Consider the following 72,089-nt stretch of genomic DNA (forward strand, 5'->3'; position numbering starts at 1 on the left):
ACATTAAAATATCAGACAGCTATATAATAACACTTGCAAAGAATAATTTATATATTAACATAATAATTTGATGAAAATAAAATGATTTTTAATGATTAGTTAATAAACAATGCTAAGAAATCATTAACTTATGATTATTATGTCCAGACAAAAATTAATAATGAGGTATTCTAGAGCAACTATTTATTATAGGTGAGAGGGATCTGTAAATTGTAATCTTGAGCCTAGAACAAAAGTAAAGCTTGAATACAAGGGAAAAGGTCACATAAAGAAGAGAAGGCAAAAAAACCCAAAAACAAAAACAAAAACCCAAACCCACACACAAAACACCCACAATGGGGTCAGGTAGGTGGTGCAGTGGATAAAGCACCAGCCCTCCTGGATTCAGGAGGACCTGAGTTCAAATTTGACCTCAAACACTTTACACTTACTAGCTGTGGGACCTTGGCCAAGCAATTTAACTCTCATTGCCCCTCAAACAAACAAATAAACAAATGGACAAATGAACAAACAAAACAAAACCATAATTTTGTCTGAGGCTGGATTTGGACTCAAGTCCTCCTGGGTCCTGGGCTGGTGCTTTGTCCACTGCGCCACCTAACTACCCCATGTTGATATCTTTAAAAAAAATAAAATTAAGTGGGGAGAGGAATGCCCTGGGAGAAAAGGAAAAGGAGATGTGGAATGGGGTAAAGGATCTCACGTCAAAGAAGCATGAAAAAGGAGGAAAGGAAGAAGATGGGGGGAGGTGTACGGGAGTGAGTGAGCCTTGATCTCATCAGAATTGGCTCAAAGATGGAATAACATACACCCTCAATTGGGTATAGTAATATATCTTGCTGTCCAGGAAAGTGGGAGGGGAAGGGGATAAGGGGGGAGGGGTGAAGGAAGGGAGGGCAGATTGGAGGAGGGGACAGTCAGAAGCAAAACATTTTTCAGGAGGTGAAAGATAGATAATAGATAGTAAATATCAAGGGATGGAATAGGATGGAGGGTAATACAGTTAGCAATAGTAACTGCAAAAAAAATTGAAGCAAGTTTGTCTAATAAGCCTCAGTTCTCAAACACATAGAGAAACCAGTCAAATTTGTTAAAATAAGAGCCATTCCCCAATTGATAGATGATCAAAAGATGGAGTTTTCATATGGAATAATCAAAGCCACCTATAGTGATATGAAAAAAAAATGCTCTAACTCACTATTGATTGGAGAGATTCAGGTCAAAAAAATCTGGGTACTACCTCATACCTATTGGATTGGATAATAGGACAACAGAGGAAAATGACAAATATTCTGGGGGATATGTGAAAAATAAGACATTAAGACACTCTTAGTAAAGTTGTAAACTGATTCAAACATTCTGTAGAGCAATTTGACACTATGGCCAAAGGGCTATATAAGACCATGCATACTTTCGGACTTATCAATACCACTACTAGGTTGGTATCCTAAAAGAGATTTTAAAAAAAGGTTTAATTAGAAATTGGGGTGATGCCCATCAATTGGGGAATGGCCGAACAAATTGTGGGATGAGATGAGCAGGATGCTATCAGAAGGACTTATGAAAAATGCAATCCATCTACAGAGAAAGAACTGATGGTATCTGAATACAGATTGAAGTATGGTTTAAAAAAACAAAACACAATACCATGAATTGGAAAGGGGACATAAAAGTATTCATATTAATTTTTTAATATTCTTTCTAATACTACTTTTGTTCTTCATTTCTTCATTGGCACTAGTCTATTTATTTCTGATATTTTTCCATTTATTTAGATCTAACTGTATTTGTGTGAAAAGTATTTTGTAATTGTGTTGATATAGTTTCTGGGTTTGTTTTAGTAGACTCCCAATTATTTTATATTGTCTAAAGTTATTTCAAATGAAATTTCTCTCTCTTGCTGCTGGGCTTTATTGGTAATATATAGAAATGCTTATGATTTATGTGGGTGGGTTTTATATCCTGCTAAGGTTTTATATCTTGCTAACATTGCTAATTTTTTTCACATAGTATTTTAGTTTATTTTCTAGGAATCTCTAAGTATATAATCATATATCTGCAAAGAGTGATAGTTTTGTTTCTTTGTTGCCTGTTCTAATTCCATCAATTTCTTTTCTTCTCTTATTGCTAAAGCTAAAATTTCCAGTGCAATATTGAAGAACAGTATTGATAATAGGGGGCATCCTTATTTCACCCCAATCTTATTGGAAAGGCTTTTAGCTTATCCCATTTACAGATGATGGTTTTAGACAGATACTACTTATTATATTAAGGAAAGCTGCATTTATTCTTATGCTGTCTAAAGTTTTTAATAAGAATGGGTGCTATATTTTGACAAAAGTGGTTTTTTTGGCATCTATTGAGATAATCATATGATTTCTGTTGGGTTTTTTTATTGCTATGGTCAATTATACTGATATAATTGTAAATCCATCTGGCCTTGGGGATTTTTTCTTAAGGAGTACATTGGTGGCTCATTCAATTTCTTTTTTCTAATGGAATTATTTAAGTATCTGATTTCCTGTTCTGTTAGGCTAGGCAATTTATATATATTTTTTGGTAAATAATCATCCATTTCACTTAGATTGTCAGATATATTGGTATACAATTATTCCTAATTATTGCTTTAATTTCATGCTTATTGGTGGGTGAGGTACAAAGGGGGAAAGAGAGGAGCTGTGTGGTTGAGCTTCAGACCGAACTGGAGAGAGACTGCACAGCTGACTGTCATTGAAATTTTGGACTCCAGGTGGTGGTGAGTTTGTGTTATAGAGGCCAGGCCAGCTCATTGAGCTAGCTGAGCTGGAAGCAAGTTTGAGGTTTGAGTCACCCTTTGCTAGAGCCAGGGAGTTTATTCATTTTCTCTTCCCCTATTCCCCTTTTTGTAGACCCTGGCTTTATTAACTTCACCTTTTTTGTAAATTTTTTTCCTATTTATGAAACCTGGTTTGTTTGTGGAAAAGAGGCTGTTAATCTCCTTTCTTATTAGTCTGGGAGGAATAACTAAAATAGGCAGTTTGGAAGGGAGGAAACTTTGGACCTCCTGAACACCAATATTATGGCAAGCTGCCCAATTAACTCTTCCCGTATTAAATATGGCTCTTACAAGGGAGAGATTGAGATCCCTCACTAGTATAGCTTTACTGTTTTTTTCCTCCTATGACTCATCTAATTTCTCCTTTAGAAATTTGGATGCTATCTTATTTGGCGAGCATATGTTTAGTATTGACATTACTTCCATGATACCTTTTAGCAAGATTTAGTTTCCTTCCTTGTCTCTTTTAATTATATCTATTTTGGCTTTTGCTTTGTTTGAGATCATGATTATTACCCCTGACTTCATTTTTCTTACTTCAGCTGAAGCTTAATATATTCTGTTCTAGCCTTTTATCTTCACTCTATATGTTTCTCTGCTTCAAATGTATTTCATGTAAATAACATATTGTAGGATTCTGGTTGTTAATGCACTCTGCTATCCACTCTCATTTTATGAGAGTCCATCTCATTCACATTCACAGTTATGATTACTAACTGTGCATTTCCCTCCATCTTATTTTTCCCCTGTTTATACTTCTCTCTCGCTCTCTCCTTTCACTCTTTTCCTCCTCACCAATATTTTCCTTCTGACTATCACCTCCCTTAACCTGTCCTATCTGCCACCCCTTTTAACTTTCCCCTTCCCCTTCAACTTTCCTATAGGGTAAGATGGATTTTTATACTCAACTGAGTGTGTATGCTATTCCCCCATTCAGGCAAATCCAATGAGAGTAAGCTTCAAACAATGCTCACCTTTCTTCCTTCTTTCTCTCTACTATATTAGGTATTTTTTACCTCTTCATGTGATAAAATTTACCCCCATTATGCCTCTCACCTCCCTCTTCTCCCAATATAATCCTCTTTCACACCTCTTAATTGTTTTAAATATCTCATCAAAAGATGATACTTCTAACTCAGAAGAACTTTCTCAGTGTTAGGGCAGCTGAAAGGAATACACTTAGACAGAAGACATAGGTTTGAATTGAATATGAAGGGATGTATTCTGTAAATCATTTATTTTTTGTTTATCCTTGTTTTTGATGGGGCAGGCAGGGTGGGGTGGCTTATGTCTGAGGCTGGATTTGGGCTCCAGGACTCCTGAGTCCAGGGCAGGTGCTTTGTCCACTGTGCTACCTTTAAAATGAAGTTAAGGGGTAAGAGGAATGCACTGGAAGAAAGGGAAAGGGAGAGGTAGATTAGGGAAAAGTAGCTCACATAAAAGAAACAAGAAAAAGCTTATGGAGGAGAGGGGAGTGGGGGAGTAAGTGAACCTTACTATCATCAGAATTGTCTCAAAGAGGGAATAACTTATATAGTTAAATGGCTATAGTAATATATTTTGTCCTGAGGGAAAGTGGAAGGGGAAGGAGATAAGGGGGTGGGGAGAAGATGGAAAGGAAGGAAGGGCAGATTGGGGGAAGGAGCTGTAAAAAGCAAAACAACTTTGAGGAAAGTGAAGAGGTTCTGCATAACTGCACATGTATGACTTACATTAAATTGCTTGATTTCATAGGGATGGGTGAGGAGGGAGGGAAGAAGAAAATTTATAACACAGAATTAGCTCAAAGAACTTAATCTCATCAGAGTAGGCTCAAGGAGGGAATAACATACACACCAAATTGGGAGGAGTAATCTATCTAACCCTATAGGAAAGTAGGAGGGGAAGAGGATAAGGAGGGAAGTATGAAAGAAGGGAGGGTAGAGCAGGGGAGGGGGAAGTCAGAAGCAAAACACTTTTGAGGAGGAATAAGGTAAAAGAAGATAGAAAATACAGTGAATATCATGGGAAAGGAACAGGATGGAGGGAAACCATTATGATGATTAATTATAATGGCAAATGTAAGGTACCTATTTTGCTGGGCTATTATGAAGAAAATTCTTTGTCAAATTTAAGGCAGTACATAAAAGTTATGTTGAACAGAATACTATAAGAAAAAACTTGGAAAGATCCACATGAACTTAAGCAGAGTGAAATGTACTGTATACAAAATAACAGCAATAGTGTAAAATGGTCTGCTGGGAAGGATGTGGTTATTTTCAGCAATACAATGATCCAGTATAACTCTGAAGGACTTACGAAAATTGCAATCCATCTACAGAGAAAGAACTGATAGTATCTGAAAACAGATTGAAGCATATTTTTGACAGTTCCTTAATCTGAAGTTTTGTTTTTATCTGTTTTCTCTCACAACAGAGCTAATGTGGAGATGTTTTCCATGACTACTTATGTATAACTATTATTGAATTGCTTGGGTTCTTGGGGGTGGGGAGTGGGAAGGGAGGGAGGAAGAGAAGTTGAAACACAAAGTTTTTTTAAGATTGATGTCAAAATCTGTTTTTGCATATAATTTGGAAAATAAAATTCTAAACAGAAAAAAGAAAAATATCATCCCATCAAAGAAAAAAAAAACACTGATACCTCTATGTATACTCCTCTTAATTGTCCCTTAATTGTCTTAATAGAGATACAGTTCTTAAGAGTTAAAAGTCTTATCCTTCCATGTAAGAATGTAAACCTTATTGAATAATGTTTTTTTCTTTCTCAATTACCTTTTTATTCTTCTTTTAAGTCTAGTATTTGAAAATCAAATTTTCTATTAATTCTGATCTTTCCATGAAGAATGTTTGAAAGTCCCCTATTTCATTTAATGCCCATTTTAACCCTGAAATATTCTTAGTTTTACTGGGTAGTTGATTCTTGGTTGTAATCCAAATGTCTTTGCCTTCTGAATATCATATTCCAAGTCCTCTTATCCTTTATGTAGATGCTGCGAAATCCTGTGTAATTCTGAATGTGACTCCTCCATATTTTAATTGTTTCTGGTTTTTTGCAGTATTTTCTCCTTGACCTGAGAATTCTGGAATTTGGTTATAACATACCTGGGAGTTTTCATGTTGCTATCTCTTTCAGAAAGTGATTGGTGGTTATAGGATATCAGGGTAGTTTTACTTTATAATTTCTTTAAAGATGCTATACAAGCTCTTATTTTTGATCACAGATTTCATGGAGTACAATAATCTTTACATTATCTCTCCTGTGTCTATTTTCTAGGTCAGTTATTTTGCCAATGAGATATTTTAAATTTTCTTCTATTTTTAATTATTTTAAGTTTGATTCTTGATGTCACATAGAGTCATTAGCTTCCACTTGCTTAATTCTAATTTTTAAGGAATTATTTTCTTTGGTTACCTTTATGTCTCCTTTTCCATTTGGTCAGTTCTGCTTTTTTAATGTCTCTATCTGTACCCTGAGTTTATCAATTCTCCTTAAGGAGTAGAGCATCATATTTCTTCGTGAGTCCTCTGGAATTATCATTTTTTAAATCATAAAAGTATTTTATTATTTTCTAGTTACATGTAGAGATAGTTTTCAACATTTGTTTATATAAGATTTCTAGTTTCACATTTTTCCCCTCCCTCCCCTCCCTCACCCCTCCCCAAGACAGCAAGCAATCTGATATAGGTTATAAATGTATAATCACATTTAACATATTTATACATTAATCATGGTGTTAAAAAAAGAATCAGAGCAAAAGGGAAAAACCTCAAAAAAGATACATAGTATGGTTCAATCTGCATCTAGATGCCATAATTCTTTTTTACTGGATTTGGAGAGCATTTTCCATCATGAGTCATTAGGAACTATCTTGGACCATTGTATTGCTAAGAAGACTTACAGTTGATTAACCCATAATGCTGTTGATACTGTGTACAATGTTCTCCTGGTTCTTATCCTCTCACTCAGCATCAGTTCATATAAGTCCTTCCAGGTTTCTCTGAAATCTGCCTGTTCATAATTTCTTACAACACAATAGTATTCCATTACATCCATATAGTACAACTTGTTCAGCCATTCCCCTGTTGATGGGCATTCCTTTGATTTCCAGTTGTTTGCCACCACAAAGAGAGCTACTATAAATAATTTTGTACATGCGGGTCCTTTTCCCTCTTCTGTGGTCTCTTTGGGATACAGACCTAGTAGTCGTAGTACTGGGTCAAAGGGCATGCACAGCTTAATAGATCTTTGGGTATAATTCCAAAATGCTCTCCAGAATGGTTGGATCAGTTCACAGTTCCACCAACAATGCATTAGTTTTCCAATTTTTCCACAGCTTCTCCAACATTTATTATTTTCTTTTTTGTCATATTAGCCAATCTGATAGCTGTGAGGTGGTACCTCAGAGTTGTTTTAATTTGCATTTCTCTGATCAATAGGGATTTAGAGCATTTTTTCACATGACAATAGATAAGTTTGATTTCTTCATCAGAAAACTACCTGTTCAGAACCTTTGACCATTTTTCAATTGGAGAATGACTTGAATTCTTATAAATTTGATTTAGTTCCTGATATATATTAGAAGTGTGGCCTTTATCAGAAATACTGGCTATTAAAATTTGTTTCCCAGCTTACTGTCTGCCTTCTAATTTTGGATGAATTGCTTCTGTTTGTGCAAACACCTTTTAATTTAATGTAATCAAAATCATCCATTTTGCATTTCATAATATTCTCTATCTCTTGTTTGGTAATAAACTGTTCTCCTTTCCAAAGGCCTGATAGGTAGACTATTCCTTCCTCTCCTAATTTACCTATGGTATCACCTCTTATGTCGAAATCATGTACCCATTTTGACCTTATTTTAGTATAAGGTGTAAGATGTTGGTCTATGCCTAATTTCTGCCATACTATCTTCCAGTTTTTCCAGCAGTTTTTGTCAAATACAGAGTTCCTATCCCAGAAGCTGGAGTCTTTGGCTTTATCAAACAGTACATTACTAAAGATATTTATTACTGTGTGCCTAACCTATTCCATTGATCCACCACTCTATTTCTTAGCTACTATAAAAGTTTTGATGACTGCTGCTTTGTAGTAAAGCTGCAGATTTGGTACAGCTAACCCACCTTCCTGTGCATTCTTCTTCAACAGCTCCCGTGATATTCTTGACATTTTGTTCTTCCAGAAGAATTGTGTTATTTTTTTCTAGCTCTGTAAAATATTTTTAGGTAGTCTGATTGGTATGGCACTGAATAAGTAAATTAATTTAGGTAGAATTGTCATTTTTATTACATTAGCTCAGCCTATCCATGAGCAATTGATATTTTTCCAATTATTTAGACCTGATTTGATTTGTGTGAAAAGTATTTTTTAATTGTGTTCATAGAGTCCCTGGGTTTGTCGTGGCAAGTAGACTCCCAAGTATTTTATATTGTCTACCATTACTTTAAATGGAATTTCTCTTTCTATCTCTTGCTGTTGGACTTTGTTGCTCATGTATAGAAATACTGGATTTATGTGGATGTATTTTATATACTGCCACTTTGCTAAAGTTGTTAATTGTTTCAAGTAGTTTTTGAGTTGATTTTCTAGGATTCTCGAAGTATACTATCATATCATCTGCAAAGAGTGATAATTTTGTTTCCTTCTTGCCTATTCTAATTTCTTTAATTCCTTTTTCTTCTCTTATTGCTAAATCTAACATTTCTAGTACTATATTAAACAATAGAGGTGATAATGGACATCCGTGTTTCACCCCTGATCTTATTGGGAATGCCTCTAACTTATCCCTATTACATATAATGTTTGCTGATGGTTTTAGGTAGATACTGCTTATTATTTTAAAGAAAGCTCCACCTATTCCTAAGCTCTCTAGTGTTTTTATTAGGAATGGGTGCTGTATTTTGTCAAAAGATTTCTCTGCATCTATTGAGATAATCATATGATTTTGGTTAGTTTTCTTATCGATGTGGTTGATTATGTTGATAGTTTTCCTAATGTTGATGCAGCCCTACATTCCTTGTATAAATCCCACCTGGTCATAGTGTATTATCCTGGTGATCACTTGCTGTAATCTCCTTGCTAATATCTTATTTAAGAATTTTTCATTAATAGTCATTAGGCACATAATTTTCTTCCTCTGTTTTGGCTCTACCTGGTTTTGGTATCAACAGTATATTTGTGTCATGAAAGGAATTTGGTAGAACTCCTTCACCTATTTGCCCAAGTAATTTGCATAATATTGGAATTAATTGTTCTTTAAATGTTTTGTAGAATTCACTTGTAAACCATTCTGGCCCTGGAGATTTTCTTAGGGAGTTCATTAATGGCTTGTTCAATTTCTTTTTCTAATATGGGCTTATTTAAGGATTTTATTTCCTCTTCTGTTAAACTGGGAAATTTGTATTTTTGTAAATATTTATCCATTTTATTTAGATTGTCAAATTTATTGGCATACAGTTGAGCAAAATATTTCCTAATTATTGCTTTAATTTTCACTTCATTGGTGATGAAATCACTCATTTCATTTTTGATACTGGTAATTTGGTTTTCTTCTTTCTTTTTTTAAAAATCAAATTAACTGGGTCAGCTAGGTGGTGCAGTGGATAGAGCACTGGCCCTGGAGTCAGGAGTACCTGAGTTCAAATCAGGACTCAGATACTTGACACTTACTAGCTGTGTGACCATGGGCAAGTCACTTAAACCCAATTGCCTCACTAAAAAAAAAAATCAAATTAACCCAAGTTTTATCTATTTTATTGTTTTTTTTTTCATAAAACCAGCTTAGTTTTATTGATTAATTCTATAGTTTTCTTGCTTTATATTTTATTAATTTCTCCTTTGATTTTCAGGATTTCTAATTTTGTATTTAATTGGGGATTTTTAATTTGTTCATTTTCTAGCTTTCTTTAGTTGCATGCCCAATTTGTTGATCTCCTCTTTCACTTTTTTATTCATGTAAGCATTTAGAGATATAAAATTTCCCCTAAGCACTGCTTTGGCTGCATCCCATAGGTTTTGGTATGTTGTCTCATTATTGTAATTCTCTTTTATGAAGTTATTGATTGTTTCTATGATTTCTTGTTTGACCCACTCATTCTTTAGAATGAGATTATTTAGTTTCCAATAATTTTCTGTCTTCCTTTCCATGGCTCTTTATTACATTTTCTTTTTATTGCATTATGATCTAAGAAGGATGCATTTACTATTTCTGCCTTTCTACATTTGACTGTGAGGTTTTTGTTTCCTAATACATGGTCAATTTTTGAGTATGTGCCATGTACTGCTGAGAAGAAGGTATATTCCTTTCTATTCCCATTCAGCTTTCTACAGATATATATCATATCTCACTTTTCTAACATTCTATTCACCTCTTTAACTTCTTTCCTATTTATTTTGTGGTTAGATTTATCTAATTCTGAGAGGGGAGAGTTCAGATCCCCCACTAGTATAGTTTTGCTATTTCCTCTTGTAACTCATTTAACTTCTTTCCTAAGAATTTGGATGCTATGCTACTGGGTGCATACATGATTAGTATTGATATTACTTCATTATCTATGGTACCTTTTAGCAAGATGTAGTTTCCTTCCTTATCTCTTTTAATTAGATCTATTTTTGCCTTTCCTTTGTCTGAGATATGGATTGCTACCTCTGCTTTTTTGAATTCAGCTTGAAGCATAATATATTCTGCTCCAACCTTTTACCTTTACTCTGTGTGTATCTCTCTGCTTCTAATGTGTTTCTTGTAAAGAGCATATTATAGGATTGTGTTTTTTAATTCACTCTGCTATTCAGTTCTGTTTTATGGCTGAGTTTATCCCATTCCCATTCACAGTAATTATTACTATTTCCCTGCATCTTATTTATCCCCTTTCTACTTATTTTCACTTTTCTTTCATACTAATCCTCCTCACCAGCAGTTTGCTTCTTACCCCTGCCTCCCCAGATCTGCCCTACCTTTTATCATCCCCCTCCCTTTTCTTTACCCTCTTCTCCCCTGCTTCTGCCCTCCCTTCTATCAGTGTGCCCCTTTTCCCCTTACTGTTTTACTTCTCTAAAGAATAAGCTAAATTTCTTTATTCAAATGAGGGCATATGTTATTCCCTCTTTGAACCAAATCTGATGAGAGTAAGGTTGAAACAATGCTCACTCCTCCCTTCTTTCCCTCTATTGTAATAGGTTTTTTGCACCTCTTAATATGATGTAATTCACCCCATTCCACCTCCCCTTTCCTCTTCTCCCCATAAACTCCCTTTTTAACCCCTTAATTTTCTATTCAGTTCTATTCAGTCTTTTCATCAGGAAACCTTGGAAGTCCCCTGTTCCATTGAATATCCATCTTTTACCCTGAAAGAGAATACTCAATTTTGCTGGGTACTTGATTTTTGGTTGCAATCCAAGCTCATTTGCCTTCTGGAATATAGTCCAAGCCTTGCAATCCTTTAATTTTGAAGCTGCCAGGTCCTGTGCAATGCTGGCTGTGGCTCCATGATATTTAAATTGCTTCTTTCTGGCTGCTTCGAGTATTTTCTCCTTCACCTGATAATTCTTGATTTTGGCTACAATATTCCTTGGCGTTTTCCTTTTGGGTCTCTTTCAGGAGGTGTTCAGTGGATTCTTTCAATGATGATTTTATCATCTGATTCTATAATATCAGGTCAGTTCTCCTTGATAATTTCCTGGAATATGGTGCCTAGACTCTTTTTCTAGTCATGGCTTTCAGACATTTCAATAACTATCAAATTTTCTCTCCTGGAGCTATTTTCCATGTCAGTTGTGTTTCCAATGAGGTATTTCACATTTTCTTCTATTTTTTCATTCTTTTGATTTTGTTTGACTGATTCCTGGTGTTTCATGGAGTCATTAGCTACCATCTGTCTAATTCCAACTTTTATGTCATTGGTTTTTTTTTTTTTCAGTAAGTTTTTCACCTCCTATTCTATTTGTTCACATGAATTTTTTCAAGGAATTGCTTACTTTAGTCAAACTTTGTGCTTCCTTTTCTAAGCTGTTGATTCTTTTTTCATAATTTTCTAGTGTTGCTTTCATTTCTCTCCCCATTTTTTCTTCTACCTCTCTCAATTGATTTTTAAAATCCATTTTGAGTTCTTCCAAGAAAGCTTTTTGGTCTTGAGACAGATTCATATTCCATCTTGAAGCTGCTCATGTAGGCAATTTGACAGTATTGTTCTCATCTGATTTTGTGTTTAGCTCTTTCCTGTCAACACAGAAGCTCTCAATGTTTCTTTCTCATATTGAAGCTTATATTTTTAAAGTTGAGGTCTGCTCCTGGGGCATAAGGGTCAGTATTTCAAACTTATTGTGCTGGCAATAGGGGATGTGTCACTGGCTTTCTACTCTGAGGCCTCTATGACTTGTGAATTCCTCACCCCCCCTAGGCTTGCTCCCAAGCTTGCTCCAGGTGCTGGGATGGACCTGCCCAGTTTTGCCTGTCCAGTGGGTGGCTCTCCAGTTGGCAGCCTGCCCCCTCAGCTTGTGTTGGCAGATCTCATAACTGGCCTGCTACACCACCAGCTTGCTGAACCATGATCAAGGGGACTAGTTGCTCTGCTGTGGCCAAGAGCTTCCTGCTGACTTGCCCAGACCCCCTCTGTGTTGTGCTGTGCTGTGCTCCCCTTTTGCCCAAGTGAGACTGACCTTTCCTGAAGTTTTCTAAATTATCTCAAGTTCAAAGATTGTGTCTCTCTGTCTTTTTGTAGGTTATGTAGTTTTAGAATCCATTTAGAGGCTTGATTTAATGTTCTTTTTGAGGGAACCACAGGAGAGTTCAGGCAACTTGCTGGCTTCTCTCAAACATCTTGTCTCCACCCCCCAGTTCTGCTTTTTAAAAAATAACTTATTTTATTTTCAATTCACAAAACAAAATAAGCATTTCCATAACAGTAAAATAAAAACATGATGGGACAGGAAACTGCAAATCTATCATATACAATTTGCTATTCCTTCCAAATATACCACAGTTATCATGCAAATTTCTTTTTTTTCCACTTTTCTTCCCTCCCCACAACCCTAGGGATGACTACCATTAGACACAAATAAGTTCATGTGTATGTATGTAAAATTTTTCTATAAATTCTTCTTTTTATCAGTTCTTTCTCTTCCTTCATACTCTATTTTTAATTTGTGCATTTGTAATAGTCAAAATGAATTTGTTGTTCAAAGTTGTTTCTTAAAACAATGTTGCTGGGCAGTTATGTGGCACAGTGGATAAAGTACTGGCACTGGATTCAGGAGTACCTGAGTTCAAATCTGGCCTCAGATACTTGACACTAGCTGTGTGACCCTGGGTAAGACACTTAACCCTCATTGCCCCCCCCCCAAAAAAAAACCCAAAACCCAATAACCAAAACACACACACAAAAAAAAACAACAAAGAAAAAAAAATGTTGCTGACCTGAAGGAATAGGGTGCAGGAGGGATTTTTAGAATGGTGTGTGGGTGGGGAGAGAAGATAGAGGAACAGGGATAGAGTAAAAAGAGAAACTAAAAAGAAAATAATGAGTACAAATAAGGTGGTAAATTCACAAATAATAATTATAACTTTGAATGTGAATGGGATATTTATATTTGTAGCAGCTCTCTTTGTGGTAAAGAACTGGAAATTGATGAAATTACCCATCAATCAGAATTGCTGAACCAGTTGTGGTGTATGGTTGTGGTGGAATGTTACTGTGCTATAAGACATTATGTTCTCAATGATCATAGAAAGGCATGGAAAGACTTGCACAAAATGATGAACAGCAAAATGACCAGTTCTTCATTTTAAGGAGTTGTTTTCTTCAGTGGATTTTTGTACCTCCTTTTCCATTTGACCAATTCTACTTTTTTTTTTTTTTTGGTGAGGCAATTGGGGTTAAGTGACTTGCCCAGGGTCACACAGCTAGTAAGCGTGTGTTAAGTGTCTGTGGCCGGATTTGAATTCAGGTACTCCTGACTCCAGGACCGGTGCTCTATCCACTGCGCCACCTAGCTGCCCCCCAATTCTACTTTTTAAGGAGTTTTTTTTTCTTTTTTCAAGCTGTTGACTTTTCTTCATGATTCTTTTGCATAACTCTGATTTCTTTTTTTTTTTCCAAATTTTCTTCTATCTTTTTGATTTGAATTTCAAAATTTTTTAAACTCTTCAATTAAGAATTTTGGGGCCTGAGACCAAGTCATACTTCTCTTTGTGGCTTTTTTGAGATTGTTGTCCTCTTCTGAGTTTGTGTTTTTATCTTTCTTGATAACCACAGTAGCTTTTATGGTCTGGGCTTTTAAAGAAATTGTGTTTTGCTTGTTTTCCATCCTATTTAATGACTTTTAAAGTAGAGTTCTACTCCTGGGGCACAGGGGGCACTGTCCCAAGCTTCTTGCACCAGGGGCTAGGGAACTGATCACTGGCTTTCTGTGCCAGGGCCTCTGAGGCTGGCAGCTTGCCTGCTGTATTGGTGTTACCTGACCTAGTCTAGTCACCTGTGCTGGGGCCTCTTGTCCTGTCAGGCCTAACCACTAACCTGCTGGGTCAGAGCTGGCCCACTGTGCCACTGGCCTGCTGAGCTGGAAATGTGAGGGTCTTGGTTACTGATCTGTACTGGGGCTAGGAGCCTCACACGGGATTGCCTGGACATCATTTGCACTGGGCTGTACTCCTCTTTTGCTCCAATAAAACAGACCTTTACTGCAGTCCTTCTAAGTTATCTTGCGCTGGAAAATTGTTTCACCCCACCCTTTTGTGGCATCTGTCATCCCAGAATTAATTTCAAGGCATTATTGAAAGCTATTTTGAGAGAAATTGGAGAGAGCCCAGGCAACTTCCTGCCTTTTCACTGCCATATTGGCTCTACCTGTTGAAAACTTTAATTCTCAGAGACTATGGTATTCTATGAATTTAAGATATGCAACCTCACTGGAATAAAACTATTGTTAAAAAGAAGGATCTTTGTTTCAGAGAGAAGCTTGAAAGTCATTTTAGCAGTTTCATGTATAATCTTAAACTCACATTAAACTTTTGTATTTCTCTTATCATAATCTTTAATCTCTTGACCTAATTTTATTCTTCTAGTGCATCTCTCTTAGTCAGGCTTTTCTTGCCTCTGTGCCCAGTCCTGATCCCATGGTCTGCCACTTTATCAGATCACTAGCTTGGATTTTAAAATCCTTTATTCCCCCAATTCTTCCATTCTTGAAATGGGTACCCTCATTCCTGGAAGATATCTAACATTTGTCTTCTTTACTCTTGCTCCTACTTGGTTTGTTAAGCATCACTGGAGAAAGCCATACATCTGAGTTAATTTCTCTCACTACATAAACTTCACGCTCATAGCAGATGACTTAGCCTCCAACTCCAGATGTATGATCCCATGAACCAGTCGTGTTTAGCCTAGAGAGGAAAAGTCATGGGTGGCATAGTAGCTTACTTTAAATATTAGCAGCCCTGTCATGTTGAGGAGAAATTATACTTGCTCTAAAATACTCCAAATTGGCATATCTAGGACCAAAGGGTTTATCTGATGAGTAGGAAGATTCATTAGACATATCCAAACTGATGGATAGATCCAGTTTGGGGGAATTTTATAAAAGGATTTCATACTTCAGAACTTGAAGATACCTTATAACTCTGGTATTTTCTGATTCCATGGGAATGAGAAATAGCCAAAAGAAGAATGCCAGTTGTGTTTTGTCAGAGGACAGTTGGAGTGAGTTAGATAAAAAGAAATACATTAATAAAGCAAATATTTGGGCCATATCCATATGCCTATAAATTTAAGTTATTTGTTTAATTTGTGGCCTTCTGACAAAAAACTACTGCCAATCCCCAGGCTGCCTCTTTCTTTGCCAAAAGTGTCACCCTCAATTCCATATTTCTATAGTGTTCAAGACTAATGCAAGAGTTCCCACTCTTCTTTATATAATCATATTTTCATTATGTGAAAGAACACAACCTTATATAAATACTATTTTCACTACCATCAATAATGAGACAGCCTGGACTTTATTATTGATCTCAGCTGCTTTAAAAAAAAAAACACCCTTGGCAATCTCCCTCTGATACATATCCTCATTCAGAACATTTCTTCTGACAACATATTTAAACCAGATATTGTCTTTCTGTTGCTTTTAGAATCAACTTAATTCATCTACCAGTCTGCCTTTTTATTCACTTTTCCTCTTTGTGAAGTAATTTCATCAGTTATACCATTCATATTCTGTTTTTAGTTGTTTTAAGTTGTGTCTAATTTCATGATGCCTTTTGGAGTTTTCTTGGCAAAGATACTGGAGTGGTTTGCCATTTCCTTCTCCAGTTCATTTTACAGGTGAGGAATTTGAAGCAAACAGGGTTAAGTGACTTGCCCAGTGTCACACAACTAATAAGTTTCTGAGGCCAGATTTGAACTCAAGAAGATGAGTCTTCATGAATCCAAGGCTGGCATTCTATCTGCTGTGCCACCTAGCTTCCTCATACTGTTCATGTACATCTAAGTAAGTAAAGGCATGATTCCTTTGGAAGAAATGTCACCTTTAAGTTACTTTTAAAACATATTCATATGAATATGCATGATATTACATCTGGAACTTTCAAATAACTTCAAAGGTAATGTCCAAAACTTGTTCTCTATCTGGAATGTGACCCTCATTTACATAAGGAAGAACTTTACATTGTAGACTTATATAATACTAGAAGATTGACCTTGGGACAAACAGTAAGTATATTCACAGTATACAACATATCCAGAATGAATAGAAACAAAGGCACCCATATGATTTCCTTAGGTCTCTTCCCTAGGATTGGTATCCTAGGAAAGACCCACAGTGGCATATCCAAGAAATCTTTTAGAGATCCCAAAAGTACAGTCATACCCTTAAAATTGTGAAAAGGCATATCTGAGTCTTAGGGACCTAAAGTGAACCAAAACATTTATAAAGCTCCATAATGATCACTAATCTCAATTACCAATGGGGCACACTATTCTTAATACTCTTTATTTTTTTTAAATTTTTTTCTTTTTTTTTTTGGTGAGGCAATTGGGGTTAAGTGACTTGACTAGGGTCACACAACTAGTAAGTGTTAAGTGTCTGAGGCCAGATTTGAACTCAGGCCCTCCTGAATCCAGGGCCGGCGCTGTATCCACTGTGCCACCTAGCTGCCCCCTTAATTCTCTTTAAATCACCAATTACCCGCTAGTCTTTATACTCATATTGGTGGCTCAACTTAGCTTTTATGTGAATGGTGTATCAGGTTCCCTTTCTAACTTCAGACTTAGTGAAGGGGTTTTACTTTCTCTATGGTCTTAGGGCTCCAAGCACTGACATGTATGAGGCTTCTATAGATGTCCAGATATATTTCACACACAACTAGTCCCAAATAAATTCATAAACTTCTACTTAATAAGCTATCTCAAAGGACATAATTCTTTTCTCTTTATTGAAAGCAACATCTCCTTCTGACATTTATCCCCATCAGGATCAAGTCTATGATTTATTGATTCCATGCAGTCTGTTAGACCTCTTGGTTGCTAATGAGGCCATAATCTAGATGTAGGAAAGTATGCCTAATATTTGAGGACTTTGAGATTTCTGTAGAAGTAACAAACTAGATGATGTTAAAAGCAACAATTTTTAATTAGCATATTTTACTTCACTAAAAGAGAAATATTTATATTGAGACACTAAGGTGGGTATAAGGAAGGGAAGGGAAGAAGCACAGGCATTGGAGAGACAAAGATATGATTGTAAGAGCAGGATACATCCACAACTTAACCAGTCGTAGATATCCAAGTCTTGGATGAAATTAGCTTCAGGATGTGGAAAGAAGAAAGGGAACAATGACTGAGTCAGAAGAGCTCATTTCTGAACATTTATATTATGCCAAGTTCTTCTCATTCCTCTAAGATTGGTGCAAGCATTATTAGGTTATCACTAATTTTTGAGAAGTGGCATTATGTAATAGATGGGTAGCTAGGTGACACAGTGGATATAGTGCAGGGTCTGAAATAATGACAACTTATCCTACTGAATTTAAATATGGCCTCTGACACTAGCTGTGTGACCCTGGGCAAGTCATATAACCCTATTTGCCTTAGTTTCCTCATTTGTAAAATGAGCTGGAAAAGGAAATGGAAAATGAGTCTCTTTGCCAAGAGAACCCCACATGGGGCCATGAAGAGTTGGACATGATTGAAATGACTGAACAACATATTATCTCATTTCATCCTCACAACAACCCTGAGATGTAGGTACTATTATTATCCCCATTTTAGAGTTGAAGAAACAAGGTAAGACATTTTGATTTGCCCAGGATCAAACACTTGGTAAGTATATGATATTGTATTTGAACGCAGGTCTTCTCAACTCCAGGATCAGGGCTCTATCCACTGTCTCACCTAGTTGTGGCAGAAAGGAGGCAAGTTGGGAGTACCAGGAAAGAGGAAGGGATTTATCCAGAGGAGACATTCTATCACTTTTGTTGTTTCCTGGGATGCTATGACTTGGTATTAGCACTATTGGTGCAAGAGTGGAGGGAGATAATCCTGAGGGCTACAATGAAATCCTTTTTTGTTACTCAACAGTAAGAGACATAAAGAGATAAATAATATCATCGGTTTGTGGAGCAGTGGATAGAATGTTGGGCCTGTAGTAAAAAAGATCAACTAAAAATTACATCAGAGAGTTACTAGCTGTTAGACCTTCAGTAAGACCACATAGCTAGTAAGTATTTGTCTCAGTTTCCTCAGCTGTAAAATACACATAATGATATCACCAACCTTATGAGCTTGTTGTGAGGACCAAATGAGATATTACGTGTTAAGTGATTAGCACGGTATTAGGTACTTAGCACATAGTAAGTGCTATAATAAAATCCCAATTATTTTTATTATTGCTAATAATAATGATAATCTTTTCAGCTGGGGATGGTCCATTTCCTTCCAAACATCCTTTCTTCCATTTAACATGACCCCAAAACACAAATTGTCCATTTTCAGAAAATCCACTGTCATATAAAAGGTATGTGCAAAGCTGTGTGAAATGGAAGATAGATAATGAGTGTAAGAGACATTGGGGTCAAAGAAAAATTGAGATTTGAAGGTAATTATGGGGAGGGACTAGTCAAAGAATCATAATCACAGAATCTTAGTTGAACAGGTCCTCAGGGATCTTGTAGCCAAGCCTATATCATCATAAGAATTATCTGCATATATAGTCCTACAACATTTGCATTATCTTTCCTTAAGTGGGTACCCATTACTTATGAAGAGAGCACATTCCTTTTCTGGATAGCTCTGATTATTAGAAAGCTTTTCCCCAGATAGTGACAAATATGATTCTTACTTCCACCCACTGCTCCTGGTCCTGCCCTCTATGAGATAATTACGGTAGCATCTCTGGAAATGGAGGTATGGATTACCTGGAAGTTATGTTAAAAAGAGTCTGAATACAATATTACATGAAATTATTAGGGAAAAATGCACTGAAGTTCTAGAACAAGAAGTTAAAGTAGAAATTGAAAGAATTCACTGATAATCACCTGAAAGAGATCCTTGAAAAAAAAAACTTAAAAGAATATAGCCAAGTTTCAAAATTCCCAGATTAAAGAGAAAATTTTTCAAGAAATGAGAAAAAAATAACATCTTAAATAATTCACAAGAACTAGCAACTTCTTTACTAAAAGACTGTAGGTCTTGGAATATTATAGTTTGAATAGCAAAGGAGCTGGGTTTGCATTCAAGAATAATTTACCCTGCAAAGTTAAGTATAATCCCGAATGGAAAAAAATGGACATTTGATGAACTGAAAGACTTTTAGCTATTTGTAACAAAAAGACCAGAACTCAATGTAAAATGCAATATAAAACATCCAAAAGAAATATAAGGAAATATAAGTGATAAAGGTTAAACTCTTTATTATAATTTATGAAAATGTTATCAGTATTTTTAAAACTGTTATCATTACTAAGGTAATTTAAAATAAAGGTTGTGGCTGAGTTGTGTATGAAGGGGTGATTCTAGAAAACAAAATTAGGTAGTAATAAGTAAAAAGGAGCAATTATCTCATAAGAATGGGGTATGAAAAGAAGAACTAATACAGAGGAAACAGGTTGGGGTGAAGGGTTGATTATGATGAAACCTTACTCTCATCTGGGTTGAAGAGGAAACAAAGCACACATCTTAAGAGGTTTATCAGTCTTCTGAACTTCTAGACAGTGAGAAACTGGGGGATGGAGGGAGATGAACTTTTATTTATTTATTTTTTTAGGATTTCCATTTATTTATTTGAAGGTTTGAGTTCCAAATTCTATTCCTCTCTCATTTCCTCCCTCACTAGGAAGATAGACTTTTAAAAGGGTATGTAGAATAAGATTAGAAAGGTAGGGGAGAAGATAATGAAGGGAATTTTAGAGTAATGGGTAAAATAAGGAATAAGAGGGTAAGGGGAAAAGATAAGGTAACAGGGATAGGGTAAAAAGAGATCCTGAGAAGGAAGATGATGAATAAAAATAAGATGGAGGGAAATTTACAAATATTAATTTAGAATTTTGTCAAATATATAAGAACTCAAGTCATTCACCAATTGATATATGCTCAAATAATATGAATAGGCAGTGTTCCAATGAATAAAACAAAACAATTTATAATCACATAAAAAAGCTATAAATTATTATTTATTAGAGAAATGCAGATTAAACAACCTTGAAATATCATTTTACAACTACCAGATTGGCTAAAATGGTGCACTAATTCATTGTTTGTGGAATTGTAAAATGATCCAACCATTTTGGAGAGCAATCTGGAATTATACTCAAAGAGTTATTAAACTACCCTTTGACCTAGCAATACCACTAGTTGGTCTTTTTTAAAGGTGATTAGGGACAAAGGAAAATAACCTATTTGTTTCCAATGTTAGCCATCTCTAGTATTAGAGGGAGTGGAGGGAAGGAAAAAAACTTTTAAAAATTGCAAGATAATTTTGTTTTATATTTGAAAGGAATAGCAATTTGTATATAGTACACTTGCAGTTTCCTGTACAATTGTCTTTTTATTGAACTATTATGGAAGTGCTTGTTTTATTCCACAAATTAAAAATAAAATTTTATATATCTCTATAGACATAGATAGACATAGATACCTATGCCTAGATATTAATCTCTATCTCTATCTATCCATCCATCTATCCATCCATACGTACATGTATGTATGTATGTATCTATCAAGAAATGGAGATATGAGAAGGAAGAGACAATTTCTATATAAGCTGATGAGTTTGGTTTAAGGTATATTGTTTCCTCAAATAATGACTTCTATCTTTCTTGGACTAAAACTTAGAATTGAATACATATTATTGGCCATGTTCTTAGAGAATATCTTCTCTTATGCTCCTTCCTCCCTCCATGGTAAAATCTTTCCACTGACATTCTTTTTTTGTTCCCACTGCCATTCTTAAAGTGTTTTCCACATTAGACAGCATTTCAATCTCTCTGCTGAAAGACTTATCCAGGCTGTCTTATTTTCACACCCCTCCCCGCCCCACACACACAAAGGCTACTGTATTAGATGCAATTTGAAATATGTTGGTCAGTTTACCTGCCTCTGCCTATTATAGGAACACCAGTTTTTTTTCTAATAAGTCTTTATTGGATTTTTCAGAATTTAGTACAAAAATCTTCCCATACTTCAGGAAACTTTAGGAACCTGTCGACTCTTCCAAATACTTAGCTTTATTTCACTCTGTGTCTGTCTGTTTTTCTCTCTCTATGTCTCCCTGTTTCTATTCTCTTTCTTCCCTCTTCTTTCATTATCATGTTTCCATAGCTGAGGAAGAGTTAATAGTGGCATCTGATGGTTATAGATGATTTGGGCTTTGATCTTTCTCATAGAATATCCACTTAAAATTATACACATGCCTCTGTATTGTATGTTATATTAATACATTTCGTACCACATACTATTGTTGCTTGCCTAAACCTCTGAGACTAGGGAGATACAGAGAAAGAGAGAAAGAGGAGGGGAGTTTCAAACAAAGGGAGGAAGAATGAGGTGTATGGAGAGATTGTGTTTGTGTGTGTGTGTGTGTGTGTGTGAGAGAGAGAGAGAGAGAGAGACAAAGAGACAGAGACAGAGACAGAGACTGAGAGAGACAGAGACAGAGAGAGAATCAGCCATTAAGGTACACTCATCAATGGGTTTTGGGTCTGTCGATTACTCTCAATCTGGATCATTCTGTCTGTTGAGATGGTTTTACTGGGGTGTGGCTGCAGCTGCAGCTTCTAGAAGTCAGAAGTGAGAGTTGGGTAAAGGTGGATACCAGTAGTGGACAAACAGCCCTGTGAAAGGGGTTCAGCAAGTCCTCACACCAGAGATACTAGTCCTCCATGACAATACCATACACTCAAACACGTGTAAACCCAAACCCAAAGAGAAACTTAGATCAGATGTATTCATTCCAGATGTATTCATTCAACAGGTGTGTTGTTCCACAAAAACATCCATGGGCCCTGAAAACAGTTTTATTATTTACCATTGTGGAGGTGAATATCAATGAAAGTTTCCAAACTAAATGTTGAGGCAGTGGGTCTATGGAAGCATAACTGTCAATGGCAATAGACTTTATAATTAGAGACTGCAGTACAGCCATGTACCCAAGGAAAATGCAACCATCGCAGTGCAGCGCACTGGGGAAAATACTGGATGTGATAGAAGAAATACATTCAAATCTTATTTTGGCTGTTTACTACTTGCGTGGTCTTGGTCAAGTCCCTTAACAAGTTCTTTTATCCTCTATTTTCTCATATGTTAAATGAGGGGAGTAAAATATCTATATCTTTATCTCCTTATATGTACATAGAATGCATATGTAATATATATATATATATATACATGCACACATACATTTGACATTATATACACATAGTTTCCTTACATGTAAATTATATATGTATATTTGCATATGTGTGTATATATTTATATATTACATGTGAATCTATTCTCCAGTTTCTTCACATCTCCCCCTTTCAGCACATAGCCTGGTACATAGTAGGTGCTTAATAAATGCTTGTTGACTGACTGGGTGATTGGATGACCTATGGGGACTCTCCTGGTTCTAAGCCTATGATCCCCTGCCAGTGTAGTATCTTGTGTTCATAAGATTTACTGGTCTGGAACAATTTTTTCATTGACTAAAGAAGAAACAACTGTCAACAGAAACATTTTCAAGTACAAAGGAAATAATACACATTTAACAACAACAACAACAACAATAATCAATCCATCAATCTATCAATAATGACAACAACGATGATGGTGATAGTATTTATATAGCACTTTTAAGGTTTTCAAACTTCTTTACATGTTTTCATATTTAATAATAATAATAATAACAGTGTTTAGTATGTGTGAGGCACTGTGCTGAGCACTTCAAAAATATTATCTCATTTCATCCTCACAACCATGGGAAGTACGTGCTATCATTATCCCTATTATACAAATGAGGAAACAGAGGCTAAGTGACTTGCCCAGGGTCACATAGCTAGTAAGTGTCTGAAGCCAGATTTGAATTTAGGTCTTACTGATTCCAGGCCTGCAGTTCTATCCACTGAACTACCCAGCTGCTTTTTTTTTTTTAAGTTTTCAACTTTCATTTTCATAAGATTTAGAGTTCCAAATTTTTCTCCATCCCTCCCTTTCCTCCCCCCTCCACAAGATCACAATCAGGTTATATATGTACAATCCACAAGTGTTCTTTTTATCAGTTCTTTCTATAGGGGTGCATAGTAAGCTTCCTAATTAGTTCCTTGGGATTGTCTTGGATCATTGCACTGCTGAGAGTAGTTAAGTCATTCACAATTGCTCATTGAACAATACTGCTGTCAACTACCCACAATGTCCTCCCAGCTCTGCTCACTTAGTCTTTCCGGGTTTTTCGGGGATCATCCTGTTTGTCATTTCTTATAGCATAATACCATTCTACTACAATCATATAACACAGCTTTTTCCATCATTCTTCAATTGATGGAAATTCCCTTGATTCTCAATGCTTAAAGATGTTGCTATAAATATTTTTTGCACAATTTTTCCCCCTTTTCTCTTTTTCATGATTATTATTGTTAACTGTTTCCCTTCCATCCTATTCCCTTCCCCATGATATTTATTCTATTATCCATCTTCTTTCATCCTATCACTTTTTTTATTTTTTGGTGGGGCAATGGGGGTTAAGTGACTTGCCCAGGGTCAAACAGCTAGTAAGTGTCAAGTGTCTGAGGCCGGGTTTTGAACTCAGGTACTCCTGATTCCAGGGCTTGTGCTTTATCCACTGCGCCACCTAGTCGCTCCCATCCTATCACTCTTCAAAAGGGATTTACTTCTGTCTGTCCCCTCCCCTACTCTGCCCTTCCTTCTTTTGCCCCTCTTTCTTTATCCCTTTCCCCTCCTATTTTCCTGCAGGGTTAGAGAGATTACTCCACTCAATTGAGTGTGTACATTGTTCCCTCCTTGAGCCAATTCTAATGAGATTGAGGTCTTTGAGCCAATTCTGATGAGTGTTAGGCTCATTTACTGTCCAGATTAAACAGATTACTACACCCAGTTGTGTGTGTCTGTTAGTTCCCTGTTGAGGCAGCTCTGATGAGTTTAAGGTCTTTGAGCCTTTTCTGATGAGTGTAAAATTCATTTACTGCCCTGCTTCTCTCCTATCTCTTCCCCCACTCCATAAGCCTTTTCCTGTTACTTTCATGTAGGATTTCACTTCTGCCCTTCCCCCTCCCCCCTCCCCCAGTGAATTCCTTTCACCCCTCAATTTAACCCTAAAGATGTCATCATGGGGCAGCTAGGTGACACAGTGGACAAAGCATCCCCCCTGGACCCAGGGGGATCCCAGCCAAAACCTGGCCTCAGACACAAGACAGTTGCCCTTGTATGTTCCCCAGCTCCAATTTTTTTAAGGTTCTCTAGGGTCTTGTATTTGAAAGTCAAATTTGCCATTCAGTTCAGGTCTTTTCATCACAAATATCTGAAAGTCTTCTTTTTCATTAAAGTCACATTTTTTCCACTGAAAGTTTACGCTGAGTTTTGTTGTGTAGGTGATTCTTGGTTGTAATTCCATTTCCTTTGCCCTTTGGAATATTTTATTCCATGCCCTCCAGTCCTTTAATGTAGAAGCTGATAGATTTTGTGCTATCCTGACTGGGGCTCCACAATACTTGAATTCTTTCTTTTTGGCAGCTTGCAATATTTTCTCTTTGACCTGAGAGCTCTGGAATTTGGCTATAATATTCCTAGGAGTTTTCCTTTTGGTATCTCTTTCTGGAGGTGATCAGCAGATTCTTTCAATTTCTATTTTAGCTTCTTGTTCTAGAATTTCAGGGCAATTTTCCCTGAGAATATCTTGGAAGATAATGTCTAAGCTCTTTCCTTGATCATGGTTTTCAAGTAGACCAATAATTTTCAAATTATCTCTCCTGGACATATTTTCAAGGTCAGCAGTTTTTCCTATAAGATATTTCACATTGCTCTCTGTTTTTTTATTCATTTGGATTTGCTTTGTTGTGTCTTCATTTTTCATAAAGTCACTGGCTTCCATTTGTTCAATCCTAATTCTTAGGCAATTATTTTCATCAGAGAGCTTTTGTACCTCGTTTTCCATTTGGCCAATTTGACTTTTCAAGATGTTCACTTTTTTCTCATGTTTTTCCTGCATCACCCTCATTTCTCTTTCCATTTTTTCCTCTACCTCTCTAACTTTATCTTCAAAGTCCTTTTTGAGCACCTCTATGGCCTGAGATCAATTTGTATTTTTCTTGGAAGCTTTAGATAAGCCCTAACATTGACATCTTCCTCTGAGGGTGCCCCTTGGTCTTCCCTGTTACTGAAGAAACTTTCTATGGTCCTCACCTTTCTCTGTCGCTTCATCTTGCCTTTCTTTTACTATACTTTTAGCTCCTTAAAGTGGGGCACTGTTTCCAGGCTGCAGTATCCCAAGCTTAAGAAGTCCCAGGTGGTATGAAAGGAGAATCAGGTTCTGTTCCCTGGTCCTTAGATGACCCCAGACCAACTTGCTAATCAACCAGCTTCGTGTGTTGTGGTTGTTAGTTCTGATGAGCCTGTGCCCCTCCCCCACCTGGGCCACTGCTACTCGAGCCTATCTCCTTGTTCTCAGCAAGGGTGTAAAATCTAAGTTCTACCTTAGCACCAGCATATACCCCTGTAGTCTCCTCCCTGCCCAGGGCTCAGCCCACTCACCAGATTGTGAGCTTAGTTCCAGACAACACTGGTGCTTCAGCTGATTCAGAGGCTCTGGGGGTCTGCTTCTCTGTTGAGGCCTTCCTGGGACTGGATCTGTTTCAGGGTGACTGTGGGGTTGGGCTGGACTCCTGTATTAGCACAGCAGCTCCCTCCTTCTGACCTTCCAAGCCGTTCTTGGTTAGAAGATGATTTCAGCACATTCTTCTGTGAGTTTTGCTACTCCGGGCATTTTCCTATGGCGTTATTTGGATTTTGTTTGGAGAGATTGTGTCATAAATTTGGGAGCTCACTGACTTTCCTCCACCATCTTGGCTCCCGGAAGTCCTCATTAAGTATTTTTTTGTTTTTGTTTTTTTTGGGGGGCAATTGGGGTTAAGTGACTTGCCCAGGGTCACACAGCTAGTAAGTGTCAAGTGTCTGAGGTCAGATTTGAACCCAGGTATTCCTGAATCCAAGGCCAATGCGTTATCCACTGCGCCACCTAGCTGCCCCATCATTAAGTATTTATTAAAGCATACTAAGTATTAGAAAAAAAAAGAACACGTGGAGTTAAGCCTAGAGTTCCAGCCTGGTCTAGTTCTTCCTCAAGTCCTCTGCCACAAGCCTGCTTCAACCATGAACTCCCCAGCTGCTTTTTTATCAAACATAATTTTGATTTCCCTGTTCTATAAGATAACAGGTTTGGAGTAGATGATTTCATGGTCCCTTCCAACTCCAAGTCCCAGAATCCTCTGTCCAGGAACAAGGAGTATCTTTCCTCCTTTCCAGCCTCTGCCTGGTTGGCATTTTGGCAGTACTTCCCAAAAGACAGTAGAGGGCAGTGTGAGATCCTTTCAAGGAGGTAATAAACTTCCCAGAAACTGAGACATAAAGGTTAATTTCTCTCCAGGCAATGGTTTCTGGAAGCATTAATACCCAACTTAATGTTGCAAATGCCCAGGAGGGGGCTGCATGCAGGGTATTCAGAGTTTTAGGAAAGCAGCTCTCAATCCCAGCAGCAGAAACTAGACTAAAAATTGCTCTTCAGACTCCTGGGCTCCAGTTGCTCATTAGCTCATGCACCACCCAAGAATGGGGAGGCAAATAATTGATGTTCCAGCCACCTGTGCACTGCTTATTTTTATATGACCAGCAGGGTCCTCCAGGTGAATTCCTCATTCCAGCCTCAACTTCAGTCTGTCCTGGAGAGGGGGGAACTCAGTACAGGGTTAAGAATGGTGTGGCATGCCAAGTCACTGGACTACTTTCATTAAGTCAGCCATGTCTGCATCACTGCATAGGAGAATACCTAATTTGAGAATCTCATTTCATTGGTTTCACTAATTCACAGGACAATTACTAAATTGTTGTTGCCACAGTGGGAAATTGATGTGTGATCTTAAATTCTTGTGTGACGGGTTCATGGGGGTTGGGGAGAAGAGGAACATAACAGAGAGGCAAAAGGACAGAGTGAGATAGATATGAAAGACACATCGAAAGATAGAGGAGAGAAAGGGGATAGAGAAAAGGAGAGGGAAAGGCAGGGTGAGAGAGAGAGAGAGAGAGAGAGAGAGAGAGAGAGAGAGAGAGAGAGAGAGAGAGAGAGAGAGACAGACACAGAGACAGAGAGATTAAAACCAGTATGTAAGAGGATCTGGGTTCTATACTGGTTTTGCTTTTTACAGTCTAAAGATAATGTATTTCCTATTAAGAACATCAATGGGAATTGGATTTTCTTCTAGTTCCTTTGTCAGACAGCCAAAGCAAAAGCAAAAAAAAAAAATACTTAGAAAAATCTCTCCTTACATTTCTGTGCTGTGTGCATTTGGTTATGTTTTCATGTCCCTGCATTGTGCACTGTCCATAGCATTCATACTACAGGAACTAGCCCTGTCTGCACTGTGAATTTGTCTAGGAAGGATCTTGATGAGAAAATAGGTCACAGAACTTTAGAGCCAGATGGGACCTAAGGGCCCATCTAGACCAAAGGTACAGTAGAAATGAAATGAACCCAAGGAAATGTAAAGCATCTTATTAGAGCCACATAGCAATTATAGACATACTTTGAGTGGAAGGAAACATAGTATAGCAGAAGTATCAAACATCAGCCTACAATACTCCTGAGTGCAGACCAAGCCAAGTTAAAATGTGGTTGGGAAATAGTTAAGTAGATAAATAAAAAAATATGGTATAACATAGACAATGTTAATATGTGGCTTTCTAAGTTAATATGTCATCCATGTATTTGTTTCCATTTGAGTTCAATATAACTGGACCATACTGTGTAGAATACTGGATCTGGTGTCAGAGGCCTCCCATACGGTCATGTCTCTCCCACTTGCTAGTTGTGAGACCTGGGGCAAGTTACTTTCTCTATCTGGTCCTCTGTTTTCTCATCTGTAAAATTAGAAAAGTGTACTAATGACTCCAAAAGTCCATTCTTTTCTTTTTTTCTTAAAGTCCATTTTAGTTCTTAATCTACCATCTTCTAAGGAGTATAATAATTATTAATAACAACAATAATAATAAAAACTGCAACAACAGAAGATATTTATGTAGTGCCTTGTTTACCAAAGAATGTTTTATACATTTCATAATGTGTTTTTTTTTCTGTCAACGTATCCTAAAGTAAAAAGAACACTGGATTTTGAGTCAGACTACCTGTGTTCAAATCTCACCTGTCACTAGCTATGGGACCTTAGGCAAGTCATTGAACTGCTCTAAGGTTCAGCTTCCTTACCTGTGAAATGGGGGAGTTAGACTATGGGTTTTCTAATATCTGTCACAGTTCTAAGTCTATGGTTCCAAGACTATTTTTTTTTGGTGAGGCAATTGGGGTTAAGTGACTTGTCAAGGGTCACACAGCCAGTAAGTGTCAAGTGTCTGAGGCCGGATTTGAACTCAGGTCCTCCTGACTCCAGGGCTGGTGCTCTATCCACTGTGCCACCCAGTTGCCCCCCAAGACTATTTTTAAAACAGAAACCAGAATACAATGTGGGAGGAAGATGCAAGTAGGCTTATAAAATACTCAGTCCCTTGGTCTTTACAGCAGGATTTGGCAATAGTTTATGTTCTATAAAGCACTTCTTGGCAAGAGGATTCATTGCTATAACCATATTCCCTCTGCATAGGCTATTGCCAATTGAAATAGGTTCAGTATGCAAAATTAGTGAGTAGAACAACATTTCCTCTATCTTGACTTCCAAAGAATCATGGATTTGGGGCAGATGGGATCATAGAGGACATCTAGACCAAACCTCTATTTTTACAGATAAGGAAATTCAGACCCAAAGAGGTGGTGACTTCTTCAAGGTCACACAGCAAGTAAATGACAGAGGAGAGATTTGAACCCAAGTCCTCTGATCCTAAGTCCCAAACTTTTCATTGTCCAGTATCACTTCCCCCAAAGATAAATATGGAGAACTCTCTTCTGGAAGTTTGGGATTGTCAGAGTAGGGCTATTCTGGGTCAACATAATATAGGACGAAGGTGAATGGATTTCTTTACATGGTAGATTCAGTTTAATATGGGAGCCAGATTCTTTTCTACAAATCTCTGACATACCATGCTTCAGAAGCTTTGAGTCATCCATCCCCCTTCCCATCTAGATGTCTCTTTTCTCAAATATAAGTTTAATTAGTAGTAGGTGTTTTCGCTAAACTAAGGAACCATGACCTTGAATGAATATTTTTTTCTTTTCATCCACATTTCTCCACTCAGAGTATGATGGGAGTCAGTTTATACTTGCTCAAGAGAGCTGATTGTTAAATTTTCATTGTGAGCACTTACATCTCAGGAGTCAGCAAATGCTACAAGTCAGGGCTTGATTTATTGCTTTATTGATTGTCTAGACTTAGGAAGACAACAGAGAAAATTTTAATGATGCAAGTTAAGCTTAAAAGTGTTTTTATGCTTTTTTGTTGAAGTGCCTGTTGTTAAACATTTACTAACACATCCCTGCCTCCCCTTATGTGCATCCTTTCTCCCCTTCCTCTGCTTTTATTTCTCCTTTTATTGTTCTTTCTTATAATCTCATTTTGTTCTTTATCTTTATCTTTTGGATCAAGATGATCATAAATACCTCACTGCTCTCTATTTTATGTATTGGTAGTTTAGAATCATAGTGTTTATAATGGAAAGGGACTTTAGAGAATATCTACTACCATAGATAAGGAAATTGAGACCTGAGAGAGGAATTGAGTTTCTCAAGTCCCAATGGCTATGTGAGCATAATTGTTTCATACCCAGCTCATTTGAATCTAGATTCAGTCCTCTTTCCACAACACCACACTGTCTCCTATTTTTCCAACCAAAACCTTAATGAAAGTGGGATGATTGGGGTTTTGTGCAAAGGCACCAAAATTTGTGGGGCACTGATTATACTTACACTCTTCCAAGATGAAGCAATAGGTAGGATTAGGACATAGACAGCAAGAATAGATGTTTTTGTGGGGCAATGAGGGTTGTGACTCGACCAGGGTCACACAGCTAGTAAATGCCAAGTGTCTGAGGCTGGATTTGAACTCAGGTCCTCCTGAATCCAGGAGGGCTGGTGCTTTATCCACTGTGCCACCTAGCTGCCCCAAGAATAAGGATTTTTAAAACTGTATCCTGGATGCTTCACATAATGCCTGCTTTAGAGTAGGTCCTTAATAAATGTTTATTTACTATTTTTGAAATAGGAACCCAATGGACTGTTGTACTTCCTCCCCCAGAAAGAGTTGATATTTCAATGAGGGTCAGTGTCCCAGCATGTTTTTCTCTTTCAAATAGGGTACTGTCTTAGGGGCTCTCTACTCATAAGCCCTCATATCCCAAAGCCTGAAAGCCTTATCTTTTTACCTTTCCACCCAAGGTAAAAAATTATCTTTGAAATCACAGGGGGCTTGAGGATGCATTTCATGGCACCAATCCCAGATATGCTAGTTCCAACCTTGGCCCCAACTAAACTGTAGGCTTCTTGAGAGCAAAGACTTGTTATAAGCTTAGTTTAAAGAAGATAGCACAGTGGATCATATGGGTTAAGACTTGAATTTGGTATGACTTTGGTTGATTAGTTGGGCAAATCACTAAACCACTTTGAGCCTCAGTTTTGTCTTCAATAAATAGGGAAATCAAAATAGCATGTGCCTTTCAGTACTACTGTGAGGATAAGCTAAAATAATATAGGTAAAGTGCTTTGCAGACCTTAAGATGCAATATGAGTACCTAATAACAATGAACATTATCACAATTATTGTTATTAGCACATACTGCCTGGGGATGGACCTTGCACAGCTGACAGACTTACAGTAGATTTTTATTAATACAATAGTTGGAAAAAAGGTGGTTGAAGGGGTCCACTTTTAGCGATGGGGAGATGATGCAGATAATATCAGAATCTAAGAGCTTAAGCAGTTGTAAATATGAGCCGGTTCTAAGGGAAAATTGGCAAACCAATCTGGTGGGGAGAAAGAACAAGTGGAGGGCAGGCATCCATGACATCAACTCAAGGCAGCCAAGTCTATTAAGGTCTAGGGTCAGACTCTGTATAATGTTGACTCAGAGTTTGTTCCCTGACCAATGGGAATCTGGTACGTAGCCCAAAAACAAATTAGCATATCAGAGAACTAGAACATGGATAACAATTCCCCGTGTGCTATGTAGGTCATGTCTACAGTGTTAGCCCTCGTTACATCCCGTCTGTCACTGCCACTCGATGCTGTCAGTACCAGAAGCTGAGCATTGGGGAAGATTCCCATGGAAACTGTGCTAACCTATTTTGAAGGAGGCTTTGGGGAGTCCTTTTTTCAAAACGTTTCCATGAAAATATTCTCATCAGCTCCTTCTGTCTCCCAGAGATGCTGACAGGCCTGGTGAAGGTTAAAATGGAATTCAATCCTTTTTTCCTTGATCAAATGGTTTTCTTTGTTCTGAAAAGACAACAGTAAGTTCCAAAGCTGCTGTGTTGGAGGGGGATTAATTATGTTTGCAGTGGTTTTCTTTTTTGACTTTACTATCTATTTAATGCATGTCTGGAGGTCAGAGGATGGAGCAGGTTGTTCCAGCTGTCACAATCACACTTGTTGTCTGAAGGAGACAAAAAGGGTTCTTTTTTTTTATCAGATGCCAATTCAAGGTGTCATCAGGTAATGGGTAATGACCATCTAATGCAGGACTCCATTTCTATCATGGACTGACTGAAGTTCTTGCAGCAATATAAGGAGAAAAAAAAACACACTGCATATTGGCTGTTGCTATGGAAATACTCTCTAACAGTAGGAAGGTGCTTTTATTTTAGTTAGAGGCTGGAGTGATTCCAACAAAGGAAAAGAGTTGTTAAGAATAAGCATTATTTTCTTGAGGATTGGGAAGATATTGCATTTGACCACATGGCTTTCTATTGTCATACTTCCCAAATGCTTATACTTACTGGTAACAGTTTGCTTCATCACTCATCCACACTCTCTGAGTCTGAGCTCCACTGTGTAAAAAAAAAGGCAGTAGGAGATATAAGCAAGGATATGCTTTTAAATATTTAACAACCAGCTGCATGACATACTGCGTGGGTGCCATTTAATATGTATTTTTTTTTTTTTAGATTTTCTCCATCACTTTCCTAAGCCTAGACAATCAACAGAACAAAAAAATCAAGCCCTGCTTGGAAGCATTTCTAAGGTATAATCTGCTGACCGGTCTGCCTTTGACCAGTCTCTCCCCACTCCAGTCCAATCTCCACTCATCTGTCAAACTGATCTTCCTACAACACAGTAATGATGATGTCACCCCCCACTACTTAATAAGTTCTACTATCTCACTATCAGCTCCAGAATCAAATATAAAATTCACTTTAGAATTCAAAGCTCTTTACAATCTGACCCTCTCCTACCTTTCCAATCTTCTTGCTCCTTACTCCCCTTCACAATCTAGTTACACTGGCATCCATGCTATGACTTTTTAAATATATGACAAGTTCCCATCAGGATTTATCATTCATTTATTCATCTATATGTCTATCTGTATCTATCTTTCATCTATCTATCTCTCCATCCATCCATCCATCCTTCCATCCATCCTTCCATCCATCATTCATTTGGCTCCCTTAGCATTCCAGGTTTCATATTTTATGGGTCACTCAACTGTATTCCATTGCCAGGCAACTCTGGGAGAATCATGTCCTTACTGTATGCTTTAACTGTCAGAGTGAAGTGAACAGAATCAAGAGAATAATTTAGATAACTCTGATGTAATAGAAAACAACTTTGGAAAACTTAGGAACTGTGATCAATGATTATTATATTTCTAGAAGACTGACAAGAAACCAAGTGTCTTCCATATTTCCAGAGGTGGTAAACTAGGCGTGCAGAAGGAGAGATACATCTTTACACATTCTCAATATATTAATGTGCTTTGTTTGACTATATTCTTTACAAGACAGCTGTCTTAAAAATTATTTTGTGGAGAGGAGGTTATGAAAAGAAGTAAGGGAGATATTTATATAGATGCAAAAAAGTCAAGAAAGTAAACAAAAAATCAATGAATCAAAGAAAAGAGCATAAAGAAGGTTAGAAGGGGCATAGACAATCAGGGCAATTTTGAAAGTATCACATGAAATTTAATATCAACTTCATAAAGAAGCTGTATATAAAAAAACTCATATATACACTTTTTGTTGATGTTTAAATTCAAAATGGCAGCTAGGTGGAACCCACAGGAAATAGAAATCCAGACTTGGGAGGTGGAGCCAAGATGGCAAAGAGAAGCCAGGAAGTTGCCTGAGCTCTCTGAAGTTTCCCTCAAAAACAACATTAAATCAAACGTCTGAACAGATTCCAAAACTAGAGAAGCTACAAAAAGACAGAGAAACTCAATCTTCCAACTTGAAATAATTTAGAAGACTTCAGGAAAGGTCGGTCTCACTTGGGCAAAAGGGGAACTCAGCACAGCTCAGACAGAGCAGCGCAGCACAGAGGAGGTCTGGGTAACTCAGCAGGAAGCTCTTGGCCATAGCAGAAGAACTGAGGCCCCTTAATCCTGGCCCAGCAAGCTGGTGGTGCAGCGGGCCAGTTGTGAGATCCATCAGCACCAGCTGAGAGGGCAGGCTGCCAGCTGGAGACCCACTCACGGGACAGGCACAATTGGGCCTGACCATCCCAGAGACTGGAGAAACCACAGGGAGCATGTCCAGGGTGGTGAGAAATCCACAAGCCATAGAGGCCTCAGAGTAGAAAGCCAGTGACATAGCTGCTACCTCCCAGCACAAGAAGCTTGAAAAAAAGTGATCCTTGTGCCACAGGAGTAGATGTCAACTTAAAAAAAAACAAGTTTCAATATGAGTAAGAAACAAAATAGAGCTCTTGCCATTGAGAGCTTCTGTGTTGACAGGGAAGAGCTAAACACAAACTCAAATGAGGACAATATTCTCAAATTGTTGTGAAATTATTTTAAATGACTAGGCCCAATTTGGGGGGCTAAAGCTGACTGGAGGACTAATCTGGGGACTTTTGATTATTTGGCTGACTGCTATTAACTTAGCATGGGCCGTTTATAAAGTTCCACCACACTGCTCCACTCCCAAAATTGATAAGCAAAGGATTAAGAAGCCTCTTAACTAAATAATCAAAAAAGAGTTTATTTATGAGATACTATTTAAAATTAAGAATACAGGGAAATAAAATGTACAACCTGACTGTGTTCCCGTTCTGGTGCTTCCACCTGCTGTCCCTGGAACTTTTTTAATACAATAAGGGCCTTAGCCATCTCTTGCCTCAGGGTATGTTACACTTTCCCTGCTCAGTTACTTTCTTCTAACTCCTCTTAATCTTTACTTTCTACAACCTGTACCCTGTGCTGACCGCTTCTGTGCTCTCCATTGCCTCCTGTTCTGTCTGTCTGCTCCGTCAGTCTTGTCCTTTGGCCTCTCTTCTCTGCTCCTAGCCCTTTAACCTTCTCCTGTGTCCTTGTAGCCCCCCCCCCCCCTTTAGTCTAACCCCCAGTTCTTTTCTTTTTTTTTTTTTAATTTTTTTTGGTCCCCCAGTTCTTTTCTTCTCTCCACTCAAATCTCGGGGCTTCCTGTGCCCCCACAGACCAAGCTAATCTGCCAGCCAGGGCAGCAGCTGGTGGGGGTGGGGGGTGCGCTCAAGTCTCACATGCCTCAGCACAGGCTATGCCAGAGCCCGACCTGGATGAGCCCGGCATCTCTGGGATAGCTCCGCCCAGGGTGGAGGGAGCTAGTGCTAAGATGAATTGGTCTAAAGACAAAAAAGGCTGCTTGAGAGAGCTCAAAAAGGATTTAAAAAATCAATTGAGAGAGGTAGAAGAAAAATGGGAAAAGAAATGAAAGGAACACAAGAAAATTATGAAAAAAGAATCAGCAGCTTGGAATAGGAAGCACAAAGAATGAACAATCTGGAAAAAGAAGCACAAAGAATTAACAGCTTGGAAAGGGAAGCACAAAGATTGACTGAAGAAAACAATTCCTTAAAAAATTCATTTGGCCAAATGGAAAATGAGGTGCATAATCTGATTGAAGAAAACAATGCCTTAAAAATTTGAATTGGACAGTTGGAAGCTAATGACTCCATGAGACACCAGGAATCAGCCAAACAGAATCAAAAGAATGAAAAAATAGAAGAAAATGTGAAATACATCATTGGAAAGACAACTGACATGGAAAATATATCCAGGAGAGACAATTTGAGAGTTATTGGACTGCCTGAAAGCCATGATCAGAAAAAGAGTCTAGACATCATATTCCAGGAAATTATCAAGGAGAACTGCCCTGATACTATAGAATCAGAAGATAAAATCATCACTGAAAGAATCTACCAATCACCTCCTGAAAGAGACCCCAAAAGGAAAACTCCAAGGAATATTGTAGCCAAATTCCAGAATTATCTGATGAAGGAGAAAATACTCCAAGCAGTCAGAAAGAAACAATTTAAATATCATGGAGCCACAGTCAGGATTGCTCAGGACCTGGCAGCTTCAACATTAAAGGATTGCAAGGCTTGGAATATATTCCAGAAGGCAAAGGAGCTTGGATTGCAACCCATATTCAATGACCCAGCAAAACTGATCATTCTCTTTCAGGGGAAAAGATGGGCATTCAATGAAATAGGGGGCTTTCATGTTTTCCTGAGAAAAAGACCAGAATAGAAAATTACATCTTAACATACAAGACTCAAGAGAAGTTGAAAAAGGTAAACAGGGGAAAAAGTTATTCAATTAGCTTAAACTGTTTATATCCCTACACAGGAAGATAATACTTATAACTCTTGGGAACTGTGTATCTATTTGGGCAGACAGAAGGAATATACACAGAGGGTATAAATATAAATTGTCTTTAATGTGATGATATAAAGAAAATTAAGGGGTTAAAAAGGGAGTTTGTGGGGAGAAGAGGAAAGAGGAGGTGGAATGGGGTTAATTATATCATATGAAGAGGTGTAAAAAACCTATTACAATAGAGTGAAAGAAGGGAGGGTGATCATTGCTTCAATCTTACTCTTATCAGATTTGGTTCAAAGACAGAATAACACATGGCCTCATTTGGATAAAGAAATTTAGCTTAGTCTTTAGGATAGTAAAAGGGTAAATGGAAAAGGGAGGAACTTAAAGAAGGGAAGGCAGAAGCAGGAGAGAAAAGGGTAAAGAAAAGGGAGGGGAACTGCTAAACAGGAGGCAGGGGTCAGAAGAAAAATGTTGGTGTGGAGGAATAGGGTGAAAGAAGGGGGAAAAAGTACACAGGGTAAATACAATGGAGATAGATCCAGACTTGGAATCAGGAAGATCTGAGTTCAAATCTGACCTCAGCCACTTACTAGCTATGTGACCCTGGGCAATTCCCTTAACCCTGTTTGCCTCAGTTACCTCATCTGTAAAATGTGCTGGAGGAGGAAATGGCAAAGCACTTCAGTATCTTTCCTGAATAATCCCCATATGAAGTCATGAAGAGTTGTATGTGACTGAAATACGTAATAGTATCTTTGCGAACAAAATCCCAAATATGGTCATGAAAAGTTTTACGTAACCAAAAAATGGAAAAACAAATTCAAAATAGAATTGAAAAAAAAAGAATTAGCACCAGAAATGGTTATTTGACTCCTCTCAGTATTTCATATTAGGGTTTCCTCTAACTCTACTTATCAGGCAATACTACACAGGAAAAAGGAAATATTTGTGAGTTTTCTCTACATAGCAGCTTACTTAGACATAGAAGGTGGGACTTAAATTAGGTGAACAATGAGAGTCCCTCCAGCTCTAAATCTATGATCTCTGTTAGAGGTATCTAGATGGCCCAATGAATAGAGGACTAGGTCTGGAGTAAGGAAGAGCTGAGCTCATATCAAGCTTCAAACACTTACTAGGTATATGACGCTGGGTAAGTCATTTAACCTCTGTCTGCCTCAGTGTCATTACCTGTAAAATGGGAATCACAGTAGCATCTGCCTCCCAGAGTTGCTAGAAGGATCAAATATGATTATCTTTGTAAAGAATTTAGCACAGTGCCTGGCAGATAGTAGGTGCTAATAAATGCTTGGTTTCTCCCTTCTTATTACATCCTTTGAAGAGAAGACATGGGAGTGGCATAATTCTGAGGTAGAGAAGTAGTTCTGCTAAAGACTGATAACTTTTGCATTGCCAATGTACATTGGTACCCTAACCTTCTCTGCCCACTTGTTTTGCAGAGGATAAATCAAGACCTAGGCTTGGGAAATTTTTTGTCAACAAGTATTTATTAAGTACCTACTATGTGCCTAGTGAGAAACAAATTGTCTAAGGGATTGAGTCAGATTTTGTTTTGGGGAGACTTAGGTAGAAGTTCCATTTCTGATGTGTACTGCCTGAATGATCCTGGGCAAGTCACAACTTTCTAGCAGCCCAAGGAAACATAGTAAGGCAAATTCTTAACTTGCAGTCCAGTGAACTTTTAAAAAATACATTTCAATAACTGAATATCAATACAATTGGTTTCTTTTGTAACCCTATATATTTTATGCATTTGAAAATATCATTCTGAGAAGGGACCCATAGGCTTCATCAGACTTCCAAATATGTCCATAACACATGCACAAACACACACATATACATACACATACACACACTCATTCACACATTCAAACAAAAGTTAGGGATTTCTATGACTATCAGTTGCAGAAAAATTGCTCATCTGCATTGGTAGAAGGAATTTTATCACTAGGAATTTGCTATCCAGTGAAATCAGAGGTCAGGTGAAAAAATGTTCTTAGAATCATGTTAATCATTGTGGGGCATAGCATAGGATAAGTTCTTGACTTCAGGCTCTTATCATTGATCTAAACCTGAAAAAACTAAGACATAATGAAATGAATAGAGAACAATGCCACACTCTCACTCACGCTGTCTCTCTCTGTCTCTATCTCTGTCTCTCTGTCTCTGACTTTGTCTCTCTCTCTCTCTCTCTCAGAGAGTATGATTTAATCAAATTCTAAAGAGAATATGAACAATGACCAAAAAATCCTCAACCATAATGCATACAAGAAGACAAGTGATAAGTTAAGGAGAGTCATCTTGATCTGGCCCTCTCCGCAAGTTGTCATCTTATATCTCTTCTTCCTTTACTAGCTAAACTCCCTAAAAAGACTCCATATAATGAGTGTCTCCACTTCTCTTATTATCTCCTTAATTCTCTATTCTGGTTTCTGACCTCATTATTTAACTCCAGCTATCCTGCACAAAAGTTCCCAGTGATCCCTTATTTACCAGTCCTTATCTTTTCTTAGTCCTTGTCCCTTTTCACCTCTCTTCAACATTTGATACTCTTTATCACTTTCTTCTTTCTCCATATTACTTTGCTTGGTGACCTCCAGCTTCCATGGATTCAATGATTATTTCTATATAGATGATTCTCAGATCTATCTGCCTAGTCCTGCCCACTCATAAACTCCAATCTAATGTCTCCAACCACCTATTGGAGATCTTGAATTAAATTTCCCATACACATCTTAAATTCAAAATGTCTTAAACTGACACCTTTACTCCAAAACTGTCATTTCTTCCTAACTTCCCTATTACTGTTGAGGGCACCAGCATTCTCCTAGGTACCCAGCCTCACAAGGTAGTTGTCATCCTTGACTCCTCACTCTCTCCCTCACCTCTCCACATCCAATCTATTGATGAATCTTCTCAATTCTACCTCCACTACACCTCTCATATATAGCACCTTTTCTCCTCTGACACTTCTTCCACTCTGTTGCAGAGCTTCATCCCTTCACACCTGGACTATTTCTATAGCTTGATGGTTGGTTCCCCTGCCCACTCTAGTCCATCTTTCACTTATCAACTAAAGTGATCTTCCTAGACCATAGGCCTGACCATGTCATCCTCTTATTCAGTAAATTCCCTGTTACTTCCAGGAACAGATATAAAATATCAGTTGACTTTTAAAGCCTTTTATGCCCTCAATCCTTCCTGCCTTTCTGATTGTCTTACGCTTTACTCCCATCTAGGAACTCCACAATCCAATACTGTCCTAACTATTTCTCACACAAATTCCATCTCCTGATCACATGCATTTTCCCTGGTTGTTCCCAGTCCTTGGAATGATTCCCCCTCATCTCTTTCACCTGGTTTTCCTGACTCCATTCAAGTGTCAGCTAAAATCTTTCCTTTTGAAATTTAACTTTCCTGTTAAGTGCTAGTGTCTTCATTCTGAGATTACCTTTAATTTACCCTGTATTTATCTTGTTTGTACATAGTTATTTGCATGTTATTTCCCCCACTAGATTGTAAAGTCCTTGACAGAAGGGATGGTTTGTGCTTTTCTTCGTACCCCAAGTGCTCAGCACATTGCCTGATCCATAGGAAGTGCATTACAAATGCATGTTGATTGTTGACTGACTGCATTTTTCTTCTTCTCTCCTGACCACAGTCCTTCCTCTGTTCCTTATCCACAAAAATCTAGTCCTACTGCTACCTGGGAAAAGGTAGACTTTTACAGTTCTAGCTACTTTTGAAGGGGTCTTCATGACCAAGAAGACAACCAACAGGTAATGAGTCTCTTAGTTCTTGGTGAGGCTAATCCTTGAAAAGTGGGTACAACCTCATTCCTCTTCAGGTAGCATTCCATATTTCTTCTACCATGTTTCTCTTTCACCAGATTTTCAGATTCCTTTTATATGTTGATGGAAGCTTCTTGAGCATAGGTATTAGCTTTTTTCTATTTGTATTTGTATCCCCAGCACTTAACACAGTGCTTGTCACTGTAAACACAGAATGGATGTTGGTCAAATGAGTGCTTTATTGGCTGCCTATCATTGGGGCTACTCTAGAAACTTTTCTGACTTGGTAGAACCTTTCAGACCTTTCCACCATTTTGGTATAGTTTTTGTGGCTCCAAGGTGACCCCCAAACTGGTTGTTGCCAAACATTGTAGACTGGAGTCCAAGAAATTAGCAACCTGAGATTAACTGTTTCTCCTAAAAGGAGAAAGGTACTTTTTAATATCAGAATAAGAGAACAAAGGAAGAAAAATAAGCAACAACAACAACTTTGCAGCTGACACTGACTTGCCAATTAATTGCAATTTAGACTTGAAGGATTTTGGCACTCAAGGTAAGTGTCCAATGCTACTTCAAGGGAAATAATCCTCCTTAATTAGTTTTCAAGTAACCATAAAGGAGAAAGAAGCCTCACAGCATATAATACTCCCTTATTATTTTGTTTTCCTCTTGTCTGCAACTGTTTCCCAAAGTCTGAAAATGTGGGTGTTAAGAACGTGACCTACCTTTTTTCTTGCAGCTTTAGAAGTGCCTTGAGATCAGTGATGTGCCAATTAAGGAATGGTACATCAGATGACTTTCAGGTATCTTTGGGGTTGGGAAATATAAGCTTAGCATTATATTCATTGGAATTTATAGTTAGAAGAACCAGTATAGATCATCTAGCCAAGATGCTTTATTTAATAAAAAAGGAAATTGAGGGCCGGAAAGATGAACTATTACATATCTATTCCATGACACCTCACATTTACATATCACTTTGCAAAGTAATTTACATACATTATCCGATTTGCTCCTCTCAACAACCCTGCAGTATAAATGCCATCATTACCTCCATTTAGTATATGTTAATGGAAGCTCAGGGTCATTGTGTCTTGCCCAGGCTCACACACCTAGTCAGTTTCTGAGACAGATTTTGAATCGAAATTTTCCTGATTCCAAGTCCAATATTCTACCACTATTACATGCAACTTTTTTCCATGACATGAATCAGTCTAGAGTTATATTGAACAGGAATTTCAAAAAACCCATACCATCTCTTTCACCAATACTTTGAACATCCTTCTCACCCATCACACTCTTACAAGTGCAATGGATAGAACAATGAACTTGGAGTCAGGAAGTCCTGGGTTAAAATCCAGCCTCACATACTTACTAGCTGTGTAATCCTGGACAAGTCATTTAACCTCTATCTGGATCAGTATCCTCATGTATAAAATGAGAATACTAATAGCACCAACCTCCCAGGATTGTTATGAGGAGCAAATATGATCATATTTGTAGTGTTTTTCAAGCCTTAAAGCACCATATAAATGCTAGTCATCATTGTTAGCATCAGTGTCATAATCATCGTCAACATTTTAATTATTATTATTTGCCATGGGTTCTGTTAAGGAAGAAGAGGAGATGATAAGAAGTGTGTTGTAGATGAAGTCTATTCCCACATGTCAATAAATAGTGCCTCCAAAATGCTGCCTTGAAATAATTACAAATTCATCCCAAGGAAGAAAAGTATATACCAATGCCTAGTAGTAGATGCGTTTCTGGATTAAAAGCAGAGGAGTACTCCCTGTTTGCACTACAGGAGAAGGAGCACTGATTGGAATTTAGGAGTGTGGGAGCTTCCCACAACTTAATTGATCTACAATTGAGCAGCAATTATCTCCCAATTCCTTTACCAGTTCTATTCATTGACTGCAGTATGTATTGAGTGTGACACAAGCTACCCTCACTTCAGGGTACTATGTCAATCATGTAAATTAGTGCCAGGTCATGCAACCAAAACTTAAAATAAATCAAGAATTTAACTTATTTTCATCCTTTCTGCTTTATTTTGGTTCAGTTTTTAGGGGATTTGGGATCATAAAGAAACCAGGTGTTTTGGCTACTGTGTGATATTTGTTATCTTTGTCTAATATGTTTCTTTGGGTGTTCAGTAGTGTAAGCTTTCAAGAGGGATTTCTTGTGGGAAAATGATTACACATGCTCTGGTTGGCCTCAAAGGGCAGAATAAATAACAATGGGTAGAAATTAAAGGGACATAGATTTTTGTTCAATATGAAGAAGGGAATGCTAGCAATGAAATCTGTCCAAAACTGGAACATCCTCCTTTGAGACATAATAACTTTCCTGTCTTGGAGGGTCTTTATCTCGCAGCCTTGGGTAGATTACCACTTGTAAGGGCTTATTAAAATTAAAATTCATAGTGTCATGGTTGGATTCAATTGAGTGAATCAATCAAATAACCTCTCCCCACCTGAAGCACCACAAAATGGTATACTGATACCTCTATCAGATGAGAACATCTGAATTAAATCAATCAATCAGAAGTATGAACAAAGTGTGAATATAGCCTGGGCATCTCCCTCAAAGGCATTTCAACTAGATGTGACCAGAAGTTTGTTTGGATTAACTGAGGAAATTGGTTTCCCTCTATGACACTTATAGGAACCAGGAGGGGCATCTAGGTGGCACAGTGGATGAAGCATTGAACCTAGAGTCAGGAGGACCTGAGTTCAAATCCAGCCTCAGACATTTACTAGTTGTTTAACTGTGGGCAAGTAACTTATACCCCAATTGCCTTAAATATCCAGGTCCATCTCCAGTCATTCCAATGTATATCTTGCCACTGGACCCAGATGGCTCTGGAAGAGAGAGTTAGATTAGTGACCTTGCAGAGCACTCTCTCACTTAAATCCAATTCACTGCAAAGATAAACAAGGAACTAGGAAGCTACTTTGGAATTGGACATTTGAGTGGCTTGAAGGTTAATAGTTCAAGATCTAGTTAAGTACCTGAGAAAAATAATTTTGGGGTTGGGGGTGAAGGGAGGAAAACAGTCCCAGCCCCAGCCCTGGCCCCAGCCTTCACACACACCCCTCACACACACACCACACAGAAAGACAAATATATGGCAACAAAGATTTGACCAATAGGACCAGAGTCATATGTAAGACATGTACAGATCTAATGTAAGATCTCAGTGGGAGCACATGCTCAGAGGGGGGTCACTGTGGGGGGTTTTTTATACCTTAAAGCTAAGTTTCTTTTAGAACAAGTAATTGATGTCTGATATGAGAGGGGGCATTCCTAATCAGACCAGGATATAATGGGGAAACTCCCTGAGTCACTTATTGATAGTAACTTGGATGAGGGAGTTTTCTAATTGGGACCAGAAATTGTATTAGGGTCTGAATCCATAATCAGGGATCCCAGAAATGGGAGTTGGCATGTAGCCACTACAGCAATCCAGGAACCTCATCCACTCAGATGCCATAATTGGTTACATGTTTGACATAGGATCAGAATGAATCAAGACAGTGAACATCTGTCATTGCTTAGATATTTATGGGGATTAGAACCACTTGGCTCATGTGACACCATATTGGAATTCTATCACTTACACTAAAACTTTAAATAATGTATTTTAAAACTCATGATTATCACGTTCTATCTCAGGCCTTAGTCCTTTTCTCCTTTCCTCCCCCTTGACCAGAGGAGAGTCATGGGAATTTTAGAAGCTTAAGAGATTTTTGCACTTCCCATTGGCATTTTTTCCTAGTAGCATCCCTGGAATACCTTGTTGGTTGGTAGCAGTTTAATCTTTGTACTGACATATAATTCCTTTATTTTTATCACTTGCATTTTCACTGGCCTTGTACTTGATCTTAATATGCATTGCTTGAGTCCCATTTGTTTTTAGGAGTGTTGGGATCTGCACCTCAATTTTCTGGACCAGCAGGAAGGGCTCGAAGTTAAACTTAATCACAACTTTGACCTCCAATTTATTCTTTCCAACCTCCCTGCACCCAAGGAGATCAGCAGGAATGAAAAGATGATGCCCTTGGTTGTCTGGTACCTCACAAGCTCAAACTCCCTTTTGGAGAGAATGAAACTAATGCTTTGTAAAAATCAAACTTGCTGAGTCACACACAGTAGTGGAAGGTACAGTCATGTATGGCAATGAACTGCTTCCCACTTTTTCACATCTCATCAGATATACCCTTGTTCATTTTTTCATTCATAATATACTTGCACTCTGGCATGTACTCAAGTGCTCAAGTAGCTCTTCATCACAACTTGGCCAGGCACATGAGCTCTTAGCAACTGCCCTTGAAGAGAAGTGAGTAGGCCGACCCTCTTAAGCACATCCAGTAAGAGCTCATTTTGATGAAATGTGATGCCCTTATTGCTACCAACTAATGTGATCCATCACCTAGCTGGTAATTTGAGACTGTTTTTCTTTGTCTGATGTTGTCTTTTAATGGTTTTCTGAGAGAAAAAGATTTTTATAGCTCCAGTCTCTGAGTTCTGTGGGTAGCTGAAGCCTAGTATCTTATCTAGAAGGTCATAGATAAGCACAAAGTTATTTTTGATGTTCTCTTCAATATCTTACCAAAGTAGGCAACCATGATATCTCACATCTTATACAGGAACTTTAAGACCATGGCAGCTTTGATATTTTGCCTAGTGATGGCTGCCAGCCTAATGTTGGAACACTTGACACGGAAGAAGCTGGTGTGGGCAATGTTGGTGGTGGGGCAGTGTACCTGTTGCCCAGCATGGATCACATTGATTCAGGGATTGTCCATAGCATTCCATCCAATATCATCTTCATAGACATGAGAAATGACTACTTCCTCCTTGTGGTTGTAAATGAAGGGATCTCCAATCATGGTGGTAAATCAGTCTCCTCTGCTGATTTCTCTGCTCTGAGAAGAGACTAAGAGCTGATACAACCTGGCCCTCTGTCAGTCAGTCAGTCAGTCAGTCATTTTGTGGAAAATACTGGCTTCTCTCCTACCTTCTACTCCTTTTCCTTTGGGGCCACCACTCCCAAGACCCTCAGACACTTTCTATACCTGTGCGACCCTGAGCAAGTCATTTAACCTCTGTATGTCTTGGTTTCCTCAACTGCAAAATGGGGATAATAATGCCATCAATATTCCAGGATTGTTTTAAGGATCTAATGAAATATGAATTATAAAGTGCTTATCAAATTGTCTAGCATATCGCAGGATTTTAACAAATGCTTGTTTACTTCCTTCTTTCCAGGTATGGGAGTCATTTCTATGTCAGTTGGCTCTGTACAGACACCCACTTCTTGGGGCAAGATGAACGTCAATACCACATTAAAATAAATAACGGTGATGGAAATATGGATGGCAATTGAATTATTTAAATGGGCTGACCCCTGCTACGAGAAATAGATTAAAAAAGAGATATCAACACAGTCACTATCTCCTAAGGAGACTTAAACAATGTATGTAAATTGATACAAGACCAAAGAAATCTAGAAATTACCTCACCCAGGAAATACTTGATGTTGCCAAACAGAGAGATAGCAGCCAATGGCAATTCCAGTTGAGAACAATAGCTTTAAAATAAAAATCTTATGGAGGATGAGGCTGCAAGTTTATGAGATATGAGTTGTTCAGTTGTTTTAGTCATCTCTGACTCTCCATGATATCAGACCTGGCACTTTATCCACTGCACCACCTAGTATCATCCTTTAAAAGTGAGAAGCAGTAGAAAGACACCAAAGTCATCAAAAACTTGGCAAGATATCTATCTAATCCAAACTATCCCAAGGACAATTAAGAATGAAACTAAAAGGAAAACAATGAGTGGATGAAAAAGGGAAAGGACTATTATAGACATATAACAGATTCATTTTTTTCACCAATAAGAATAGTTCTATATTTTACTGTTTTGTTGAAGTCTTCTATTGTTTTATCTGTTAAGAAGACACTAAAGAAAACCAAGATGACAAGGCCATCTAATGCCCAGGAGAGGTCCATGTGGGAGCAACAGAATTTTGGACAATCAAGGAACCAAATCTCAAGGCATGTGGAAGAGGGGAGGATACCAGATGCTTGGAAAATATTGACTTCATAACCAAAAATGTTGTCTTCAAGGCACTTCTACTAGACATTATATATACATTTTCCATGCATATGTCAATATCACCTTGACAGGTGAAATAACAGAGAAAACCAATGACTAACAGATTATTAATAACAACTAGGAAACAAGTTTGCTAAAAATGTTATACATAGTCATAGAAAATGTTCAAATCAGAGTAGGCATAAGGATTCTTGCCAGTGACCATGGATAATGGAATACAACAGTACAGCAATAATTAAATTTATGGGTCACCCAAAGGGCAAAGGAGAGATGCAATGGAAGAGGTTACAACATGCTAACTTTGTAGTTTGGTGAAGAGAAATGGCATAAAGCACATGAGGGAGGTATGTGAATGGAAAAGAATGACAAAGGTCCTTAACATCAAGCTATATGGTGATCAGTTATAGAGAATGTGCACATGTATCTTCAAAAAGAGAAGATTTGAAAGAGACATACCTTTCTTCAGGTATTTGAAGGGATGTTATGTGGAAGGGCAATTAGGCTTGTTTGCTTTGGTTTACAAGTGAGAAAAAGAGAAAATGGTTGAAATTCACGGAAAGACAATTTTCAACTCAATATAAGGAAAAACTCCCAAGAATTGGTCAAGAGCACTAGCCCTAGAGTCAGGAGGACCAGAGTTCAAATTTGGACTCAGCCACAACTTTGTGACCCTGGGCAAGTCACTTAACTTCAAATGCTTCAAGAAAAAAAATGACATGGGCTTCCCAGAGAAGTAGTAGGTTCTTTCTCACTTGAGATTTTCAAGCAAAGGCCAGGTGATTCCTTGACAGGTGTGCTACAGAGGGAGGTTCCTGCTGAGGGTTGGACTAGACAGTCTCCTCCAGCCCTGAAGTTCTGTGATTCTGTGATCATCAGTGATGGAATAGTGACAAACAGATATTTTAAGCAACAAGGTCAGACCAGAATTCTCTTCCTCCATTTCAGATTAATCTTCTTAGGGACATATCTTGGAATGTTACTCTTCTGGCAAGAACTCTTTAATAGCTCACTATTGCTAACTCTGTTGAGTACATAAATGCCTTAATCTGTCATTGAAGTCCTTTTGCAAAGAGACCTCATCTGACTCTTCAGTCTAATCTCATGTTTCTCCCTGTCACAGCCACTCTGCAGTCAAACTGGATTGCAGGTTTACAGGAATTCTATACAGGTCCTCTGCTTTCTTGGCTTTGTATTCTGGTTCATGCTATACCTGTAATTCCCTTCCCCTCCCTTGCTGCCTCTCCTTACTAATTTTTTCAAGTTCATCTCAATGGGCAATGGGGGTTAAGTGACTTGCCCAGGGTCACCCAGCTAGTAAGTGTAAAGTGTCTGAGGACGGATTTGAACTTAGGAACTCCTGAATCCAGAGCCAGTGCTTTATCCACTGCGCCACCTAGCTACCCCCTCAAATGTTATATTCTCAATGATAACCAGCTGTGGGTAATGACATTTCACCTTCTGTCTTCACATAACACTTCTATTTTCCACTGTATTAATTCTCTCATTATAGATTACTTTCTTTTTCAATCAATAAATATTAACAAATGCCTATTATGTTCCAGGCATTATGCTGAGTGTTGGGGATATAAAAAGTGGCAAAAGACAGTTCCTGCCCTCAACGAACTTGCAATCAATGCAGGGGGACCTCATGCAAACAAATATGTGTAAGGCAAGCTAGTTGGAGAGGCAGAAGGAGATCATTACAAGAATGGGGGACAGACAAGAATTCCTGTAGCCAAGAGATGGAGAGTCTTATTCCTGGAACAGCCAGGAGGCCAATATTACTATATCAAAAAGCATGTTTTAAGGAGGAAAATATGAAAAGACTAGAAAGATAGGATGGGACTATGTTATGAAGGGGCATATTGTATTTGATCCTAGAGACAATAGGCAGCCACTAGAGTTTATTGAGTAGGGGTGACATCCCTGTGCTTTACGAAAATCAATTTCATAGCTACATAGAGGATGGATTGGAGTGGGAAGAGACTTGAGGCAGGCAGACCCACCAGAATACAGATATTGTATTTATATATACATATAGCCTGCTGGTGGGCCTGTCTGCCTCAAGTCACTCTGTGCATATATACACATACATATGCACATACATATACATACATAAATATATGCATACACATATGTGGATATGTGTATATGTTGCCACATATGCATATGTGTGTATGCATATATACATGTATATATAATATATAGTATATGTATATTTCTACTGGGCTGTAAACTTGATGAAAGAATTGATTGAATTTTTATCTTAACTTTTTCCCTTAAGAACTCCATGAAGTAAATAAAATGAAAATGAGGAGACTGAGGCCGAAATTTTACTAGTTTCATTCTGATTTGGGACCCAAATCAGATTTTCTGCCACCACAAATAGTACTTAGAAGTTCAGAGTCAGGGGGAAACTCAGAGAACATTTGATCTAACCTGAATCTGAATAGGTGGAGGCCCTTTCAATAGGAAATCTTTCTTATCACACTGTCAAATTATTTGTTTTTTTTAAATATTATAATTGGAAAATATCAAGGGTAGTATTTCTATTTCAATTTTGACAAAATATTGACATTCACAAGACAACAGTTACTTAGAAACATGGAGTCTCCAGGTATTGTTTTCAGTACAGGTTTGTATAAAAAGAAGAAAATGAAGAGGAGGAAGAAAATCTACTAACTGTCCAATTTACTGCTGATTTAGGACAAATTGCCCAAATCTGGGTTTTGGAAGGCAAGCATCTGCAAGTCTTGTGAGGGTGGTAGCTGAGTCTGAAGGCCATAAGACATGTTTGTCTGTAAAAGGCAGGAGAAGAACAAAGCACAGATGGCAGGAGAAAAAATAAACCATTTTAAAATAGCTATTTTCCTTGGATGCAAGCACCGTATGCAAATGTGAGATGAGTAGGGTTGTAGGAAAATGGAATTTGCAAGCACATGAAACTTTTGTGGGTTTCTGAAGCCAGGTAAGATGACCCTAGGAAAAGCTAACTTGTTGTAAGGATAACAATAATGATTAGCACTTCACTGTGAGAACCAGCACACAGTTTTGTCCTGCTTTTTGTTTTGTTTTGCTTTTTTTTTTCCTGAAGGCAAAGGGACATTGAATGTCTATTAGATGAATGTTTGTTAAGCACCTACTATGGGTAAGATATCATGCTTTGCTCATAGGAGACAATTGCTAAATTACTGTTTAATTGAGTAAAACTGTTCATTTAATTGGACTGAATTATTGCTTTGGCATGATTTCAGATGGAATAATTGGGACCACAGAGACAAATTTCCTGGAATAAATGTGACATGTGGAGTATTGGATTCCCTGTTTAGGGGAAGGAAAATTAGAGGGGAAACATATGTAATAAGCTTTGCATGAATAGGCCAGGTGTATTAGAAAAAATAACAATATCATTTGAAATAACAAAATGTCAAGAATATAAAAGAAATGAATGAAAAATGTAAAGGAAAAAGGTTTACTACTACTACCAGATCTTAAACTATATTATAAGGCAGTAATTTTCAAAACTATCTGTTACTGCCTAAGAAATAGAAATATAGATCTATGAAACAGAGTAGACATACAATTTTCAGCAGCAAACAAATATAGTAACCTTGTATTTCACAACTGTAAAGACAAGATTTTAGAATGAGAATTCATTATTTGGTAAAAAAAAAAAATCACATACCAAAAAACAAACAAACAAAAAAACTGTTGAGAAAGCTGGAAAGTAGTATGGTGGAAAATGGGTATAGAACAATATCTTACACCATTTGCCAAGATAAGGTAAAAATGATTACATGACCTAGATATAAAGAAATATTACAAGAAAATTTGAAGAACATGAAACATATTACATATCAGACTTATGGATAGGCAAACAATTTATGACTAAAGAAGAGATAGAAAACAGATGGAGATGTAAAACGTCCATTTCTTTTACATAAAGTTAAAAAGAGTTTCCACAAATAAAACAAATGTAGCCATGATCAGAAAAAAAGCAGAAAATTTGGTGGAAATTTTATCAAAAGTTTCTCAATTATGGGTCTCATATCTCTAATATATAAAGAAATTTGTAAAATCTATAATAAAATGAGTCATTCCCCAGTTGATAAATGGTCAAAGTATATGAACAGACAGTTTTTGAGAAAAAGAAATCAGAACAATTTATAGCCATATAAAAATGCTATAAATCATTATTGATTAGAAAAATTCAAATTAAAACAACTTTGAGGGGCAGCTAGGTGGCACAGTGGATAGAGCACTGGCCCTGGATTCAGGAGGACTTGAGTTCAAATCTGGCCTCAGACACTTGACACTTATTAGTTGTGTGACCCTGGGCAAGTCGCTTAACCCCAATTGCCTCACCAAAAAAAAAAACAAAAACAAAAACCCAAGACCAAAACCAAACCAAAACAGAAAAAAACAAACAAACAAAAAAACAACCTTGAGACATTATTTTACATCTATCAAATTGACTAAAATGGTTGAAGGGGAAAGCAAAAAATGTTGGTTGGGATGTGGAAAAATTGGGACACTAATTCATTGGTGGAACTATGAACTGTTCCAACCATTTTGGAGAGGAATCTGGAATTATCACTAAAGAGTTATTAAACAGCTTTTGACTCAGCAATACCATCACTAGGTCTATTTCCAAAGATGATTAGCAGAAAAGGAAAAGAACCTATATGTTGTAACATTTATAGCTGTTCTCTTTGAGGTGGCAAAGACCTGGAAATTGCAGGGATGCCCATTCCATTAGGGAATAGCTGTAAACATTGTAGTATATGATTGTGATGGAATATTACTGTGCTATAAGAAATGATGATCTTAAAAAAACATGGACAGGCATACATGAAATAATGAAGAATGAAATAAGCAGAACCAAGAAAATGTTGTATACAGTAATAGCATTATTGTTTTAAAAACAACTTTCACATACAAAAAAAGGCAGTGGGAGGGGGAGACTTCTTTGTACAAAAGTATTTATAAAAGCTCTTTTTCTGTTGTCAAAGAATTGGAATTCAAAGGTATGCCCATTAATTGGGGAATGGCTAAATAGTCTACAATATATGATTATAATGGAATATTATTGTACCATAAGAAATGACAAGCAGGATGATTTCAGAAAACACCTGGAAAGACTTATATGAGCTGATGAATAGTGAAGTTAACAGAGCCAGGAGAACATTGTACACAGTAACAGAAGTATTATTTGATAAAGAACTGTGAATAACTTAGGTATTCTCAGCAATACAGTGATCCAAGATGATCCCAAAGGACTAATGATAAAGCTTACTATCTAACTTCAGAGAAAGAATTGATATTGATTGCACACAGACTGAAGCATGCTATTTTCACCTTCTTTCATTTTTTCTTTCATTTGAAACATAAAAAATGACTAATATAGAAATGTTTTGCATAATTGCACATATATAGCCTATATCTGATTACTTACCATCCCAGGGAAGGAAGAGAAGAAGGAGGGAGTGAGGGATAAGATTTGAAACTCAAAAATTTTAATGAAAATGTTTTAAAAATATTTAAAAGAGCAATTTTGAGTGACTAAATCATTTTAACTATTGTAAACACCCCAATTAAGTACAAACTACTTTTAAAAAGTGCTTATGTAAAGCACTTTTATTTTTCTTTTTGTTTTTGTGGGGCAATGAGGGTTAAGTGACTTGGCCAAGGTCACACAGCTAGTAAGAGTCAAGTGTCTGGGGCAGCTAGGTGGTGCAGTGGATGGAGCACCAGCCCTGGAGTCAGGAGTACCTGAGTTCAGATCCGGCCTCAGACATTTAACACTTACTAGCTGTGTGACCCTGGGAAAGTCGCTTAACCCCAATTGCCTCACTAAGAAAAAAAAAAAAGAGTCAAGTGTCTGAGGTCAGATTTGAACTCAAGTCTTCCTGAAACCAGGGCCATTGCTTTATTCACTATGCCACCTAGCTGCCCCCAATCAACTACAAACTACTTATGAAAGGAGCCACTATTTGCATGCAGAGAAAGAACTAATAAATAGAAGTATGTACAGAATGACTTAACATATATATATATATATACACACACACACAAACATATACATACATACACCAATACCTATAGACATACACACACATATACATATATATATACATATACATTTGCATGCAATAGTAGCCATCTCTAGGGTGGGGAAAAGGGAAGAAGAAAAAGAAGAAAAATAGAAAGTTACATGATTATTATATATTTAAAAGGAATACCAATTTATACATAATAGATTTGCAGTTTCATTTGCAATCATCTTTTTTTATTACACTATGTTACAGAAATGCTTGTTTTATTCCATAAATTAAAATAAATATAATTTTTTAAAATAAATAAGCCAGGTGTGTTTTTGACTGGTAAACTATATGACTGGTAAATGTTGTATTAGTGGGGTCAAAGTTCAGAGCACTGAGCCCAGAAGAGGACAAGCAAGAAGATGAAATACTTGAACAATATGTCATACAAAGGTCAAGAAAATAAATTGTTCAGGTTTTGCAGGGAGAACAGAAGATTTGAGGAGGACATGATAGCTCTCTTTAAGCCTTTGAAGATCAGTCATGTGGAAGAGGAATTATCCCAGTTCAGAGTGGCCCTAGAGGGCAGACCCAGAAGCAGGTGATGAAAGTTTCAGAGAGAAATTTCAGTGCCATATTAATTTTTTTTAAAGGAAAATGTTTCCTATCAATTAGATCCAACCAAAAGACTATCAAACTGTCTATAATTATCTTTACTGACATTCTGATAATTCTTCTGTGTTTTTTTTTAAAGATTAAGTCATTCCATACATAATGCTATCCTTGTGTATGCTTAATAAATGTGCATTGAATTGGATGAGATTTCCCCATCCATAAAATGGGGATGATAATTATCATCTACCTATCAAAGGCTGTTCCAATGATGAAATGAGATTATAGTTATACATGTTTTTAAATCCTTAAAGCACTATATAAATATTAGTTATTGTTATTCTGCTATGTGTACTAGATGGCTAGGTCAAGAAAACATTATAGACATAATACATAGGGATGTGTACGTATTTGGCAGTTTTTAATGATATCTTAGTCAACTAGATATAGTGATGCATATTGTATGAGTATATAATTGCATAGATTTCCAGCTAGTTGAATGAAAGTCCCAAAGAGTAAGGTCCCCTTCACTAGGGATCTTCAAAGTGTGGAGGGTCACTTGTAGTATATAATGCAGAGGAAGCTACTTTTTCATATATGGTCATGCTAAATGGCTAGTAAAGCCCCTCCGAATGTTCTATAATTTTGTGAATACTTTTTAAAGGTTGGCAGCATTCTTTCTATTACATTGACTCACTTTGCCATCACAACAACTTGTGAGATAGATACCACCCACCAACATCATTAACTATTATCCTTATTTTACCAAAGAAAGGTTCAGGGAATTTAAGTGTTGACTGTGGTTACATAGTTCGTATCAGACACAGTTTTGAACTTAGGTCTTATGAACTCCAAGTCTAGGAATTGCAATGTACATATGTATGCAGCATATATCTGTATGCATGTATATGTGTGTATACACATATGTGTACATATATGTGAATATATGTATGTATTTATGCATGTATGTGGTATATGTATATGTATGATGCTAATTCCTGGATCTAAAGTTAAGAAGTGGGTCAGTCCAGTGGTGCAATAGATAAAGCATCCCTGGATTCAGGAGGATCTGAGTTCAAATAGAAAAAAATAATAAAACAAATCTCGCCTCAGATACTTGACACTTACTAGCTGTGTGACCCTGGGCAAGTCACTTAACCTCCATTGCCCCACAAATAAACAAACAAACAAATAAATGAATGAATGAGCAAATAACTAACTAACTAACTAACTAAATAAATAAATAAATAAATAAAGAGTCACTGAACAAATAATTAGATAAATGGATGGATAGATGAATAGATGAACAAATAAATAAATTAATGCATAGATAGATTAAACAAACAAATACATAAATTAATTAATGAATAAATAGATAAATAAATAAAGTTAAGAAGCCATGAGTTCAAATTCAGCCTCACTTAAGAGCTTTGAAACCTTGGGCAAATTACTTAACCTCTATCTGACTCGATTTTTCCACCTGTAAAATGGAGACGATATTGCCTATCAGGGTTGTTGCAAAGATAAAACGAGATTATATTTGCAAAGTTTTTTTCAAATGTTAAAGTATTGCATAAATACTAGTTATTACTATGACATATATGTATATATAAAGAAATAACAACAATAGCTAACATTTATGTAGCATCAATTGCTAGGTGTTTTAAAACATCTCATTTAATCCAAGACAAAAACAACAGCAATGACAAAACAAAAGGATGGAGCTATCATTGCATACCTATCTCTCTGGAAGCAAAAGGCCAATTCAAAGCACATCAGAATGTTGATGGGTCAGAAACACCAATTTTGAATATATTCAGACATTATGAACCTGAAATAACACAATACTGCTGAATACAGGGATGTTTTCCTAATAATAAAAATATAACTACTTCCCAAATTATACTTTCCTCATCAATTCTCTCCTGCCATTTTATTTCACTTTTCTTTTGTCCTTAAATTCTAACTTCTCTTAGTCATTCAGCAATTTCATGATATTTGTATTTGAATCCCCAGCACATAGGACAGTTCCTTGAAACCTATGTTTTTACTTGAACTGTGATATTTATCATTGTAGGGAGCTCTCAGTGAGATCAATTGGATCCAATTAGATAAACAGTTATTAAGCATCTACTATGGGCCAGACACTGTGCTAAGCACTGGGGAACAATAAATAAAAAGAGTCCTTGCCATTAAGGAGCTCACAATTTAATGTGAGGAGACAATACTCAAAAGGAAGCAGGAAAGTGGGTAGGATGTGGACCAGGGGGCATCTTGTTCCATGGAGTTGAAACCAGGCAGAGCAACAGATACAAAGTGGTGAGCTAAGAAGCCAGTTGGTGCTGAAACCAAGACACCATGGACCAATGTGGTTCACATCTCTGCCACTTAGTTTTCTCTAGTTCTCTGGAGGACCTTAGAGGTCAAATTCTCAAGCTTTCACATTCAGGATATTTCAGGGGCAGGATGAGGCCAGGTGTTTCTGACTTTGAAGCTAACTGTGCAGCCACTTCAGGAGTTTGTTAACATGGGATTCAGAAACTTGTAGTGTGTGTTTATATATATGTATGTATAAGTAAGTACTATATGTGCATACACACAAATATATACACATATGCATATAACATAATACACATATTTGTATATATGCACATCTATTTATGTATCTGCTTAACAAGTTTAACCATCTAACAAGTTTATGGATCCCAGGAAATACACATACACATATAAATATACGTGTATATATGCATAGACATATATTACATATACATGTGTATATTGATAACTTTATGTCAGTATAGTTGGTTTTCATTGTAATCTTCTGTCCTTCAGTTTTAGAATTAAAACATGATTCTGAGAAGGCCTCCACGGGCTTCAAAACACTTCCAAACTGATCTGACATAGAGAAAAAGGTTAAGAGCCTCTTTAATACACCATGTCTCCTATACCCCTGTTAAAGACATTGAACTTGAATTGCTTTTCTGGGCTAAAGGAAGAGAAATGAAAGAGATAGAGATAGATGAGATATTAAACATTTTACATAGAGATAGATAAAATATTAAGCTTTTTACTATTTTCTAGGCACTATGCTAAGCATTAGGAATATAAATACAAGCAAAAAGACAGACAGTCCCATACTTAAGGAGCTAACATTCTAATGGGGAAAGACAGCACAAAAAAGGGGATCCAGAAAGGCACATGGGTGATGGGGATGGTATCCACTATGTGCAAGGGAAGAAGTTGTCTGAGGTGGTCAAAGTAAACGTGGGATGGTCCAGCTTTGAAGAAAGCATGATCATTGGCATGAGTGCTTCTTCAAGTTACATAGAGAGGGGAAAAGACCATGGTACTAGAGGTGTTGTTAGTATGATTTTTTTTTTGTGGGGCAATGAGGGTTAAGTGACTTGCCCTGGGTCACACAGCTAATAAGTATCAAGTGTCTGAGGCTGGATTTGAACTCAGGTCCTCCTGAATCCAAGGCCAGTGCTTTATCCACTGCACCACCTAGCTGCCCGGTGTTGTTAGTATGAAAAAAGACCCCTGGGGCAAAGGTAGAAAAGTCATCTGGGGTGTCATGGGCTGGCATGCAGGAAGCATGATGACTGGCATGCCCCCAAAAAGTTCAAATACCAAAAATATTGATGTAATTTGGACCATAGTCAGACATGTATAGATGTGATCCCACCAGTCCAGTCACTTACCCTGTACCTAAATGCTTGGATAATAAATTTTCGGGGAATCCACAGAATAGCTAATTGAATTGAAGATAATTTACATGTAAAGCACTGAGAAAAAAACACACATGCCTTTTCTACCAGTGTTAGTCACTCTGAGAAAGAATAAAAGATAAAAAGCTTTCAGAGCCACAGATGAACTGTGAGGTGGGTGCCAACCTTACATGAACTCATACACATACACAGCATAGATTTATCTGAATCTTCAATTTCCTAGAATCAGTTTTCAGATGCTTATCAGGAGGATCATAAAATGATTCTCATCTAAAATAATCTGTCTTGTTCAGATACAGAGTGCTGAGACACCATAGACATTTCAAGGAAGAACACAGGCCAAGAAACATGTGTGATTCAGTAGAAATAAAAGTCCCATTTCAACAGAAAAGTGTTTTGTGTGTGTGTGTGTGTGTGTGTGTGCGCTCGAGCACTTCTCATTCTCATTGCAATAAAATCTAAATTAGTTAGCAATCACTAATTGACATAGTGTGGTAGGGAAAACATATTCATCATTCAGTAAAGACTTAATGACTAATGTGGAAATATTTTACATGATTGCATATGTATAACCCCATATCAGGTTATTTCCTTCTCATGGAGGGAGAGGAGAAGGACAGAGATAGAATTTAGCACTCAAAACTTTAAAAACCCCACAACAAACATTAACTGCCTGTTAGGCACAATACAAATGGCCAATGATGACATTATGCTTTAAGATTTGCTAAGTTCTTTAGCATATTATCTTAAGTTTCACAGCAACCCTTCAAGGTACATACTTAAGCCCTTATTTTTCTGCACTTTAAAAATGAAGAAACTGAAGCTCAGAGAAAGTAGTAATTTCTGCAGTCACACATCTAGAATGCTTCAGAGGTAGGACCTAAATCCAAATTTTCTCTACTCAAAGTCTAGTACTATGTCACGTATACATACAAAACACAGATCAATGCCTTTAAAAATATGATGATACAGCAGGGGACAACAGACATTCACAAAAATACAACAATGAAAGACAATACAGCATAAGTGTCAGATGGAATCAAAGAATCCCAGAATGGTAGAGCAGGAAGGGATCTCATGGATGACGTCAAAAATAGAAACCTGTCCCCCACAAAAACAGAAAAGAGTGAATAACAATTATAAAGACAAGCACCCATTTTTAAAATTTTTATTTATTTTTATTATTTTTTTTTTGCAGGACAATAAGGGTTAAGTGACTTGCCCACAGTCACACAGCTAGTAAGTATCAAGTGTCTGAGGAAGGATTTGAATTCAGGTCCTCTTGAATCCAGGGCCAGTGCTTTATCCACTGCGCCACCTAGCTGCCCCCTCACCCGTTTTTTAAAAAATTCTTCTCAGCAGCCCAATTACATGAAATGCATGGGAAAATCTCTCAACAGAAATTTCTACTGAGATTTTGGGAAGAAGAGTATTTATGTAGTTGAAGGGGATGAAGCAGTTGTGAAGTCCCTGGACAATTAAGTTTCAAGTCAGGTTCAGATTGATTAACTCCCTGCTTCCTGGTTTTGCAACAGGATACTCTTAATCCCATTTGCATACTGCAAATCAGCCTGATAGGTCATTCCTTAAAAGTAAACAATATGGATGTGAAGCAGGAAGCTTCTGGGAATCCTTGTTTATAAGAAAGATCCAGGGGCAGCTAGGTGGCACAGTGGATAGAGCACTGGCCCTGGAGTCAGGAGGACCTGAGTTCAAATCCAGCCTCAGACACTTAACACTTACTAGCTGTGTGACCCTGGGCAAGTAACTTAACCCCAATTGCCTCACCAAAAAAAAAAAAAAAAGAAGAAGAAGAAAAAAAAGAAGGATCCAGGTAACCCCTAAATGGCTCAGGAATGTTGGGGAGACAGCAAATAATGATGCCTCTGGAAGGCTCAGGAGAAAGTTTCTTGGCTTGTGTTTCTATTGTTCTCAGAAATGTCTGACTAGTTGCATATCCAACCAGAAAGATAACTGTTATCATGGAGGACTTTTGATGTTTTAGGCTAAACTGTCATACATTTGCTCTGGAAAAAATAAGGGAATGTTAACAAAAAACAAAGGTTTGGAACCAAACCTACCCCAAATCTTAAATCCTTCCTACTGCATCCAAAAAACTGGTGATTTTGGCTCTGAATGAAGATCTCCAATGAAGGGGGCAATTCATTAACTCTGAAGGCAAACTACTCCTTCAGTTTTTAAGGATAGCTATTGATATTAAGAAGGATTTCCTTCTGCTAGTTCCCAGATCCACTTCCTTAAAACTTCAGCTCATTGCCCTTTGTTCTTCCTTCAGAGGAAACAAAAATTTCGAATTCTTTTTTTTACATATTTGAACACAGTCATAATGGTCACTATAATTCCTCTTCTGTCCAGTCTAAACATCTTTAGTTCCCTTAACAGATCACTATGAGTAACACTCTTGGGTCTTCTCAACATGTTGGGTGTTCTCCCTTGAATGCATCTCAGCTTATTAAAATGCCACCTACAAAGAATCGGTAATTATGGGGATGCCCATCAACTGAGGAAGGGCTGAACAAGTTATTATATATATAATGTGTGTGTGTGTGTGTGTGTGTGTGTGTGTGTGTGTGTGTGTGTGTGTGTAATGGAATACTATTGTGCTATAGGGAATGATGAGCATGTGATTTTCAGAAAAACCTGAAAAGACTCACATGAACTGATGATGAGTTCAGTAAGTAGAACCAGAACTTTATACATAGTAACATCAACATTGTGTGATGATCAACTGTGATAGACAGCTATTCTCAGCAATACAATGATCAGAGACAATTCCAAAAGACTCATGATGGAAAATCCACATCAAGAGAAAGAATCTTGGAGGCTGAACATAAATTGAAGCATACTATTTTCACGTTTATTTTTTGCTTTTTCTTTCTTGTGGTTTTCCCCTTTTGTTCTGATTCTTCCTTTACAACATGACTAATGTGGAAGTATGTTTAACATGATTTTACAGGTATAACCTATATCAGATTGCTTAATATCCTAGGGAGGGGGAATGAAAGAAAGGGAGGGAGAAAAATTTGGAGCTCAAAACCTTACAAAAATGAATGTTGAAAACCAAGAAGAAAAAAAAAGATAGCTAGACATATAAACAAATGAATGAGTAAACTGCTAAAAAAATAAGCAACCAAATAAATAAATGAGCGGTTAAATAAATAAATGAGTGAATGAATGAATGAAGGAAGGAATAAATAAATGGATGAATAGATGATAGAAGATAGAGAGAGAGAGAGAGATGATAGATAAGATTTCACCTAAAATGTGTCATTCCAACCTGGACATTAATTCTCCACATATGATCTGACCCAGGCAGAGTATAACAATACTGATATATTTTCTTCTGAACAATGTGCTTCTGTGAATGCAGATGGAGATTTCACAAATTCTTTTGGCTGCCATAGTATAATGCTCACTTATACTGGTATTGTGATCTTCTAAAATTGTATATGACCACAACCTGATAAAGACATCTGAGCATGTCAGCAACTAGAAGGGACTGCCAGTAGTTAGGAGCATATGCTACCAGAATTTTTACAAAGTAAAATAAAACAAAATTGACACTTTAGGTTGCCAGGTAGAATCAGACTAATAGTCAACTCCCTGGCATTCATTCCATTATTTTCATCTTCTTTCATCTTGCCCAGATGATGAACTCCCCCTTGGCACTTGGTCTTTCAATATGTCTCATCCCTAAAGAGGCAGAACCATCTTGGTTCTTCATCTTGAAGGAGAAACTGCAACAACTCTCATGAGCTCTCCTTGAAACTCCTCTAAAGACCTTTAAATAATGTCCTAAAACAAATCCTGGAGCAGCAGAACCAAAAAAAGAATGGGGTGAAATAATTTTCTAGCCCAACTAAAAAGTTCAGCAGGAAAGGCGTATCACACAAGGGGAAGAGTAGAGCAGTCCAGTGCAGGTCTTGCCAGTACAGACCATTCCCCACTAAACTGGGAATAAGCCTTGGCAGCTGCTTCCCATTACACAGAAGGTAAGGGGGGTGTCAAACAATTGGTCAGAAGGAGATTATAGGGGTCTCTTTGTTGGCACTAGGGGCAGGACTCTGTTGCTTTGCCCATACTTAGATTAGGTAGTAGTCCTGGGTGGCAGTTTCAGGGTGAGGAGGAGGAGGAGGAGTAGAATTTATGATTGCAGTGGAATAGGGAACCTTGTAACAGTTCCAGGGCAGAAAAGAGTGCTTGTGGTTGCTCACAGACCATAGCATAGGCCAGGAGAGTGGTAAATACACCTCAACTTAGATCATACCACCTTGGAAAGACTGAAAACTTACAAGCCCATAGAAGTTCCTCAGAAAATAGCCAAACACAAACTATGAACCTTGGGAAAAGGCATCCCCCACCCTGGAAACAGAGCCCCACTTTAGAAAGGAGTTAAAAGTCAAGAAATAGGTGGGGGAAATAAGCAAACAACAGAAAAAATTCTGACTATAGAAAGTTGCTATGGTGACAAGGAATATTAAAACACACACTCAGGGGCAGCTAGGTGGTGCAGTGGATAGAGCACCGGCCCTCGATTCAGGAGGACCTGAATTCAAATCCGGCCTCAGACACTTAACACTTACTAGCTGTGTGACCCTGGGCAAGTCACTTAACCCCAATTGCCTCACCAAAAAAACCCCCAAAAAACCAAAAAAAAACACACTCAGAAGAAGACAGCAAAGAAAATTCTTATATTCAAAGCCAGAAAGAAAAATACAAATTAGTCTCAGGTCATGGAAGAGTTCAAAAAAGAATTTAAAAATCAAGTAAGAGAGTTAGAGGAAAATTTGGGAAGAGAAATGAGAGTGATGCAAGAAAATCATAAAAATGGAGTCAACAGCTTGGTAAAGGAAGCACACACAAATAGTGAAGAAAATAGCACCTTAAAAACAGAGGAGGTCAAATGTTAAAAGAGGTAAAAAAAAATCCAATGAGAAGAATGCCTCAAAAAACAGATTTGTCCAAATGGAAAAAGAGGCACAAAAATTCACTGAAGAAAAGACCTCATTAAAAACAGAATTGCAGAGAGTGTGTCAGAATTCTACTGCCAGACCCCACCTGGAAACCTGTGCAAAACCCTGCCACTGCTGGCTATGGGCATTGTGCTTCTAAACAAGGTAGCATTTTTCCCTGTTAAATATACCCATGCACGATTCCACCTTTCCTTTGGAGGAGGTCACTTGTATTGACAAGTTGAGTACATATATATTACCTACATCTATAAGTTGCCTATATATAAAAAAATGCTTATATATGTATATATGTATATCTATGCATAGGTATACTCACATATAACTATGTGTGTATATATACACACATATGCATGTGTACATACATACATGCATACATATACACACACAATTGGCCAAATGGAAAAGGAGATACAAAACGTCACTGAAGTAAATCATTCCTTAAAAATTAGAATTGAGCAAGTCGAAGCTAATGACTATGAGATATCAAGAAACAATAAAACAAAATCAAAAGACCCTGGAGTACCTAAAGTGGGAGAGCATGTGAGGATCAAGAAGCCTTCTACTTTGACATGTCCAATGTTTGTGTTAACTACAAAGTTGATGATATCATCTATGAGAAAGAAGATAACTGATACAACCAGATTCAAGGCAAGAAGGAAAAAGATTAGAGCAAAGCTACATGTAAAGTGATGGGCCTGGGGAGAAATGGCATACATCTTCTTAAAAGACAGGGAAAAGTGAAGGTGAGATGGGTAAATATGTAGAGAAATACTGAGAAAGAGGGGAGGGAAATCAAGACAGCTCACATTGGATAACTTCAATCTGCTCAGTAAAGTTATAGGCAGGGTTACCTGCTGAGGGCAAAAGCATGAGGCTTATGAAGGGTGAAAGTGGATGCAAAGCACCCCTGTGGGGAATGGGAAGGGGAATCAATGAGGCAAATGTCATTGTATTAATGATATTGATTTCCTTTCTGGTTACCATGTACAACCATCATTAGACCAACAGTATTTCCATTTTTATAATTAACTTATAAAGTCAGTTTTTCATATTAAAATATTGCTATTGATTTTGATGACTTATTCTTTATAGAAATTTTGGTCTCCTCCATGTATAGCATATAAGCATTAAGAACTAACATATAGAGCTTTATACTTCTCTTTCACTGGATCCTCCAACAACCCTATAAAGTACTGTAGCTACTATTACCTTCATTTTGCTTATGAAGAAAGTAGAAGTTGGAGGAAGAATTGAAATCTAAGTTTCTCCTAATATCTACTGCAGTACTTTTCCCACTAAATAATGTAGTTTTTCAATTTATCTACTTCTGTGTAGTAAGAAACAATGCTTCTTGGTATATTTGGATAGAAAAAGACATTACATAACCATGATTTCAAATTAATAGTGCAATAATGGATTCTTCAAAACTTAGAGATTTTTGAAAAACAACAAAAACATAAAAAGAATGTATCCAAAAAGAAAAAAAAATAATGTATCCTATGTTTTCCTATGTCACTAAGTTTAAAAAAAAATGTTGACAAGTACCAGGTCAAAGATTCATAGAACTATGTGGCACCTTCTGGAGTTCTTAAAATTTTTTGTGTGTCATAGATCCATCTGGCTGTCTGGTGAAGTCTATGGTGCCTTCTCAGAATAATATCTTTTAATGCATAAAACAAAATGTATAGGCTTATAAAAGAAATCAAGTATATTGAACATAATGATCAAATATAGATGAATATATACAAACATATATGTGTGTATATGTACACATTGTGAAATTTAAAATTGGATATAAGAGCATTAAACTCCCCTTTGAACTTTTCCCTTATATAACTCCCAGACCAGAAAAAAAAAAGAAGTCTCTGAGCTTTAATCAGAGAGGGGTTAGCTTTTATTGTTTAGGAATTAATTAGCCAACAAACAGATGATACTGATTAGATAAATAGGAAAGTATAAATACAAATGAATAGTCTTAGATCTAAGCTTAGTCTATATCCTTTTATAAAACTCACCGAATCCCAAAACTGCCTGCCAGACGGAGAACCAGAGCTGATCACCAGAAGCATGCTGTCACCGCTAGTGTGCACGAGACAGAGAGCCAACTTCTGTTCTACCCTCTGTTTTAAGTTGGTGTCAGAAGTACGGCATGCTTGGCCATGCTCTCCTGGGCAGCAGCAGGCACACAGCTGTTCGTCATAGTCTCCTCCCCAAAAGGGGCGGTGCTTCAAAAGCCACTTTACCACATTCCCCCTTTTGTTTCTTTTGAAAAATGAATGTTTGCTCAATGAAACAGCCAAAAATAATATCCTATGCTAGCTAATAATATGTTAATATCAATATAGAAAAAGGGAGAGAGGAAAGTTTTGTCCAGGGGGCAGTCCCTCATGAACATGACGCTTTGACATTGGTCTTGCAGAGGGAGGGCCTCTGCAGAGAGTACATGTTACATATGGTATATAATAACAGAAGAAGATAGCAAAAACTAACAAAACAAAACTGTTCATATAAAGTGTCTGAGTTCTCTTGTCTTCTTGAAGTGGTAAGATGTCATCAGGAGGAAGCTGGATTCTGGTCTGGAATAACTGGACTCGACTCTGGACTCTTATCTGGAAAACTGGATTCTGGACTCTGGTCTGGAAAGTTGGATTTTCTTCTTTAATTGTTTGAATTGCTGGATTTTTACTAAACCTTAGCATAGCAATGGTTCAATAACCCTCTTTTTTAAACAAAATCCCATAAAAGAGAAAAAAAACTCATTAGAACTCATGGTTCTCTCAAAAAGAAAGAGAAAAGAAAAAAGAATTCTGGTAGCTTCTGAGGCCCAATGGTAGCTTCTGAGGCCCAATGGTAGCTTCTGAGGCCCAGTGGCCCCAGAATCCCCAAACTGCCTGCCAGACCGAGAACCAGGGCCGATCACCAGAAGCACGCCATCACCACTAGTGTGCACGAGACAGCGTCAACTTCTGTTCTACCCTCCATTTTAAGTTGGCGTCGCATAAGTATGGCATGCTCGGCCACACTCTCCCGGGCAGCAGCAGGCACACGGTTGTTCATCATGGTCTCCTCCCCAAAAGGGGCGGTTCTTCAAAAGCTGCTTTACAACAACATACATATACATACACACACACACACACATATTTATTTATGTCCATGGAACCCAGGTTAAAGACCTTTGGACTAGAGAATTTACTTCATGTTGACACAATTGTTCTTTGGATCCCATTAGTCAATCAGTCCAATACCATCAAACTGTATTAACATTTAGTCCACATCTTTCCATCTTATACGAAAGGATATTGTGAAATTTCATCAGATGCCTTGCTGAAATCCAGGTTTACTGGGCACATTTTGACAACTCAACTTGTGATTAAATTTCTACAGGAAGCTCCCAGTGAGGAATGTTTCTACCAATGCACATCAGGACATTTTTTACAACTATTCTAGGAACAATATTAAAAAGGGAAATAAAAATCTCCTGGTAAGACTTCAACTTAATAACTCAGGAACTTCATCTTACCTTTATTACTAGCAATATTTTTTGTGATGCATTCTAGATTGCTAGCAAGAATTGAAATCCTATAACTTCACTAGCCTATAAGCTAAAATGACTTCTGTCTTCCCCTTTTTAAAAACTGGGACAAAATTTGCCTGTCTTGAGTCCTATGGCATCTTTCTTTATCTATGAAGTTTATCAAAGATCACTTATGATAGATGAGCAATCATATAGATAAATCTGTGTGCATTTATTATACATATAAAATGAAGAAACGTAAAATTCTTTATAAATCTGAGAGCTATATGAAAGCTAGATTTATCATCATCACTATCATTATCAACTTCATTATCTTCTTTTCCTCCTCCTCCTCCTCTTCCTCTTCCTCTTCCTCTTCTTCTTTTTCTTCTTCTTCTTCTTCTTCGAATGGTTTAAAAAATTTTTTTAAAACCTAATTTTAAACTGAGTTTTAGACTGTTCTTTTAAGAGCTTTCCATTCTGTAAATTATTCATTTATGGTTGCTCTCTTCCTCTTCCATAGCATATGTATGTTTTTTAAAGGTCTTAGTTAATCAATGAGCTTACTGTATAGTTATATCGATCCTCCTTAGATAGTGGCTTCTTTTTCTCTTCATTGGAATCTATTGCAACTGATTCATCAGAATTTCCTTGAGAGCCTTCTATCCTTTTTGATCCTCAGACTCTAGGATACTATATATTCTATACCTTAAATTTTTACATATGTTCTCCTAGTGTAACAAGGCTCTCTCCCCACATGTAACATGAGTTGTCCTATGTGGCTTTTAAAGGGAAGCCCAAATAGATACGTCTCTAACCTCTTCTTCCCTTTCCCTTTTATGCAAGGGAGACTTTAATTCTCTCCAGGAGGTATTGAGGAAGGCAAATGGTAGAGGATAATCATATTTCTCTTCTCAGAAAGAGAGAGAATACTGGGCTAGAATATATGTATGTATGTATATGTGTATACACACATACACCCATATACTCCCATAAACCAAATTTAGCAATTTCCCAACATAGTTGTCTTTTTCTGCATTTGTGTCTCGGTCTTCCTTTTCTCTATAATAGCTTTTCATGGTTAAGCTCTTTTTCTTGTTTGATCATTTTTTAGCCTATTTATTGACATGGAACCTTATGTTAAAGTTGGGTTCTGCTCACCTGGGAGTGAGGAGGCACTGTACCAAGCTTCAGGGTTTTTTATGCTGCTGTTTTCAGAATTAGTTCTGGGCATCTGCAAGTTTTCACTGTTTCCAGGGTAATGTGATCTGGGGAGTTCTGTGGTCACTGTTCTCCTGGTCTTTACTCAAGAAGGGTTGCTGTTCCCCTGCAGCTATAAGTGGTGGCATTTCTTTCTGCCTTAGAACTCTAATTGGGGCTCCTACTCCCTTCTATATGACTACAAACAGTCCTCTCCACTCTGGAATTGTAACACAGAGCTGGGTATAGTCAACAGAGTTGCCAATCAGTGTCAGCTGCACTCAGTAACATCAAAGGGTCTTCTGTCATCTCTTTCTGACCACTTGTCCAATCTCTTTACCACCTCTGGGCTTACAGCTCCTGAATATGTTGCTGTTGTGGTAGCTGCTTCCTAGACCCACAGCTGATGTTGCCTCCATGTGTGTTCCAACTTGGCCCCCTACCTGGTGTCACAGACCTCTCCTGCCAACCTCCTGAATTGTATTAGGGTGGGAAAATATCTCAATCCGGACTTCTGTTGGCTCTACTGCTCCACAATTCAATTTGAGGTTTAATTTTAAAATAGTTTGTAGGGGAAAGTTGGGTTCAGCTTCATTGCTTCCTCTAATCTATCTTGGCTCTACCTCCTTCATGATAAATATCTAATCACTAGTCATTATTGGGAAGAGGAGGACCTCAAACTTTATATTCAAGCCTTGAATTCTTTCTCACAAAATACCATGGAAACACATGTTAAGTAGCAAAGAAACCTTCTTATTCAAGTCAATAACAAAATAGAAATTAGAGAAAGACTATATAGGAGAATATACACCAGACAATTCAGGGTGAAGAAACTCTCCCATTTGGAGCAAGGTTAACAGCTCAACCAAAAAAGAGTCCCAGATCTTATTCAAGAGGAAATTCCCCAAAGTCTAGCAAGTTGAAGATAGGGACATGATAGAGAGTGCTAGCTCCTCTCATGTTGGCTTCTTTCCAGAATCTCATTCTTCCTTCAGCAATATGAACTGGGGTTGGCATCATTTATCTTTCCTCCCAAAGCAGGAATTCAGAAGGACCCAGACTAACTAACAGGACCAAAGAGACCTAAGAGACTCCAAAGAGGATGAGGAAACTTTCCTTTTTGACTCCACCCTGCCCTCACAAAGGTGTGGGACATTGATCTCTACCAATTAGGATAGAGTTTCACACCAGTGGGTTTGGGGGTTTGAGTGATACTAAAACTATACATTCAGTCAGCCAAGAAGCATTTATTAAGTTCTTACTCTGTGCCAGACACTGTAGAAGAATCAGCGAATGGCAAAAAACAAACTCCCTGCTTTGAATAGATTCACATTCTAATGGTAGAAACAACACATAGGTAATTAGAGATTAGATAGATAGACAAGTAGATAGGTAGAAAGAAAGAATATGATCTCAATATAGGGCTAGCAGGAACCTTGGGAAACACTTAGTCTACAACCTTACAGTTTTACAGATGAAAAAATTAAAACCGAAAGAAGTTAAGTGATTGTCTCATGGTCACAAAGGTAAGAAATAACAGAGATAGGATGCAAACTCATCTCCTTTGACTCTAAATCCAGTGATTTTCCTTCTCCCTCCTCATACTAAGGCAAACATTCAAATCTAGAGTATATATAAGTTTATATCTGACTTCTCTTTATTTGTTAAAAACTCTTGACTCCCTGGTCAATGTCTCCCTGGGTTCTTAGCATCTCAAATTCATGAAGCAGTTCTTAATTATTCAGAATAAAATCCAGAATAGTACTTCCTCTCCCTTCTAAAACATGGAATTATCATCAAGATAAACTGAAATTATTGGTTCCTCTGCCTTTAACAAAGAGAAATCTTTAGCTGATTACTACATAGTTAGAGTTCACCATCACAACTCTCTCCTACTTTGGTACCAAATGTTTACCTGAGTCAAGAACTCATCATCCAATTTCTCCAGCTATCTTGTGACCTTCAGTGTACACTCCCCATCTTTCATTTAATCATTATTGCTTTATGATTTCATACTCAAGTTCCATGGTTTTTAACTGAAGTGAATACCTTCTTGAAATGTACTGTCACTCACAACTCTTGAGATTATATGCCCACACAACTTCAGAGAGCACCAATTACTTGATGGTTCCTTTGATTTTTCACATGTATACCAGTTGGGAAAACCAGTTTTTATGTCAGGATACCTATTAAACAGCTACTTGCTTCCTCTGGCTTTACCTTGCACAGGCACCATTTACTATCTTTTAAGTCATATGAGAGACAAATGGCACATTGGATAAAGAGGGTTGTGCTCAAAGCCAGGAAGCCCTGATTTGGTCTAGCAATTCAAAGTCCTGCCTCTGATACAAAATTACCAAGTGATCTTGGACAGGTCAATTGACCTGTGAGTACAACAGGTAACTCTCTAAGACTGAGAGACACTTGCTTTGGTGGAAAGAATTAGAACCAGTTGGCAGGGCTGGAAAGCTGATTGTTAAATTTTCAGTGTAAAAGTTTACAATTTGTGGAAAACAAAACAAACAAAAAACTTTCAATTTGGAAAAGAAAATCATTGTTTTCTTGATTGCCTAGACAAAAGAAAATGATCTAGAAAATGTTAATAAATGCTAATTAAATTTAAAAATGTGTCCTACTTTTTCAGTGATCAGGCTGTTAAATATTTATCAGCACAGGAGTCTCACCAGGAACTCCCTACCCCTATCATGAATTCATAATTCTCATCACTCTCTTTACCTGTGACCATTATTCTTTACAATATCTATTTTAATAGCTATGTCTGGACATCTTTCTCCTTTCCCCTCTTCTTCATTTTGGGATTGGTACAAAGAACATATTTTAGGAATTCAGAAGAGAAAGACATATCATTCAGCTAATCCATACTGCATTCCAGGTACTCTAAAATTTAGGGACACTGGCCTTTTAGCTATTCCTTTCACAAGACACTCCATCTCCTGACTCCATGCATTTTTCTCTGGCAGTTTCCTATGCCTAGAAAGCTCTCTCCCTCCTTGTTTCCACTTCCTGGCTTCTTTCTGTCTTAGTTAAAATCCCATCTTCTGCAAGAAGCCTTTCTTGATCCCCTTAATGTTAGTGCCTTCCTTCTGGGATTACCCCAATTTATCATACATACATGCATGCATACATACATACATACATATATACATAAACACAGTTTGCACAGAGTGATATCCATAGTGCATTCCCTCCTCTTTCCACTAGATAGTGAGTACATTGAAAACAGATGTTTTTTTCCTCTCTTTGTATTCCCAACAATGAGCACATAATTAGTTGATTGTTGTACTTTAAAGAGGACCAAAATGACATCACTATGTTGGAGTCAAGATACAAGGTGTCAACTGTGGCTGCTCAGACCAATATGAGCTCAGAAGGCTTTACCAAATGTTGGGCACAAATAAACCATTTGGCACATAGTATGTGCTTAATGCTTGTTGACTTGACTGGTTCTTCCATTATAGTAGCTTACAATGTAGTTGATGATGAGAGACTATTGAATTGTAAAATAATATAAGAATGTCTATATAGCACCTGATCCAATCCAGGGTTGACAAAGACAAAGTAGATTATCCCACTGAGCAGCTGTGCCAAAAAATGAAATGTCTGAGAGGAGTGGGGAAATGAGGTACCCCTAACTCCTTCATCATCATACAAACCCAATGCATGGGTATGATCCAAAAGATTTAGCTTGGCTGTCCTTTCATTATCTAGCCTTTTCTTATTACTAGTAGTATGTGATTGTTAAGAGCAGTTAAAGATTGTCTATTCTTGGACATACAAATGGTTGTTGATGTCAACATCATGGCTCTCAGGAATGAAAGGAAGTATGAACAATGGCCTCCAACATGAACTGAGAGGAGTCATGCTCAAAGAAAGGCCTCCCACTTTCACCTATTAATATGGGTTGTATTCAGCTAGCTATATTACCTAATCGGCTGTATTTTTAAAATTGTCTAATATTTAGCAATATTTCCTATGCTTCAGAGGAGAATCTATTACTGTAGCCTGGCCTTTAGCAATATTGGAGGAGGGGAACAGTAAAAATTGTCTTGTATCAAAGGCTAAGCACATAGCACACCTTCCTGTCACGGGGAAAATCCTAGTGGAGAAAGCTCCATTATGAAGATCTCTGGAAAGAAATGCAGTTGTTTGAAGTCAAAACATTCAGCTGTTTTGGTGATATATAGATTAAATATGGAAATGACTGATTTTCAGACAAGTTTGTCAGTAATATATTGATCTAATGCTTAATATACTAGTCCTAATGTTTTTCTCCTTAGTTACCACATGGTTTCAATGATAGAATTTTTCCACTAAGGATTACTTCAACTGCATTTCATATATTTTGGCACACCATCTTATCAATAACATTGAACTTAATTTATATTGTTTCTATGATTTTTCTTATCTACTCATTGTTTAGGATATTGTTACTTAGCTTCTCTTTAAGTCCATGTCTCTGTTCAGTTTTTCCTTTATTGATTTATATTGTTATTGTCTTAGAGATTAAAAATATTCTTTCCTTTCAAAACTTATTTAAGAGTTCTTTTTGCCCTAGCAATGAAAGTCACATGATGGGGAAACTGCCACATATGACAAAGAAGAGAAGTAAAAGGTATCATCAAGAAAATGCCCCATAGGGAAAGAAGCTAAGATGATTATGTATGGAAGATGAGGAATGCCAGATACACAGCTAGAATGCCACACTGGAACATGTGTAATGCCAGGAGAAAGTGAAGGAACTCCCTATCATGTTGGTTGAATCCCCTGTGACAAACTTATAGGAGGACAAAGAAAAGAGTCACATATGATGGACAGACATAGATAGGTTGCGATCTGTATGTTTGGAAGGATATGTCAAATCAGTGTGATTATAGGTCCATTTGAGTACATTTGACAATTATTTTGTTCATTATAGAGGGGTTCTTTAAGATAATCAGGCTTCTAGGTCTGTCTTTCATGACATTATTTTTTTTTATTTTGTCTTATTTGAACTCATGATTTCATTTACCCCTTCTGTTTTTAAAAAAATTTTTTTAATTCACCTGAACCTTAATGAATTCTATTCTAGCCCTGGATTTTAACTTTTTATGTCTCTCTACAGGCTTTAAGTTTGTTTCTTTCATGTAAAAATTGTTGGCTTCTATTTTCTGTATCCCCCATTCCATTTTATGAGTGAGTTTATTCCATAAATATTTGATATTATAATTGTTATGTTTGTATTTTCCTTCATTAAATTTAGTTATATCACTTTATTTTAAATTATTTTTTATTCTGAATTTAAACAGCAAAATAGCACATTTTTAATTACAAAGCAAAATGAATAGGAGAATTATTTTTAAAACCATGAACCTCTATTTCATACTAATTGCTTTTTTCAAAATGCAATTAGTATTTCCAAACATTACTTTTAAAATTGTCTCACTTGTCTGTGCTTCTGTTCCCTTCTTTATATTAAAAAACAGTTATTTTTTGGCCATTGTTATTGCTAACCACACTTCCCCTCCATGTTCTCTCCCCCAATTGAAGAACCAAGAGAAAAAATGAACTAATAATAGTCGAGTGAAATTAATCCATACAATGGTATACACAAGAATTAATGTCTCTTACTGCACCTGGAGTCTATCATCTCTCTGTCAGGAGGTAGGTAACATGCTTCATCATAGATTCTCTAGAGATATTGTAGGTCATTATATTAATCAGAATTCTTGAATTGTTTTCTTTATAATATTATTGTCCTTTTGGTATTTTTCTCCTTTTTTGCTTCACTCTGTATCTCTTCACATTACTCAAGATTTTCTGAAAATCCTCTTTTATCA

At 37.3% G+C, this 72,089-nt stretch overlaps 1 pseudogene; it reads right to left on the minus strand.

Annotated features, from left to right (window-relative positions):
- Positions 1-21,962: 21,962 nt before the first annotated feature.
- LOC122747947 lies at positions 21,963-44,932 on the minus strand (annotated as a pseudogene).
- Positions 44,933-72,089: the final 27,157 nt, after the last annotated feature.

The sequence above is a fragment of the Dromiciops gliroides genome, chromosome 3 (genome assembly GCF_019393635.1).
Source record: "Dromiciops gliroides isolate mDroGli1 chromosome 3, mDroGli1.pri, whole genome shotgun sequence".
Taxonomy (NCBI): Eukaryota; Metazoa; Chordata; class Mammalia; order Microbiotheria; family Microbiotheriidae; genus Dromiciops; species Dromiciops gliroides.